At 35.3% G+C, this 72,089-nt stretch overlaps 3 protein-coding genes and 2 long non-coding RNA genes across 6 annotated transcripts; all 5 read right to left on the bottom strand.

Moving 5' to 3' along the window:
• Positions 1-26,042: 26,042 nt before the first annotated feature.
• LOC107939378 (uncharacterized) lies at positions 26,043-26,886 on the bottom strand. Its single transcript, XR_001695111.2, has 2 exons — positions 26,633-26,886; positions 26,043-26,332 (listed from the first exon to the last, which is right to left on the bottom strand). It is a non-coding gene; the product is annotated as an uncharacterized lncRNA (long non-coding RNA).
• A 12,145-nt stretch (positions 26,887-39,031) lies between these two features.
• On the bottom strand, positions 39,032-40,604 carry LOC107931184 (uncharacterized). The gene is made up of 2 exons (XR_001693166.2): positions 40,456-40,604; positions 39,032-40,155 (listed from the first exon to the last, which is right to left on the bottom strand). It is a non-coding gene; the product is annotated as an uncharacterized lncRNA (long non-coding RNA).
• Positions 40,605-42,987: 2,383 nt separating this feature from the next.
• LOC107939375 (cell number regulator 2) lies at positions 42,988-44,480 on the bottom strand. Of its 2 annotated transcripts, none has more exons than XM_016872705.2 (4): positions 43,887-44,480; positions 43,728-43,799; positions 43,358-43,570; positions 42,988-43,254 (listed from the first exon to the last, which is right to left on the bottom strand). In XM_016872705.2, the coding sequence occupies exons 1-4, from the start codon at positions 44,095-44,097 to the stop codon at positions 43,145-43,147; spliced, it is 606 nt and encodes a 201-aa protein (XP_016728194.1). In that variant the 5' UTR covers positions 44,098-44,480; the 3' UTR covers positions 42,988-43,144. The 2 variants fall into 2 exon arrangements, with proteins under 2 accessions (XP_016728194.1, XP_016728193.1); XM_016872704.2 differs by having other exon boundaries at positions 43,918-44,457.
• Positions 44,481-49,594: 5,114 nt separating this feature from the next.
• Positions 49,595-50,923, bottom strand: LOC107939376 (protein PLANT CADMIUM RESISTANCE 2). Its single transcript, XM_016872706.2, has 4 exons — positions 50,467-50,923; positions 50,297-50,368; positions 49,999-50,211; positions 49,595-49,898 (listed from the first exon to the last, which is right to left on the bottom strand). The coding sequence occupies exons 1-4, from the start codon at positions 50,651-50,653 to the stop codon at positions 49,813-49,815; spliced, it is 558 nt and encodes a 185-aa protein (XP_016728195.1). The 5' UTR covers positions 50,654-50,923; the 3' UTR covers positions 49,595-49,812.
• A 619-nt stretch (positions 50,924-51,542) lies between these two features.
• Positions 51,543-52,844, bottom strand: LOC107939372 (protein PLANT CADMIUM RESISTANCE 2). The gene is made up of 4 exons (XM_016872701.2): positions 52,475-52,844; positions 52,252-52,323; positions 51,953-52,165; positions 51,543-51,842 (listed from the first exon to the last, which is right to left on the bottom strand). The coding sequence occupies exons 1-4, from the start codon at positions 52,650-52,652 to the stop codon at positions 51,757-51,759; spliced, it is 549 nt and encodes a 182-aa protein (XP_016728190.1). The 5' UTR covers positions 52,653-52,844; the 3' UTR covers positions 51,543-51,756.
• Positions 52,845-72,089: the final 19,245 nt, after the last annotated feature.

Here is a 72,089-nt window from a genome sequence, read left to right as displayed (position 1 = left end):
TCTATAAATTATTTACATTAAGGGTGCGACTTTACCGAGTCGATTTTGGACAGCGGAAAAGGTAAGTGTGCGAACTTGAAATGCATGGCCCTAAGTGTGTGAGTTTAAAGTGCATGGCACTAAGTGTGCGCGGTTGATTATTGAGCACTATGTGTGCGAACCCAATATATATTTTCTATAAATTATTTACATTAAGGGTGCGACTTTACCGAGTCGATTTTGGACAGCAGAAAAGGTAAGTGTGCGAACTTGAAATGCATGGCACTAAGTGTGTGAGTTTAAAGTACATGGCACTAAGTGTGCGCGGTTGATTATTAAGCACTATGTGTGCGAACTCAATATATATTTTCTATAAATTATTTACATGAAGGGTGCGACTTTACCGAGTCAATTTTGGACAGCGGAAAAGGTAAGTACCTTGAGTTCATGGCTAATAGGCGCTATGTTTATATTTGGAGTTGAGCTTGGTAAGTTTTGAACCTATGTGACGATTATAGTTGAAGTCACGTACATAAGGTTCATTGTGGAATAGGTGAAAGTTCGTTTAATTGTATGATTATAACGAAAATAAAATGATGTATGAAAGGCCAATGTAGGACTTGGTATGAGATTGAACCATAGGGTTTAAGGAACTATGGTATAGTTTGGTATGGATGGAGTACTTAACCTCATTTCATTGTTTCCTGTTGTGATAATTTTATTAATGGATGGTTGTGGAATGCTTATGGCTTACTGAGTTATATACTCATTCGGTGTTTGCTTGTCACCTATTCTAGGTTTCTTGGACTCGTCTCTTTTTGCGTGATCGTGCCGTCGTCGAAGTCATCACACCGGCTAGCAACCTTTGGTATTTTCTTCTTAGTTGGTCTAAGAGAACATTTCGGCATGTATAGGCTAATATGTTTTGTTGAAATTTGGTATGTAAACTTTTAGCCATGCGAAAATGGCATAATGTTCGGTTGAATTTGGTTCTAATGTTGGGTCGTAAGTCTTGGTAATACGATTTTTATGCCATATGTCATGGTTGATTATTTTGGTGTTAAAATTCATGATATGGCAATAGTGTAGTAGGGGGATGTTTGAAAATGATTAGCCTTTGGCATGGCTAGTCATGATCATAATTTGTGATATGTATGACGAATCACTAGTTAGATCAAGGAGAAATCACGAAATGGGCATAGTCGCTTTCATAACAGATGCTGGCAGCAGCAGTGACGTGAGATTGAAAAATCACTAAAAATAGTAGGAGTGGGATTAATTGATGAATAAATTATGTATTCGAATCTCGATGAGTCTATTTTCATATAGAAGCAACGAAAAGATCATATGGACAGTATGTTAAGAGATATTCAGGTTCTCGTGAGACAGGGCCAGAACGGTTTCTGGATTACCTGTTCCGACTTTGGAAATTCATTATAAATTAACCAGAGACAATTAGGAGTCATACCATATATGGATAGATTCCTCTCTGAGTCTAGTTTCTATAGAAACAAACGGCATCAGTATTGAAGCTCTGTGTAGGGAGATATCCAGGTCGTAATGCGCAAAGGTCAGTGTAGTCGATCCCTGTAACATGGGAGACTTTGACTAATAAAATGTACTAATTGGCCCGACCAAAAATTCTAGAAAAAAATATGTAGATGGGCATATGAGTCTAGTTTCAGGGAAAAATCACGAAACTGATTTTCGAGTTGTGAAACTCAAGATATGATTTTTAAAGCGACTAGTACGCAGATTGGCAGTGTCTGAGAAATATTTTTATAAAGGGTTTAAAGTCTGCTAACACCTCGTGTTCGACTCCGGTGTCGGTCTCGGGTTCGGGGTGTTACAGACCATGTCTGGGACATGGCATTGGCATCGGTATGTGATCCTATGTAAGACCATGTCTGGGACATGGCATTGGCATTGATATGTGATCCCATGTAAGACCATGTCTGGGACATGACATTGGCATCGATATATGATCCCATGTAAGACCATATCTGGGATATGGCCTTGTCATCGTTATGTGATTTCGTGTAAGACTATGTCTGGAACATGGCATCGATATGAGACTTCGTGTAAGACCATAGTTGGACTATGGCATCAAGTAAACGACGTACTCAACTCGTAAGACGTTTTCTAATTTGAAAAATGTTGGTAAGTAAAATTGAAGCTAAATGTTGGAACTTAATTAGATATTAATATTGAGCTCGAGCAAGTAAATTCATTGTTTGAAATTATGGATGACAGAAAACATTTGTAAAATGAATAAGTGTCATAATTTTCTAGGAGTGAACTATCTTTACATTAATGATGAATGCTAAGTCATATGTGTGTATTTATGAGAGTCAAGTTAGAGGCATTACAACCTCACCACCTTACCAGTGTTGCTTTTATAACGAAGATTCACGAGAATTATGTTGAATAAGTTTGGAAAGGTGAAACCAAAGAGTATAGTGGTAGAATAATTAGTAATGCATACAGAGTTGAGAATAGAGTGGAAAATGAAAACAATTTTGGGAGAAATATCAGAATGTTTTAAGGATTATACAGATTATGCAATATCGCGGGTAAAGAATAATTTAGTCTCGATTAATCGACTCAATTAGGTATGGAGTATAAACTATATGTTTGCCAAAATCCCTCCTGAATTGATTTTCAGTAGTGAATAGAATAATACGGGGTTTACGATGACAAAATTAGTTAGAGAAATGATAATTGAGTTGTAAAGGTCTCTATATGTAATAGTTACGGTTGAATAGATTATGATGACCTCCTCTAGGTATTCTATATATTCCTTATTCTCAGAGATTTGCGTGTATTGTTCATTTTCTGATAAAGTTCTTATGTTGTGAGAATGTTAGCTAACTCCAATGTTAGTCGAAAGCACTATTAGCCTGGTTGGTTTATGATTAGTATTATTTTATCTCTCTTCAGGACTCTATCTTAGTGTGTTCAGAATAAAAGTTGACGGTGAAAACTTATGTGAGACTATTCTTCTGTATCTACTGGATGATGTTTTGTCCTATGTGCATATTTAGGAAGTGTATTATCCTTGCTATGATAGATTCCAGAGCTAGTAAGTATTGTTTTCTTCTAGTTTTCTCTGAGAAATTATGTAACGCCCAGATTTTTGGGCCTAAAAGTATTAGGCCTTGAGTCTGGGTTCGGGTAGAAGACAGCCCGAATAATTTTGATGTTTTTATTATTATTATTATTTAGCATGTTAGTTTAGTAAATAAATTACGAAAGGTTTATGGTGTGGGAAAAAGTCAGGGGCTCGGCCCATAGCTTTAGCAAAATTCTTAAATGTTGCCTCTTAAGGGAATCTGGGCAGTAGGCCTTATTAATAATTTGGCTGAGTTTTAGCACAAGTCGGCATCTGGTCCAGTGGCTAAAGACTCTAGGAGGGTGTGGGAGGTGTCTTGGTTCAAGGCACGATGTGCGCAAATCGGGTTTGGTTTTTTTAGGTTGCGGTTAGAGTAGGGGTTAAAATGAGTTGCGAGCATAATCCAACACAAGGGGTGCCTGTGGTGTAGTGGCAGTAGCGTGCTGGGCACACGGAGAGGGCGCAAGTTCAAATCCTTGCGTGGACGTATTTTATTTTTAAAGCGGGCCAGAACTGAAGTAGCTAAGAGTTATAAATTACTTGAGAGAGGATTATGTCATGAAAGGAACTTCGGTGCAGTGACAAGCAGCTTGTGGGTGGGTTTAGAAGGTCGCAAGTTCGAGATGTACAGCAGGAAAAATTTCCTTTTTTATTTCGCAAGTAACCGGAGCTTTAGCAGATAAGGTTTATAATTAATTGTGACCCTATATTAGTAAAGAAAAAAGAGTGGTGCAGTGGCCAGCAGCACGGGCGAAGGCGCAAGGACGGACGGAGGTTTGGTGTTGGCTGAATGTTCGACTCTTGAGGAGCAAGAGTTGGCCGGCCAAGGGTCTTTAGTATAGGCAAATTCGGCTAGGTCTATGTGCAATTTTTTTCCCTTGTCGAATATTATTTCCCTTCTCCCCTCTCTTTCATTCATCTTTTCTTTTTTCTTTTTCTCTCATAGTCAAACCTATACTCTTCCCTCTTTTGCTTCTTGCGTCAATTTCTTTTCTCCATTGATTCCTCAAGTGGCCGAATCTACCATCCCTTTCCTTCTCTTCTTCTCTTCATTTGTTTTCCTTACATCTAGGAGGTCGAATCTTGATATAACCGAACCCCTTTCCCTTTTTCTTTTAAAAGCCGAAACCTTCATACTTGTGGTGTAGGAAGCTGAATCTTTGGCTACTTGAACCTGTCTCTTCTGACTACGGTAGATCGGGATTAGTATCATAGATAAGAGCACTCTCTTGGGCAAAACAACGATTGGTAAGTATTCGAATCGCTTTCGTTAGTTACTCATGATTTAAGGAAAAAGTTGAAACCCCTTAAGGGTGGCTAACGTTGGGACTAAGGGCATTTTTACCTCTTTCTTTTGGTTTTGTATGCGCTAGCGTGAACAAGGGGGCGTACAGCGAAGGGCATGAAGGCTAACTCGGTTGGACATCTAGATCTAGTCCATATTTCGACAGAAAGGTAAGAACTTTAGGGTCTAAGGCAATGTTGGCCGAATATGGTAAGGGGACTAGTACGTAGTTGTTTTTGATATGTAGACTGACATTTAGTAACTGATATGTGGATCTCACCAGCATATCGTTACAAATCAGGTGTGTAAATGACACCCACTAGTAGACTAGACGGCAAAAGCCGAAACGCCAAAAAGTTGGCATTTCGAGAACTTGAGAGCGTGCGAACGCTCATGAGATTGTTTGCATTGATAATTTTGGTAAATTTAATGGCAAGATTGCAGAGTGCGCAATTTTGTGCACTTCGGTATATTTAGGCTTAATGGGCCGAAATTGGGTTAATGGGCCAAAGGGCTCAATTCAGTAAAATGCTCGGTAAGTGTTTCTGTTAATACGTTAATAACTGTAATGAGCATGAAACCCTAAAAAGACTGATAAAATATTTTGAAATACCTCTATAAGGTAGAATTACCGTAATACCCTTAAAAGGGGTAAGTTTACGATTATGCCCCTCGAGGGTAAATATCTGTTCTTACGCTATAATCTGACTGTCTTTCTAAAGCATGCCTTGTTAATTATATATTCTCTGCATACATGTCATACTGCATGGGGTTGGGTTTTGTTATGGAGGAAGAACTCGTTCTAGTGGCTGTGCCACATATTCTGATATAAGCAGCTTTGCTGCAGATTATATTTAGTGCCGCAATCGGTGTTAACACTGTAAGTGTAGGGATGGCGTGGGTGATTTATTCCCCACAAGAAGTGTAGGGATGGACGGAGGCAAGTGCAAGGTTGGATGGGGTTATCATGCATTAATCATATGACACTGTTTTGTTATGGGCCAACTGTATTGAAATGGGCCCAACTGTGTTAAAATGGGCAAGGCCCAATATATCTCAACTTGTAATAGGGCTACGGCCAAGATTGATACTGATATGGGATAGGCCCAGTATACCCTGATACTGTAAGGGGCCATGGCCCAGATTAATATTGATATGGGATAAGGCCCAGTTAACTTTGATTTCTGAATAGGGCTTAGGCCCAGTAAAGCTTGAACTGATTTGGGCTCTGGTTGGGGTACTTTACACACTGAGTTTTCCAAACTCTCCCCCCTTTTCCCATCTTTGCAAGTGAGCCTTAGATCGGTGGACTTGGAGCTGGAGGGATTCAGAGTGACCATGTGGACTGTTTAAAATAAGTGTTTATGCCTTCATTTTTATTCTAGATTATTTCCTTTATGTTTTCGGGTTTTAATTTGTAATAAGGCCGCTTTAATTATTTTTAATTATTTTTAGTATGTTTTGTTAGCTTAGATATGATATTGTTTTAACTGTTTGAAATTGAATAGCTCTAGGGTGCATTTTAAAAAGGTTACTTGATTTCAAAATATCGCGATAACAAAGTAAGGCTTCGGCAACGAAAATGTTTTCAAAATTAATAACCTTTTCAAATGGTTTTAAAAGAATTGGTTTTCCCTGAACAATCACTTAGTTAAAGTGTGGCAATGGTTGTGTGCATGTCTAGCATTGGATCCGTGGAGAGCTGGGCACTTAAGCAGTCTAATTGACTCACCTCATTTTTTCTGGCATCCTACCTAGTGCACAGCTCCTATTCACTTTAATATATAACGAAGATATTCTTTAAACACTAAGAAAGACTTTAGATAAAACATGACTTTTCTAGTAACACTTCAATGTGACACGCCGAATTCGGTCGTAACGTCTGGGCCGGGTTTGGGGTGTTACAAATTACCCAGGTCTTCATTATTATTTCCTTATGAGTTATACTCCCGGGCTTTTGGTATGATATTCTATCTGGATTTTCTGTAATTTTCATGAAAGGAATTGACATCGGCAAAAGTATTAATGATGAGAGCGCAAGCTCAAAATTGTACAGTGGATCTCTTTCCTCTGGTAAGTATGAGTAAAGTTGATAAGTGCAATTAGGATATTTATTTTCTCGAGCTAATATGTTGCAAGACCTTTGATTAACATGTTAAGAGAATTATAAACGAATGTATGTATTTAGGTTGTGGTAGCAATATGAAGAAAAGAGTGTTTTAACATGCTATTATTTGATAGTCGAAATCGACTTGGTTTTTTTTATTAGAGTGAACTGATTTGTTGAGATGTAATTTAAGTTATATGTATTTAAGCATATCCTCAGCTAAGAGAATAAATTATGTGCATTCACGAGTATGTAAACAGACAGTCTGAATGAAAACCTATATTCTAGGAAGTATGATATATAGATATACTTATTGGATTGCTCTAACCGAATGATGCTATTATGAGTTAAATTTGTTCTGATTTGAAAATTTATTGCATTTATGAAAGTTTGAATGGTTAGATTTGTGTTAGTCAAGTCCCAAACAGTTGAAGGTATTGTTAACCAAAGCTCTAGTTCTGAGTCCAGTATGAATTGAGAAAAGAATTCATGATTTTTTAGTGATGTACTATTGAACAGATTGGAATATGTTTTAATACAAGAATGTAAAGTAATAGTTTGTACTTTCAGACGGTTAATGTCACATTAAAAAGAACTGTTAGACTGGTGACTTAGAGACGGCCGCTATTATGTTTGTGTTGAGAATTGGATGACTTCGTGTGTTCGATGGGAAATGTCACGTGCTTCCTGGTCCAAAAAAGTTAGAGTATTAAATGTCCTAGAAAGACCTGAAATTTAAGACAGTGTCAATGGTTTGTGATAATGAAAGATTTCGAGTAAGTTATTGATTTAATCTCTAAGAAAGTAGTTATAGCTATAGATGCCTGGATGGAAAATCTTTGTTTATTTTTGTGAGTACTGGTTACTTGATTGACCTTATTTGATAATGGTCTAATTTTAGATATATTAAATACTAAAGCGAGGATTTCTTTGTGAAACTGAGAAGCTCGGAAATGTGATAGTGAATGGTAATCTAAATGAGTTCAGAGTGAGTTTAATTCTGATGTTGAATTTTGGATCGGAGAAGATTCCTATTATTATTGTCATTTCTAAATAAAATTTGCGTACTTACGAATCCAAAACTTATGCAGAAGTTTTTGTACGAGGCTTAGTAACAACACGTCTGTTCATCCAAGACTAATAAAATATGCAGTTATATAAGTAGATGTGCTAGTGATTGTGTATGTTACATGATATTTTAGAATCTATATTCAGATGATGATATGTTAACAGATAAAAGTTGAAAATCAAGTGTATTCAGGACTAATACAGTCAGTGATGATACGGGAGCGATATGAGATAAAGTTACCATAAATTTCGTATCGAGATTGCCATAATCTCCAAAAAGGAACTGTTATTTGGGTTGTGGTTGATTGTTTGGAAAAGAACCGTATGATCATTTCAATATGCACAGAGTTCTTAATTGACAGATCACTGAGTATATGTGTTCTAGAGAGAGTAATTCAAATTTTTGACGATAAAGAGATATACGAGGTTAAATCAATTTGTGATTCTGGGAAGTTAGTGGAAGTGTTTCTTGAGGTCTAAAAGCAGTTTCTTTTGGTAAGATTTTCGGGGACGAAAATCCCTAAAAGGGGAGAGTTGTAATAGCCCGATTTTGGGCCTAATCGGAACACTGGTTTCGAGACCACAAATCTGACGTAAGAAATTTTATTTTTATTATATTTTTATGGTCTACAATTTCACATAATGATTTCGTGAAAATCTCATTCGAAAATTTCGATGTTTGGGCACTCAATTTAGTCAAAAGGACTAAATTGTAAAAAGTGCAAAATTTGAGTTCTAGAAGTTGAGGTGTCAAATTACTATGAAATTTTAAATTGGAGGTCCTTAAATGGTAATTAGACCATTGGATAATTTTTTGTACAAAAATGGACATGAAATAGGTGAAATAGAATATTTTTAAGTTAGGGGTATTTTGGTCATTTAGTAATTAAATGACTTAATAAACAAAATAAAAACCCAAAAATTTCTCCATCTTTCTCCTTGGCCGAAATTTTCAAGAGGAAACCATGGCTAGGGTTTTTCAAGCTTTCAAGCTCGATTGTAAGTCCATTCTAGCGTTGTTTTAAATAATTTTTACGTTTTTGAAATCCTTGTAACGAGATCGACCTATTTCTACCATCTATTTGAGTTATGATTAAGGCCTAGAGTTTCACCCATGTTAGAAATTTGTGCATTTTGATGTTTAATGGTAGATTATGCATGTTTATGGTTGGAGAAATAACTTTTGCTAAGTGATTTTTAGTGAAAACGTCCAAAAGGACTAAATTGTAAAAGTTATAAAATATGTAGTACAAGTGTGTTTCAATGGAAATTGTGGGCTGCTATAGTTATGAAAATGATTCGGCTAGGCTTGTATGTTAAATAAATTGAATAAATTTCATTTTACGAGCCTAGGGGAAAAAGTGTAAATATGACAGTTTAAGGGCAAAAATGTAATTTTTTCATAGTATGATTTTTGGGTCACAATGAATAATGTGACTAATAAGTGGGCTAAATGTTATGTCATAGATCAAAGAAAACGAAATTCGGGCCTAGAAAAAGGGAAAACGAGTAATTGACGGTTAGGTCCCTCTTTGCCATTTTTGGTGTCGAGGTAAGTTCATGTGTAAATAATGCAATGATATATCATGTTTTAGTATTTTATTAATGTATGAGTCCCTATGTTTAATTGTTATGACGAGTGTACGAACGACGTTATAGTCTATTAGCATGACATTGTGAACGAGTTCGACGAATATGTGATATCGAGAAAATCCCGTTTGAACCTTAGGAATAGATTAGGATAAGAGTGACATGTTGTAACACCTCTTACCCGTGTCCGAGGTTGGGGCTAGATATGAGGCATTACTAGACTTAAACATACATAATCACATAAAATCAACCATAAAATTTTGTCCAAATCAAAAACATTCATACATATGTATAATGTCCCTTAAACGGGCTTACGAGGCCCTATACACGCATCAAAGATGATTCGGGACTAAACCGAAAACTTAAAAACTTCTGAGAAAACTTAGAAAATTTCATCATGAAACAGGGTCACACGTCCGTGCGGGTAGGCTGTATGGTCACACACGCCCATGTGGCTTGGGACACGCCCGTGTCCTTAGCCCGTGTAACTCTCTGTTTGTAACGTCATCACCAAATTAGGGGCACACGGCCAAAGCACACGCCCATGTCCCAAGGCCATGTCCCTCACACAGCCGAGACACACAACCGTGTCTCAGCCTGTGTGACCAATTCGAAGTTAAAGTACCAGATGCAGGGGACATAGGGTCGGACTACACGCCCATGGGGGTAGGTCATGTGTCACACACGGCTTAGACACACGCCCGTGTGCCTACCCGTGTGGACAAATACAAGGATATTTTCCAAGCCATTTGCCACGCATAGTTGTACACATACACTTATACATCTCTATAGCAATTAACATACTTAATTGAGCAATTATACATCTACAATCAAGGCTCAAGCATGGCATCCTCACAACAACACATGCATGCACATGACATTTCTCTTATTCGAGTCCAAACTTACCAAAACACATATAATATATATAATTGGTTTACCTCCAATTTATCCATTTATATCATGATTATCAAATTTCCAAAAAATCTAATTTAAATCTTCAAGCATTCATGCCTCATAACAAAACCCACGTCTTTAAAGCATTGGCACATACATGTATATAAAATTTGATTTACGACCATTTAAGCCATATAAGCAAATTTGCATGGCTATCCACAACATCAATCTATTAACTATTACAGGCCAATACATTTGGCTAACTTATAAAGACATATTCACAAAGTGACTTAGTCCCTATACATGCCATAAACTTGAGAGGGTTGCATCCGTTTTTACCCAACATGATAACTTGATAGTGTGATGACATCTCCGGCGATCTCCAACCCGAGCTACCAAAAACTAACCTATAAGATATGGGAACGGGAGGGGAGTAAGCTATAAAGCTTAGTAAGTTCATATGAAAATCATAAGAAATTTTATTAGTATGCTTTTACCAAATTCTTACAACATTCTTTCAAGGTATCACAATTATAATTGCATATTATTCAACTATTTGATCAAATTCCAATCAAGCTATCTACTCGAGTCATAGACACTAAATTATTTATATCTAGAGCTATGGAGATCCAATTTAAGATCCATTAATTTTTCCTAAAACTAGACTCACATATCTTTCTACCATAAAATTTTCAGAATTTTTCAATTAGTACAGTTTATTCTTCAAATTTACCCCTTTTTCGTTGTTCAACAGTTCTGACCCCTCCTTGCTAAAAATTAATTATCTTCTCATACGGGATTCGAATAATGTTATTATTTGTTTATTTTGAAATTAGACTCATTAAAGAATCTAATAATATAAATTATAAACCATAATTATTTTTGTACAATTTTCCCAAATCAGAACAGGGGATGCCGAAAACATTCTGACTCTGTCTCACGAAAATTCAAATATCTCATAATCTGATATTCTTTTTCTTATACCGTTTCTTCTATGTGAAAATAGGCTCAATAATATTTAATTACATGTTTTATTCAACCTCTAACTCAGTTTCTATTATTTTTGGTGCATTTTCAAAGTTGGATTGCTGCTATTGTTCAAAACTATTTTAGTATAAAATAATGATAACTAAGTCAATAACACTTTTACCAATTATTCCAACAATCATGGTATAAATATATATCTTACTCATTCGTATCCTTACCAATAATACATCATAAACCGAATTCACTTCACATGAGTTATATGTACATACCTGTACCACTCGTAATATGATCACATACCTTCTCATTTTGAACGTACCCGTTGGATCATTTAGAATACCAAGGGTTACTTGGAAATCTCATACATATAGTATAGTTTCGATGTCATATCCCCTATATGGTCTTACATGAAATATCATATCGACGCCATGTCCCTGACATGGTCTTATACGAAATCACATATCGAGGCCATATCCTGGATATAGTCTCATACGGAATCTTAATAACCTTATTGTTTTGACATTTGTACCCTATTCATCTCTAAGATTCATTCGGGATTTCTCATTCATCAGAACTTCGTCATAATCATCATTGATAAATTTCATGGAAACAAATGTACAATTCATGCAATATCAAAATATAAAATACATAACATAAGGTAGTATTATTTACACATGAACTTACATCAACACCAAGGTTATCAAAAAGGGACCTAACCATCGATTCCTCATTTTTCCCCCGTTCTAGGTCCAAACCTTAATTTCCTCGATCTATAATGTCACGTTAGTTTAATTATTAGTCATGTTATTCAATGTGGTCCAAATGTCATATTTTGGAAAAATTACATTTTTCCCCCTAAACTTTGTCATAATTACACTTTTTCCCCTAGGCTCGTAAAATGAAATGCACTCAATTTCTTTGTTACCCAAGCCTATTCGAACTATTTTCATAACTATAGGATCTCAAAATTTTCATTAAAACACACTCTTACTACATATTTTATAACTTTCTCAAAACGGTCCTTATGGACGTTTTCATCAAAAATTACTTAACAAAAGATGTTTATCTAACACCCAACATTCATTTTTTACCATTATACATCAAAACACATGCATTTCATTCATGGGTAAATTTTTAGACATGAGCCTTAGCTTAAAATAATGGTAGAAATAGGTAAATCAAGTTACAGGAACTTCAAAAATGTAAAGAACTTTGAAAACGGGGCTAGGGATCATTACTATTGAGCTTGGAAGTTTGAACAAAACCCTAGTCATGGCTTCCATGGGTTTTTCGGCTGGAGCAAGAAGATGGGGCCAATTTTGGCTATTTTGGGCTTTTAATTCATTTATTTACTAGATTACCTAAATGCCCCTAACTTAAAAATTGTTCATTTCACCTATCTCATGCCCATTTTGGTCCAACAAATGTCCAATGGTTCAATTACTATTTAAAGACCTCTAATCTAAATTCCATAGCAATTTGACACTTTTAACATCTAGAACTCACATTTTTCACTTTTTACGATTTAATCCTTCTGACCAAATTAAGTGCCTAAACGTCAAAATTTTTAAACGAAAATTTCATGAATTCATTCCATGAAATCATGGACCATAAAAGTACAATAAAAATAAATTTTCTTATATCAGATTTATGGTCCCGAAACCACTGTTCCGACTAGGCCCAAAAATCTGGATGTTACACATGTCACTAGGAACTATATGTGTTGAGCTCATGAGATTGTGATATATGTGTAATTATGTAATCCGGGTACTGGTCTCGTACGTCTACCAGTAGCTGGGTAGTCCGGCATGTGTTACGGATACTTGACAACTTGTAACAGCCCGGTTTAGACCCTATTTGGAACAGTAGTTTTGGAACCACAAATCTGAGTCAGAAAAATATTTTAATATTATTTTTGGTGTCTACAGCATGTTAATTTACATGTGTCAAATTTTCGTGATTTAATTTTATCGATTGAGTGTTCGATTTAATAAAAGGACTTAATCGCGTAAAATGTAAAAGTAACTTTCTATATTTTAAAGTGCTTATTTTCTTTGAGGAATTATTTATGGGGTCCTTATGTGGCAAATTGGCCATTAACTAATAGCATGGATGGTTTTGGGCTTGAAATATATGGTTTACTAATTAAATTTATAAGGTTAAAATGGTAATTAATATATTATAATGTAATAAAATAAAATAAAATACAAAATGGGCATGCATTCATCTTTTTCAAGGACAAATCTTCAAAGGAAAAAGAAAGAAAAGAATAAGTTAGGTTCGGCACTTTGAGGCTTTAAATTAGGTATGTTCTTTGCTTGGTTTTTGATAATTTTTACGTTTTTAAGATTGTTGCTTCGAGTATTAGCTAGCCCATGCTTGAATTTTTAAATTTGATGATGAATTTGAGATTTTCCATTGTTTAAAGCTTGACGATTTTTTTGTTTGATGATGAAAAATAAGTATCTGTTAATAGGTTTTCATGTTTAATTAAGTGATTTTTGGAAAAAAAATTTAATTGGGATTAAATTGTGAATTTTGTAAATTGAGGGGTCAAATGTGAAATAAATGAAAGAAATGGGCTTCTAGGGACCTTGGTGAAATTCAATCAAGCATGGGTGTGGTTAAATTTTGAATATTTTATGTTTTGTGAAATAGGGACTAAATTATGAAAAATGTGAAATGTCAGGGGAAAAAGTGTAATTAGCCCATTGATGTGTTTTTGGGTGAATTTTATTGAATATATGATTAAATAAGTCAAATTTATATTGAATTAGATCAAGAAAAGAGGAAATCGGATTTGGATCGGGGGAAATCTAAAGTTGTCGAATAGTCGTTCCGGTTCATTCATCTTCATCCGAGGTAAGTTTATAAGTAAATAAATGTCGTTAAATTCAAATGTTTATGTAATATATATGCTGAATTAAATTATTACCTATATATGTGTTGATGCCAAATTATTATAAGCATGAGAGAAATATAAACGAGATGGAATCGATTGATTTACAATGTTCGAAAGCCTCATACGAACCTTAGGAATAGTTAGGATACATATGTCATGACATAGGATTTGGATATGTGATTTCGTGTAAGACCACATCTGGGACGTTGGCATCGATTTGTGATTTACATATAAGACCATGTCTGGGACATTAGCATCGTATGGGACAGTGGCATCAATCTGTGATTACATGTAAGACCACGTCTAGGACGTTGGCATTGTACGAGCTTTTCGACTATCTGAGTATCCTTATTAATTTCGAATGGTTTAACGGGAAAAATTAAGTTAAGATCGAATATGAAATCGAGCTAAAAGATTCAGGTACGTGCTAAGTTATATGATTATGAAAATAAGGTAAATATATACTTGAGATGAATACATGAATCATGCATGATAAAATAGAGATTTATATATGCTTATGAGCATGATTGTATTCGGTTAAGTTTAGTATAATATGTTAATGTTTATGTGATGATTTATGAATTTGCAAGTATGATAAATGTATATGTGATTAAGGTTTGTTTGATTTGGCTTAGTTTAATTGAATTATGTATGTTATTGAAATGTTTTAATTGCTTATGACTTACTAAGCCATTCAAGCTTATTATGTGTGTGTTCGTTCATTTTTTTATAGATTTTGGAAGCTAGTTACGAGCTCGGGGAGCGTCAAGGAAATCCGTCACACTATCGATCACTATTTCGGTATTTTAAAAGCTTGAATTGTGAACCTATGGCATGTATAGGCTAGCATTTGTTTTATGAGCCATGCGAAAATGGCTTGTAATGAAGCTTATGTTTATGCATTTTCAGTTGTGATATAAGTTCATGGTAGGTATATATATGTTTTGGCATGAAGCAACCATTTATTGCTTATGTTTAGTTCTTTTGGAAAGCTTGATATATGTGGTTGATGCATGTGTTTGAGATATGGATTGTTATTGACCTATTATTGATATACATAATTCGAAACATGAATCAATTTGGAAATTATTTATAATGTAAATTATGTATTCGGTTATGTGATGAAATATAGGTGATGGTTGTAAGTTATTTATGATTCAGAATTGGTGTTTAAATCATGTCATTAAGTGTTTAATTATATGTTAATGTTGAATTTGTGGTATTGGACATGTGTGGACTAAGTTAGGCTATGAAAAATTTGATTAAGAAATATGGTTTTTGTGTTGGTTTGAAATGGCATGCTTGTATGGGTGATTTGGTTTTAAATTGATAAATAAGGTGTATTTGTATATTCGGCTAAGGCTTTGGACTCATAATGATAAGTATGTGATATGGTATATATCAAAAAAATATAAATATATTATTTATTGAATGATTTTCATGAATGATTGAATGTATATTCTATGGTTGTTTTGGTTTGATCATAAGAGAATCAGCTTGTGTACCGAATACTTGTTTATTGAATCAATTGTGCATTTGTTCTTTTGATAGTTATAGATCATGCGCATTTGATATACCTATGATGTGATTGTTTGAGGCTTGGCTACTTTGGTTCTGTTTGTGGTGGCAAGTATACTTATATATTAGGCATGATTTGATTTATTATTAATAATTCAGAGTTGGTTCAAATTGATATGGTTTTATGCGCATAACTTGTGATGAGAAAAGATGTATATATATATATTTTGGTTTTGTTATAATGCATGTTTATGTGAACTTATAAATATATCTAGTAAGCTGTGTGGATGTTTTAGCCTAGAATAATATGCATAATATGTGAATTGATTTAATTATGAAATAGGAGACATAACAACAGTATATTGAATCAGCACTTGTGTTTTAAAATAAAATTTAGAATTGGTCAATTGGTAACTATAATATGTTCGGCTTTTGGAATGTTATTAAGGTTACATATGCTTTTTTAGTTTTGAAATATGCGTATGTGCATAAGTTTTGAAATGGTATGTTTGACATTCAACAAATAAGATAGATATTTTTACACATGCTTTGTATATGTTATTTACTGATACATGTTTGATTATATATATAAATTTTTTTTAATGATAAGTTTTGTAATGAAAGTCTATTTGAGTTGTGTTTTGACCGGTAATGCCTCGTAACCCCATTCCGATGACGGATACGGATTAGGGTATTACACAGCTTGTGTGAGCAACACTGCATATGTACATCTTGACCGTCAGCTTGTGTGAGCAAGCCCGAGATTTGCTCAAGAGCGAGCATTTATATGATATGATATAAGAGGTAGCTTTAGCTACATATGTGGCACTTATGTGTAAAGACTTTTCGTGTATCCATTTAGTATTCCAAGTGTTCAACGGGTATGCCAAAGATGAGAAAGTAAGTGGTGATATTACGAGATGGTATAGGTATGTACGTAAAGATTTTAAGTATTGACTTCATGTTATTGTGAGTTATAGTCACTAGGAAAGTGACTTTGAGATAGCCCTATGATTATTGATTTATGGTCATGATGTATAAATGCATGGAAACACGGTTGATGACTATATGTTAGGCCTTAGAGGCCCAATTGATTAGTGAGATAGTTAATGTTGTTCATTTGAATTGTGAATTATCAGTTATGAGTGAAAGGAAATATTGTCCTAATTGCCTATTAAAACAGTTAAGAAAGTATGGAAAGAAAGAGTTCTTACAATTTGAAATATGTTGAGCTATATGCATGAAAACATGAATATAAATAAGTAACGTGTACTTTTACTAAGATGTTTAAAATGATTTGTTAATTATGAAACATGCCACAATGGAGAAATTATGGCTACTAAACTAAAAGTCGAGTAATGTTAAATTATTTTGATAAATGTGAATAGGTTATATTACAACCTTGAGATTTATAGCTATTTTTATATTAACTTGTGCTTTTATTGTCAAGCATAGTATATGACTAACATGAGTTGCTCATTATTTTCATATGGACTTACTAACCTATATAGCTTACCCCCCTTCCTTTCCCATGTCTTATAGGTTAATTTAGATAGCTCGGGTTGGAGACCGCCGGAGATGCCATCACACTATCAAGCTATCATTTGGGTATAAGTGAACACAAGTATTTTAAGTTTATGGCATGTATAGGGTCTTCGTCTTTTGATTAATGATGTCATTATTAATATGGCCAAGTGTGTTGACTTATAGTGATTTGGTGATTCATTTTGTATATGGCCATGAGATATGGTTCATATTGATTATTTGGTTGTAAACCTATTCATATATGCATGCATGTGCTAAGGTCATACATGATGTGGTTAAAATTGTTTGGCATGGATGAATTGTGGATGTGACTATGGATGTTTGATGATGGAATTGTGAGTGAGTGGCATGATAATAACTAAGACATGAGTATGTTAAATGGAAGTAAACTTCAAATCTTAGTGCATGCAAATTTATAAATTTGGCTTGACAAAGTATGAAGTTTTATGCATGTATTAGTAAAGATTGAATGATCATGAACATGTCTTGTTTGTGTATGCTTTAAGGGCTCAATTATGCCATGTTAAGTGCCCTTGAAGTCATGTATGTGTTTGTGCAAATAAGGGTGGCAATTGGCTTGGAAAATAGCCTTGTATTTGTCTACACGGGTAGACACACGAGCATCTGTCTAGGCCGTGTGTGACACACGGTCAGCCCCATGGGTGTGTGATCCGGCCATATCTCCCTTGCACCCTAACTAGGTAAAACAGAATGTCAAGTAGTAAACACACGGGCAGAGACACGACCGTGTGTCTCAGCTGTGTGAAGGACACGGCCTTAGCACACGGGCGAGTGACTTGATCGTGTGACCCTATTTCGATTGATGATGTCATAAATAGAGAGTTACACGGGCTGAGGACATGGGCGTGTCCCAAGCCACACGGGCGTGTGTGACCACACGGCTTACTCACACGGCTGTGTAACCCTCCAAAACAAGAAAATTTTCTAAGTGTTGTATAAGTTCTGAAAGTTCTCGGTTTAGTCCCGAGCCACCCTCAATGTATGTTTTGGGACTCGTGGGCCCATATAAGGGATGATATGCATGTGAAATGAAAATTTTTAAAGTTGGACAGAAATTCATGTCTCAGTTTTGTATGATTATGTGTGAGTTTGTGTCTGGTAACGCCTCGTACCCTGTTCTGATGTTGAATACGGGTAAGAGGTGTTACATCAATTGTCTAATTGAATATAGAATCACACAATTATTCACCCTTCACCATGGACATTATCAATTATTTTCTGACTATGATCAAAATCATGTCCATCATGTAAATGGGCCAAATAGCATTCATATTGCTATTTCATACTCACGAGGTTTTTAATTCATGGCTTCCAAAGTAAATTTCAAAATTTACTACATCTCAAAACTTTATAGAATCATGAGTTTATAGACCATATCTAAGCCATATAAAAACCATGTGCACCATCACAAAATATTCATAGTATGATCTCGATGTCAAATATATGATTATCTTGTTATATATATTCACTAGAAGATTTTATATCAGAATAGTGGTCTTATTATACAAGCCAATATTTTTCACTATTCTACATTGATTAGAAAAATTAACCATGCATATACATATGACTTATTTTATTTCTAGTCAAAACCACTTCTAATCCAAATTTTATAACATAAAAAAATATGCAATCATATAATAAACCCATTTAGCTTAAGGTTATTTAACAAAAACAACAATCAAAATTATTGATATTATATAATCATCTACAAAGTTTCAGTTTTAGCAATGAAAATAATGTCCCATCAATATCATCCAAATGCTAGTTACTAATATCATGAGTTAAATAAACAAATAAATTCATATCTCCAATTAAATATATATATCATGAAAAAGAAAGAATTATTTTGTACTAAAAGTTTCACTCACAAATTTGAATGGAATAGATGAAATTTCAATTCTTCAAACTTATTTTCTATTTATATAGCATTAATAGGTACCTAAGTGACTCTTTAAAAAAACATCACTTTTCAAGTTGCACTTTTCAGTTTCAAGAAACTATTTCAATCCAACATTTCAAAAGTATTTGTTGGACCTAGTGGAGTAACTTTTCGATTTGGGAAGGCCCACCTAAATGGTCATAATGCTTCTATTAGATGGAAGCATGTTCAACTAAAATTTGAACAATGTCATCACCCTTCAAAATGAAAGTAACTTTTCAATCAATTAATAGACCACTTCCCAAACGTGCATTTTCATTTCATCTTCTTTCTTTCTTTCTTGCATTATATACAATATATATTATATAATTTTATACCAATCAGAATCACGCATCTCAAAAAGTTATGCATACAATGTAATGTAATTCAATAAACACATAATAATTAAAATATAAATCATGCAATAAGAGAAACAATAAATTTAACATACCTTTTCTTGTAATAAAGATTCCTTTTAAATCAAAATTTGACAAGATCTCTGGCCTTGATGCAACCACATTTGTCGATATCCGTTCTCATGGTACCATGCTTGTAATGGCATGAGAATGTGCAGTGAACATAAAAATCATCTTTAATTTCTCATAAATTGAGAAAATAGAGCTTTAAATTTTTGGTGCGTGGGGAGAAAAAATAAACTTATGAGAAATTAACAAAGGCTTCATGGCGTGTATCAATGTCGCTTTCTTTAAGGTTCTATTTGCTCTCACCTATTGATCATCTATAAACATGTTATCGTTTATAGTAAAATATTACACAAAATATATATATATTAAATTAGTGGTATCTACAAGTGAACATGTCAAATAGAAATATAGTTTTGTATTACAACAGAACATTGGTAAGTATTCCAATGATTGCATCCAAGAGCTGCAAATTGGAGAAATTAAATATTAAACTAATTACAGAAAATAACTACTAATCTAATCAAGTCACGAATTAGTAGTGTTAATCCAAATAAAAATATTTTGATTAAACTAATTAAATTAACTAACCTAAACTAACCTAATGGATTTTCCTATTCCTAGTGTTAATAATGTGAGCCTCTAGCCTATGGTCGATTAAATACCTAATTAACAAACATAATATTAACTAATTTCAGAATTTAGGTTCTAGTATGAATTAGTTATTAATTAACTAGTATTACCTCTTGGATCTACTAATTAATTAATCGGTGGATACTCGCTTATCTCTTAACCTTACTTTCTCCACCAGGATAACTACGATTTACTCAGTTTGACTTATCACCCGATCTCGTCTCCCCTATGATTACTTATTAAGGTTTTCAAGCCTAACAATTTAAGAATGCATAAGTTATACTGACAAATCCTATTATGATCCCTTATTCTTTTTTGTTAATTAATTGACTTGATTAATTAATTAGTTCAATAAATGAATCATGCAAGATACGAAATAAACACAAAAAATTATTCTAATATTCATACGATGGCTAATTGATCAAGTTAACAAAGTATAAATAAAAGAATACCGAAAGAGATAGGAGAATGCTCATAAATATTATTGAAGCTTGATGCCAGAACAACAGCCGCTCCCTATTGTCTTCACATCAGAATAGAAAAGTTCTGACTAAAACATAAAAGAAAATAAAACTAAAAAAAAAAGCAGTGTTTGATGAATAGGTTGATTGATCAATTCCTGTATTTGTATACAGAAGCCTCTTCTTTATAGGTTAAAAGATGTGCACTTTATGTCCGATATGCCCCTCGATACTTTGGGTGTAAGTAAGAAATAAAATCTTTGAGAATCTGCCAAAATATGGTTGTCGACATCATCCTTGCTTGTAGCCCACATTCAAGCTTTATGGCTCAACACAAGTTGATGTGGCTTAACACAAGGCTGTTGTGGCTCAACACAATGCTGCGTGTTTCAACATAGACATTGCATGTCGCGCCACGTAAGGCATTTTGTGTCTCTGGACGTTTTTCTCATGCTTTCATAGCTCGAGAAGCTTGTGCATCACTCACCCCAAGTTTCTATGTCAATTGGGCCTAAAATTAAACCTCCTACACGCTTGAATACCCAAATTAAACCTACCTAAGATCCGTGTCAACCTAACAGGTCATCAACACTCAAAAATGGGTTAAAAACACTTATTTTTATTAACTTTTAATCATAACTACTAAATACTGAAAATATAATAATTAATTATAAAAAACCTAGAAAACAAACTCGTTAAATGCGAAAATGACCTAAAATAACTACTACAAGTGACGTCAAGTAATTTATATTATGATGTGTAAAAGAGTTACTAGCAAATGAACCTCGATGATACAATGAAGTTTAATGATTGTCTATGTTTTGCATTGACGGAAACAATCCACTGAACATTGAGCGGAGCATAGCAAGGATATCAATTTCTATAAAAAAAATTGCAGCAATTTTTTATATAACAATTTAGAAATATAAAAAATAGTGGGATATCAGAAAGAATTTTTTTTCTATATTTTTGGGTTTATTCTACAAATGAAATTCCTCTCCTATTTATAAGAGATCTCATGTCTCTTCATAGGGACATAACTACCCAAATGTATAGTCATATCTTTAGCCATAAACATAATTATTTCAATAGGTATCTACTTGAATAATTATGCCCCTTTGTTATTAATTAAGTGGTATAATTTTTGTCACACTTTTGGTGATAAGAGACATAATTGGTCACTATGAATAGTGACAACTTTACTTAATAATCAAGTGACAATATTTTCTGAGTCACTTTTATTTTTTTATTTGTAATTATTGAAATACTATATATATTTTGAAAATGTTATTCTCAAATAAAATCATGATATAAACGGAATTCCGCTGATATGAGCTCTAGGGAGACTGTGCCGTAGAGGGGATCTAGCTTCAATGTAAAATTTCATGGCTTCTGTGTTGGATTAAATCCAATCTTACGAGTAGATTCGTTGTGTGATTTTGATACATCAAAACGAATTGTATAGATTTGGTATTATGGAGAGTATTAATTGGAACTGGATTAAGTCGTCTTCTACAAATTATATGCATAGTTAATTCACATGAATGCTATTTTTTTTTTTTTTGTTTTCCTGATTGATGTTTTGAAGACAGGTGCAACACAAGGCAGATACGAGGCAACAGAGAGGAGCAAAAGGAGGAATGGCAGGCGGAGCCGGCAGTAGTAGTAGACGGGGAAATGGCAGGAAACAAAAGATTTCATCTGGCCACGATGTTTCTTCCAATGATTGCCGCATTTCCGGTTCATGATAAAAACTAGTTTCACTAATTGATGAATGTATTTTCATATTGGCTAAAAAACCAGTACTGGCTGAGATTCTCTTCTTTTTGACCACCACGGGGAGTGCCGAAGCTACAACATCATCACCACTGCAACGGAAGCCGAAACTAGAGAAGAAGATTAGTTTCGTACGAGATCAGCGTGATGAAACCGTGGCACCATTTGAGTGTAACTTTGTTTTCATGGTTTATCATTCTAGCTGTGTGGTGAACCATGTCAATGCATGTTCATTTTAAAGCTTTGTTATACTCGTTTTTATTTTACCTTGTTAAAATACTTTATATTTGCTAATCAATAGACAATCAAATATCGGTCTTTACTTCGTATTGATCTCTAATGGCATGATCTTGGTACATCCTTTTAATACAATCCAAAACCAAATATTAAATTAAAAAAGAATCTTTGCAGTGCTGGAAAAAAGATAAATTCTCATAAAAAAAATATTTGTTTGAAGATTATGTCTGAAACTTTGTTGTGGTGAGTGTGAAGTGGGTCCAAATTTCATGTGGGTTTAGAGTCAAATGCGATTATATGCCGCCCACCTTCCCTTCCTTAATCATTTTCTTACGCCCTTTATATCAATCTCTTTCACCAAGCTTCCAGGTTCCTCTCGGTCTCTCTGAATTTCTACTACATCGGTCAACAGAATCAGTTTCTCTTCTCCCAATGGTGCCGCCACCTCACCAGCAAACGAATTTGCATTGTTGTAAGTCTGACCATACTCACTTGCCATCTCAGAGGAAAAAAATTGTTTTGGTTAATTATATAGAGGTATCTATTTTTAGTCAAAAAAAGGAAAAGGAAATGTCACTTGGTTAATGTTACGTTAATATATTAATGATTTTATAATAGTAATTATTAATTTAAATAATTATTTTAATTAAAATAATTAAATTAAAATAATTAAAATAGAACAACTTTTAAGTTAAGAGTGACCATGGGTGTAATTTACTCTTATAATAATAATAATAATAATAATAATAATAAAGAGACCCGAGTAGAAGTGTTAGTCGGGCCGAGCCTATGTATGATATTAGTACACTTTATATTTATCTAAACTCGATCTAGCCCAAAATATGAGATGATTTTACTCAAGTTTGTCCATATTTATAAATTATTAACTCAAAACTTGTTTTAGGCCTACCAATACTATTAATTTTTTTTAAAAATATATTATTTTAATTTAATATTTAATATTTTAGATGAGTTTTTTTTATTAAAAAATTAAATTTAGATAGTTTAATTTATATTTTTTTATCTTCAAAAACATATATATAATTTTAAGTAGTATTTGAAAAGCCACCTAGTAATTGGATTTAAGTGTAATTGCTTGTAATTACACAAGGTTGTCATGTTTGGGTATCCATTGTAATTGTTGAGTCTCACCAAATTGAGTATAATTGGAGTACCCAATTACACTTTCCTATCATTAGGGGAGGGTGTGAATTAGAGTAATTATGTAAGTAATTACACCAAATCTAATTTTAAAAGATTATTTTATATAAGATATAAAAATTATATTACAAGCATGAATACATATGAGTGTTTGGTATTGGTGGTTATGGCAAAAAAATTTATTATATTATAAATCCTAAAAAAACTATTATAAAAATAATTTATGTATTTTATAAAGTTATAGCAAAAATATATTATTTAAATCCTAATAAATTTCTAAAGTTATGGCCAAAAAGTTTATTATAAAAAATAACTTATATGTTAAAAATTTGTTATAATATATTTATTAATTTATAAACAATTACAGTCAATAACTATGGATATAGCTTATATACATACCCATGTTATATATTATAAAAATAATATACTTATTCACAAAAAAGATCATAGTTTTTTTTGGTAAAAAGACCTCTCTAGCCTCTCTCAATTTCGATATTGAGCAAATTTTTCCCTCTCAAAAAAATTAGAGCAATTTTATCTCTCTCGATTTTGAAAGTGAGCAATTAAAGACAATTAATCATGATATTAACGTCTTTCGTCAATTGTGCATAATTTTGATTGGTATAATAACAAATTTAGCCTAAACATTTACAAATTTAAAAAAATATATATTGCATGCTAAATTTATTAAATCATGACCAAATTGATACAATGTGTAAATTATGAGATCTAAATTCGTTATTATACAAAATAAATATATGTACAATTGAATAGAAACATTAATGCCATAATCAATTGTCCTTAGTTTCTAACTTTCGAAATTGGCAAGGATTAAATTGCTCTAATTTTTTTGAGAGGATTGGTTTGCTCAATTTCAAAATTAAGAGGGACTAGAGAGGCCTTGTTACCCAAATTTTTTTATCATAACTTATTTATAAAAAAATAAATTTATAAAGTTATGGTAAAAAATTATATTATTTATAAGAAGTGTTATGAAAGGTTTGGACAATTTATAAAATCTTTTTTATAAAGGTTTTTTAATAAAAAAATCTCGACTTGCCATCAACACCATAGACAGCTCGCGAACTCTTTAATTTGAGACATTCAAAGCTTCAAAATGTAGTTGAGAAGACATTTGTTGTTCTAAAAAATATATTTTCCATATTAACAACATCTCCATAATATAACATAAAAAAATAAGGTTGGGTCATACCCAGGAGTGAAGCTCAAAATTTTTTTAGGCAAGGGATCGACACTGGATTATAAAATTTTTAAAAGATCAAAATGTAATTTTATCATGTGCTAACTTATAATTCCATTGTTTGAAGGAACTAAATAGATTTTTCTTCATATTTAGGGGGGGCAAAATGCAATTTTACCATAGATTACTTTGTAACTTTATTAATTCTAAAGGGACTGAGCTAAAAAAAATACTTTTAGTGCATGTCGGTCCCCAAGCTTTACCTCTAATCGTACTAGCATGTTGCATATTTTATAACTTTAACCATACGTGCAATTAAGATTATCTATACTTTGAAAAGTATATGGAAGAAGAATTAATGATATATATTCAAATTCAAATGATGATGAATTCGGTCAAAGACTAACAAATGATGATAAGGACAGTATGTTAAATATTAAAGTGAGAATAACCCAACAAATATGCATTAGAGCAATTAGATAAAATTGAATATGATATTTATTTTTCTTAGATTTTTATTAGTAATTGTATTATCAACTACTTTTTTAGATTAGCATAATACATATGATAATTTAATTTTAACTTTTGTTACTTGATTAGAAATTATTTTTATCATACTAATAATTTTTATAGTAATCAATATTTTTTTTAAATTATAAATTATGTAATTGTATAATTACAATGTGTACTACCAAACATGATATAGAGAATTACGATATAATTACACTCTTTCAACCTGACACGTCTAGGAAATTACAATTCTTTGTAATTACAATATAAGTTAATTACTATCATAGTAATCACATTTTAATTCAATTACTTTGTGTTGTCCAAATATACCCTTAATGTTTACATAGTATTATATTATTATATTATTATATATTGGCTTAAGAAAGTAAAAAGCCATCAAACTTTTTCAAAAAAAACAATTAAGTCTCTGTTTTTTTTTTTGCACTCATTTGGGTACTTAAACTTTTAAAATGCATAAAAAATTCCCTCAAACCTTTTCGAAGAAAACAATTAAGTCCCTACTTTTTTTTGCACTCAATTGGGTATTTGAACTTTCAAAATGCATCAAAAAGACCCTCAAACTTTAAAAAAAAAGCAATTAAGCTCCTGCTTAGAAAAAAAATTATAAAAAATTAGAATCAATAAAAGCTATAAATATTATTAAATTTTAATAAAAATTCATTAAAAATTAGAAAAATATAAAAATCGTAAAAAAATATAAAAAATTATAAAATTTTATAAAAATCGTAAAAAACTATAAAATATATAAAAGTATTAAATGTTGGTCCCAATTCATTCCTGGTCCAGACATTTAGAATCCAAAATATAAAAACAAACCCATTAACCACTTAAACCAAACTCTAGGCCCAGTACATAAATAACCCAACACCCAAATCAGTTGACCCAGGTACCAGCAAACCCCAAACAACAGCAGTCCTCGCGCCGCACGCCTCTCACCAGCGTCCCACTCCGCCACGCCTCTCGATTCCGAGATTTTCGCAGCTATACCTACAACAAGAAAAGACACAACAATAGAATATTTTCATTGTATCTCTAAGCTATAAAAGGCCATTGTAAACAATGAAAAAAGGGGGAAAAAAGAGTTTTTTACGTGGGAATCAAGAGAAATACAGAGAAATATACTAGATTTCTGAGTAAACTTTTAATACCATCCAATAGATTCAAAGGTGATTATAGTTTCTTTTCAAGGTTTTTAGCCCTTTGTTGTGCATCTACATTTTTTTCCCTTTCTTTTTCTTTCTTTTGAAAATAAACAAACAAAGTTTTAAAAGAGAAATGAGGGCTTACCTAGTTTTGATCCGTGAACCAACGGTGGGGTGGAGGTGCGTGGCACCGATGATCCTCCATGGTGGCACAAACTAGGTTGAATTCCTAGCAAAAATGGAGAGGGAGCAGGGAAGAAGAAGCATTCTGCTTCTTTTTGTTTGAAAAACAATAGAAATAAAAAATAAAATGGGTCCTTAAAAAATGGCAGAACCATTCAATAGTTTTTAAAGTGGTAGGGCCCACGTGTTTTGCCCTTAAAGGGTCAATTTGTGCATCAGGTCCCCGTACATTTTCTTGTTGCCCAAATCTGCTTCACTTTTGTTTTTGAATTTCACTCAGCAATTTTGTGCAGCTTTTAATTTGGTCCATATTAAATGCTAGGTTTAGGAATTCAGGTAAATTACATTTTTAAACCCCCTTGTTCCACGCACGCTTCAATGAGGTCCTCCTTTCCCCTTTTATTTGTGTTTTACCCCCGAACTTCCGTTTTGATTCCAATTAAGCCCTATTTTGTTTATTTTAAACACTTTTATCACAAAATTAAATTTTTTGGGTACTATTATTATTAATCTATTATTGCTATTTTATTTATTTTTTTAGTTATTTTCCTGTTATTTACTGTATTATTTTTTTTCTTCCACTATTATTTATTATACTTATTATATCATTTTCGTTATTTTTATCTATTTCCATTTAATTTAATCAATTGGAGTTATGTTTCACATTATTATATTATTTATTTATTTATATATTTGTTATATGCTTCGTATATATATATTTTTAAAGTAAAACTAATTATTTTATGTATAAATGGTTAAAACTAATTATTTTATGTATAAATGGTCATTATATGTATTACATTATTTGTTGTATTATTTTTTTGCTAATAATCATTTTTTTATTTCTTTTTATATATATTTTATAATAATTTTAAATATAGTTTATTATACTTATTATATTTTATTTATTTTTTCCTACCGTTTTTACTACTATTTTACTATTATTATTTATAATTTTTATATGTATATATTTTTTGCTAAAGTTTTTTAATTTTTAATAAACCTACTATATTATTTTATTATTTCTATATACCATAGTTTTTTTTATCGATTTTTTATACTAAATTATTATTATTATTTTTTTCTTTTTTTCGCTTTCTTTGTTTGTTTTGAATATCAGAATATCCCTTTATCGGTTCACTCTCAAAATTTTTCAAGACATAGGCAATGTTTGGTATTTAAAGAATTCAAGGGATCGTGCCCTAACGTACTGGGTTTCGCTTTCTTTGTCTGCTTTGAATATTCGAATACCCTCTTAAAGCTAAAAATGCACGTTTCAAAGGCAAAATCACATTTGATGGTCAAAAATATTGTGTCCTAACGTACTGGATGTAATGTTTTACCTCAAGGTGAGATGGTCTTTGATACACATTTGACTTATCTAAATGTTTTAAAAGCCAATAAAAGGAGGATCGCGTTTTGAATTCTGTCCAAATCTTTATTTTTCGGCATTAAGACACTAAATAATCAATCAAGTACCAATTTTGGGCGTGTCAAGGGTGCCAATCCTTCCTCGTACGTAACTGACTCCCGAACCGGTATTCTATTTTCGCAGACCAAAATCGTCGTTTTAAAAAAATTTATTTATTAAAAATAACAGTGTTTTGAGGTGATCCAACCACACCCCATTAAAAACGATTGGTGGCGACTCCCAACTTTTCGTTTTCAAAAGTCGATTTCCCGTTTTCAAAAAAATGGTTTCAACAGCTTGGCGACTCCGCTGGGAACCAATAAGAAAGTCGAGCTGTAAATTGATTATTTTCTGTCTTCTTGTCAAAATTTAGAAATTCAGTTTTTCTAAAAATACATGATCCTCGCTTTGCATTTTCGGTGTCCTTGTTGAGTTTGTTTTTTTTCGTTGAATTTCTTTATATACGCTCGCATCATATCGCATGACCGTTGTGGTCACACCTTTTAAGTGGGAGTGAGAAACTATGCTTTTGTGAGGTTTTCACCACCGCATGGGCTAGGGGATCGCTTCCGAAATACATCCGTACTTATGTCTTCGAGAGGTTTTCACCTCCGCACGGGCATAAGGAAATGTATTCCCCTGAACCGAACTTGATCCATATGAACCTATAATGGGAGAGGGTCGAAGAATCTGCTGGTTCAGGTACCTTTACTCTAGAACTAAACCACATATAATGAGCTGTAGGAAGCCGCCTTAAGTAGAATTACACCTAGCCTTAGTGGTTGCCCGAATAGGCGTTTGATAATTTCTTGATTGCTTTGATTTCTATTCTTATGCATGATTCTGACTTGTGTTTTTCCTTATTTCTTTAATAGTGATTGCATAACATTTTCATCATAAAAGGAGGTGTCGGTATACGGTTCGGTTACTAATAGAAAGTTTTGCCATGAATAACGAATTCCTTGGAAAAGTGAAAGACAATGCGTTTGTCCAAAGATGGTCGGAGAATGCACAGTTAGAGAAAGGTGACAGTTTGACAAAGGAGTACACGTCGGAGTTATGGGACTTTACCCATATTAGTGTGGTTCAGAATGATCTTCAGGAGTTGAAAGAATTATGGAGTTACTAGAATGAGGAGATGAAGCAGCTACTCTACTGTAATTATGGTGATATTCCTTATCTCCTCGATGTTAAGGTAGATAGGTATTTGTTCCGCGCCATGGCTCAATTTTGGAATTCCGCCTACAGTTGTTTTACTTTCGGAAAGGTGGATTTAGCACCTACTGTCGAGGAATATACAGCCTTGCTTCGTTGTCTGAGGTTTCAAGTTGATAAGATTTATCCTAGAGCTGTCAATACCCCAACCTTTGTAAAGAGGTTGATTAACATCACTGGGATGAGTGAGCAATGGGTTACAGGTCGAATCCAGCAGAAAGGCAATAGAAAGTGCATCCTTTGGGAAAATTTGAGAGATCTGATCCTGGCACACCCTGATATGAAGAAAAGAGTTGATGTCTTCGCCTTGAGCGTCTACTGTTTGGTTATTTTCCCTAAAGCTTTAAGGCATGTAGATGAAGCAGTCGCTGATCTATTTGACCGATTTGGTAAAGGAGCCACTCATGTTCCTGCAATCTTGGCTGAGACTTTTAGATCTTTGAGTGCATGTCGGAGGGCAGGTGAAGGCAGATTTATTGTGTGTGCACAACTCTTGTTAGCATGGTTTCATAGCCACTTTTGGAGGGTAGAAAAGGCCTCTTACCGACCTTTTCTTGGAGATTACTCACCTTTGAAAGAGATAGTGACCATATCGAGAAGAGATGACATAACAGAGGAAAAATAGATGGCGATATTTCAAAATCTCCAAGAGGAGGATATCGAATGGAAAGCCCCTTGGATGGTTTCCGATGAGATTCTCTACCGATGTGGGAGTTATGATTGGGTCCCTTTGTTGGGGATTTGAGGTGCCGTTGGATACGCCCCTCTACTTGTATTGAGACAATATAGATCGAGACAATTTATACCGATAACGCGTGGGCTAACTCAGAGTGGGTTCTCGTATAGGGAGAAAGACTCTAAGAAAAAGAGCCCCGAGATTTATAATGCCTGGAATCAAACTTGCCGGATAAAGAGAGTTGCTGTGAATCCAATGGTAACTCCTGAATATAACGAATGGTGGAGTAGAAGGGTTAACGATAATATCCTGAGACCGAATTTAGAAGAAGCTCGACCGATAGAGGAATATCTGCGAGTGGTTCCCTCTGAATTGGAAATCATAAAGCAAGACTTCGAAAAGAAAACCTCAGAGTTAGAAAGGAAAATAGAGCAGTTGGAGGAGGAAAAAGTATACTTAAAGTTGGATGTTGATGTTCAAAAATCCGAGGCTGAGAATTTGAGAAAGAGAAAGAGAGAAGTTGAGGAGGACCTAGACAGTCTGAAGACTGATTACAAGCAGTTGCATAAGTCAATGAGAAATGCTGGTTTGGGTAAAACGTCTGAACAGCGGAGGCAGGAAATCCAAGAGGAAAAGGCTAGGGCTGATTGGTGGGAAAGAAAGTTCCACGATGCTCAGGCTCGAGAAGTCACTTGTAAAAAGAGTTTGGATGATAGCCAGAATGAAAAACAGGTGTTAAGAGCTCAGGTGGAGGAGTTAGAAACGGCACTACAGCAACATCGGTGTCGTAACTCAGTAATTGAATTAAGAGCTAGTCTAAGCAAGATCGAGAATTTGAAGGGGAAAGTAGAAGAACTTGAAACACACTTCAGAACTGTGAGAATCAAATTGAATTATTGGAAACAAATAATGAGCAACTAGGGGAGCAACTTCACCGATCTCAGGATCAGGTCCGAGATAGGGATTACTTAATGGGTGAAGCTATAGCTCAGATACGAGAGGTGGCTAATCACTTACAGACTTTGGCGGTCCAAGCAGATGTGCTAGGAGTTAAATATAAGTTAGAATCAGATCGGGGGCGAGAGTTAGCCTACCTTCTTAGGAAAGTAAAAGCTTTGGGTGTTAGGGCAAGACCGTATATGTAATTCATTTTATGTAAAAGATTTTGTTTTTCAGTGAAGTTTTCTAAATGAAATTGAATTCGAATCGACGTCTCCTTTTTGCATTTATGTCATGCATTTGCATTACATTGCATCGCATAACATCATATAAGCAAAAGAACCTTATTAATTAGTGGCCATTTATCTAGTTACCCTGGAACACCGGTACTACACACGAAGGAAGACAAAGGATATGATCAGAGGTTTGAGCAAATGCAAAAGGAGATGCAAGAGCAACTGCAAGCTTAGATGCAAGAGCAGCTGGCTAAGATCCAGCAGGAAATGAGAGACCAAATGCTGGCGTCCCAGAAAAACATGCTAGAATCACAAAATAGCATGATAAGCCAACTGACACAACTGTTTAAAGGAGGGTCTGACAAAGGAAAAGGCCCTATGGTTGACACGAGAAATGACAATGAGGATTCCGCTTGTCCTACAAGTTTTGCGCCAGCAAACATGCAAACACAACCACCAAGGATGTCTGTTAATGTCCAACCTCTTTATCAAACTGGTACCTCGGCACCAGTAAACTTCCCAGTGGGATCGAGCACCAACCCTAAGGATAATCTAGCAAACCCCCAGGTCCCTGACTTCGACGACGCAGCAGAGGTGGAAAAAAAAACAGAACTGCCCAAACAAATGGAGAACCAATAAAAATGGTTGGTGGAGAAGTTCAAGGCGTTGGAAAGTGTTGATAATTACTACGGAATGGATGCCAGAGAGTTGAGTCTAGTCCCAGATTTGGTATTACCTCCCAAGTTCAAAATACCAGAATTTGAAAGATACAACGGAACTAGTTGCCTGAGGCTCACATCACGATGTTTTGTCGGAGAATGACGGGTCATGTCAATAATGATCAGTTGTTGATTCACTGTTTTCAGGACAGTTTGGCTGGGGCTACGGCCAAATGGTACAATCAGTTGAGTCGTACCCAAGTTAAGTCATAAAAGGACCTAGCTCAGGCCTTCATGAAGCAGTACGGCCATATAACAGATATAGCATCGGACCGGATCACACTCCAGAATATGGAGAATAAGCCAAACGAAAGCTTCCGGTAGTATGCTCAGAGATGGAGAGAGGTCGCTACACAGGTCCAACCACCGTTGCTAGAAAAGGAAACAACCATGCTCTTCATCAATACATTGAAGGCGCCTTTCATTACTCATATGTTAGGTAACGCAACCAAGAGCTTTGCAGACATAGTAATGTCTGGCGAAATGATAAAAAATGCCATAAGATCAGGTAAGATAGAAGTCGGGGAGAACACGAGAAGGTCAGCCCCGAAGAAAAGAGAGAATGAAGTAGGTAATGTGAGCTCAGGCTACGCAAAACCGGCCACTGTTAATCAGTCAAGGGCGATAGTCACAGGCTAGCAGGCCTCACCAAGGCGGGAGCCTAACATGAGACAGAATACAGAGAAGTTTCAATTTACTCCCATACTAGTGACATATAGGGAGTTGTACAAAAGTCTGTTTGATGCACATGTAGTGGCTCCTTTCCACTTAGAGCCGTTGCAGCCCCCATACCCTAAGTGGCATGATGCAAATGCTCAGTGCGAATACCACGCAGGGATTACGTGGCACTCGATAGAAAACTGTACCTCATTCAAAAGGTGCGTGAAAGGCTTATCAAAGCAGGTGTTCTAAAATTTGATGATACACCTGGTACAGGAAATCCGTTGCCCAGTCATACTGATAAAGGGGTAAACGCGATAATTGAGAATGTGGGGAGAAAAGTCAAGCTGAATATCGCAGAGGTGAGAACCCCATTGAAGCTAGTTTGGAATGAAATACAGAAGAGAGGTTTAGTCCCGCAAGGGTTGGGAGATAAAATCCAAGATACACGAAACTACTGTGAGTTCCATCATGAGAAAGATTACGAGATCCAGAATTGTATAGAGTTCAGAGCCCTAGTACAGGATCTAATGGATAATAAGGAATTGGAGTTTTTTAAGTCTGTCGAAGAGGGGGATGTATGCTCGCTAGGAGGAGATTCGAGTGAAGAAGGCGGCAGAGCCAGCCGTCTAGTGATAATTATTTCGAAGCCTAGAGTTAGTGAAGTAAAAGCAAGAATTACACCAAGAGTTATAATCCAGAAGCCAACAGCTTTCCCTTATAAAGATAGCCATAGGGTGCCATGAAATTATAACTGTAGTATAGCAGTTTCAAAGAAGGAGGGTTCGATTAACACGCCAAACATAGAAGCTGAACCAGCAAAAGGGAAACTCGTCATGTTTAGGCAAGAAGCAGAGAGATCAGAACCACTAGTTAATGAGCCAGTAATGGAAAAGGAAGCCAAGGAGTTCTTGAAGTTCCTAAAACACAGCGAGTATAATATTGTGGAACAACTACACCAACAACCGGATCACATATCGGTATTGGCTCTACTGTTAAATTCGGAGGTCCACCGCAACGCATTGATGAAAGTGTTGAACGAAACCTATGTTGCGGATGACATTTCAGTTAACAAATTGGATCGTCTCGTCAGCAACATAAACGCTGACAATTTCATCTCCTTCAGCGATGATGAGATACCACCAAGGGGTAGGGGGTCTATTAAGGCTCTACATGTCACTACACGTTGCAAGGGGTATACGCTACCCGGAGTACTAGTTGATAATGGGTCCGCATTGAACGTGTTTCCGTGGGCTACATTAAACCGTTTACCTATAGACAGTTCCATATGAAGACGTGTCAGAACATAGTAAGAGCATTTGATGGCACCGAAAGGAAAGTAATAGGAAGGATAGAAGTACCTCTGCAGATTGGCCCAAACACGTACGAGGTAGATTTCCTCGTGATGGATATTAAGCCTTCCTATAACTATCTATTAGGAAGACCTTGGATTCATTCAGCTGGGGCAGTGCCATCCTCGCTGCACCAGAAGCTAAAGATGGTTACTGAGGGTCAGCTAATAACAATAAATGCGGAGGAGGACATTATTGCGTCAGTTACCAGTGATACACCCTACATAGAGAATGACAACGAAGCAGTTGAATGTTCATTTCGATCATTAGAGTTTGTAAATGCAACGTTTATAGCTGAAGGAAACAGGATTCTAATACCTAAGATATCAAGGGCTACGAAAATGAGCCTGCAGTTGACAGTTGGGAAAGGCGCGTTACCTGGCAGAGGACTCGGAAAGCACCTTCGTGGAAAAGTTAGAGTGCCAGTCTTGGTTGGCAAGTGGGATCACTTCGGTTTGGGATTCAGGCCAGATGCAAGCCAAGTGAAGAAGGAGTTTGAAAGGAAACAAGAACAGCAGAGAGCGAGATTGAGAGGGACAGAAGTCAGGTGGGAACCGATGAACTTCCTCCACATTTCTCAAACATTTGTATCTGGAGGGTTTATTCATTTCATACAGCATAAGGTGAAAGAAGGAATAACTGAAGATGCTAGGGGAATTTGGAGCATCAATGCCATATTTGAAGAGGAAGCAATGGAAAGAAATTTATCAGGTATTTGCCCGTATGAGCTTGGGAGTGTTTTGAATAACTGGACTGTAGAAGAAATTCCTATAATCTTTAGAGATAACACAGAGTAATATTCAAAACTCACTTGTTGTCTTCTAGCCTAGGGACAATAAGAATCTTTTGTGAAATAGGCTCATGTTTAAACATTATTATTTTCAATAAAAATGCATTTTCATATATCGGTTCGAGCAATTATTCTTTTTTCCTTTTCATTTCATACATAATTATACCATACAGAGGAATTATTCATTTCATTTTCTTTTGGTATTCTCTTATACTCATAATAGGCCCCCGGATGTCAACGTCATGAGTAATGCTGATACGAGCCCGGAATCTCCTTTTGAGCAAGACATGCCCTTTGAGGGATTTCAAGATTTTGAAGAGGAAGAAGATCGTGGTTTATCTCTCGATTTGTTAAGGATGGTAGAACGAGAAGATGAACAGATCCTGCCACACAAAGAGACTACTGAGATTGTGGCCCTGGAAGAGGGGAAGGAAGTTAAAATTGGCACTTGCGTTAACGAGAAAACAAGACAGAACCTCATTGAGCTGTTGCAAGAATTCAAAGACGTCTTTGCATGGTCATACCAGGATATGCCTGGTTTAAGTACCGATATCGCAGTGCACCGTGTCCCTACAAAAAAGGAGTACAAGCCAGTTCAGCAGAAGCTCTGAAGGATGTGACCTGATGTAGCAATGAAAATAAAGGAAGAAGTCAAGAAAAAGTTTAATGCCGGATTCCTACAGGCGGTCAATTATTCAGAATGGGTGGCCAACGTCGTCCCTGTCCCTAAGAAAGATGGGAAAATACGGATGTGTGTAGATTACAGAGATTTAAACAAGGCCAACCCAAAGGATAACTTCCCATTGCCTCACATTGACACTCTAGTGGATAATACGGCAGGTTATTCACTGTTCTCCTTCATGGATGGGTTCTCCGGGTACAATCAGATCAAGATGCATCTTGAGGACATGGAAAAAACCACATTCATAACCTTATGGGGAACGTTTTGCTACAAGGTGATGCCCTTCGGGCTGAAAAATGCAGGAGCCACATACCAAAGACCCATGGTAACCTTATTCCATAACATGATGCATAAGGAAATTGAGGTCTACGTTGACGACATGATTGCAAAATCCCGAACTAAAGAGGAGCATGTGCGAGTGTTGAGGAAATTGTTCCTGAGGTTGAGGAAATTCCAATTAAAGCTTAATCCGTCAAAATGCACCTTCGGAGCTAGGTCTGGAAAGTTACTCGGCTTCGTAGTCAGTGAGAAGGGAATAGAAGTCGACCCTGATAAAGTCAAGGCTATACAGGAGCTGCCTCCGCCACGAACTCAGAAAGAAGTCTGAGGTTTTCTAGGGAGACTAAACTACATCGCACGGTTTATTTCGCAACTGACAAAGAAGTGTGACCCCATATTCCGTCTTCTTAAAAAGCACAATTCTGGGGTATGGGATGATGAATGCCAAAAAACCTTTGAAAAGGTTAAACAATATTTGTCTAGTCCCCCAGTGCTAACACCACCAAGCCCTGGTAGACCATTGATACTATACTTAACAGTATTTGATAATTCGATGGGGTGTGTGCTCGGCCAACACGATGAGACTGGGAGAAAAGAAAGAGCGATATATTACCTCAGTAAAAAATTTACTGAGTGTGAAATGAGGTATCCGCCAATTGAGAAGCTATGTTGTACTTTGGTTTGGACAACACGAAGGTTGAGGCAATACATGTTGTACCATACAACTTGGCTAATCTCAAAGCTAGACCCTCTCAAATACATGATGGAGTCAACCGCTTTAAATGGAAGGATGGCCAGGTGGCAGATTCTGCTCTCCGAATTTGACATAGTCTATGTAAACCAAAAAGCTGTGAAGGGGAGTGCAATAGCAGATTTCCTAGCCAGTAGAGCTTTGGAGGATTATGAACCTTTGAATTTCAATTTCCCCAATGAAGATCTAATGTATGTAGCAATCGCTGAAGGGGACATGCCTGAAAATCATTCTTGGAAATTAAATTTTGACGGAGCATCAAATGCCGTTGGAAATGGAGTTGGGGCAGTACTAATATCCCCAAATGGAGATCATTATCCGTTCACTTGCAAGCTGGATTTTGACTGCACAAATAACATGGCAGAATACAAGGCATGTATCATGGGAATTCGGGCAGCTATAGACCGCGAAATCAAAGTATTAGAAGTGTACGGAGACTCCGCATTGGTAATTTATCAGCTTAAAGGCGAGTGGGAAACGACAGATTCCAAATTGATCAGTTACCGAAAGTTAATCCTGGAGTTAATTGAAAAGTTTGATGATATTACCGTTCATTACCCCCCGCGAGACGAGAATCAAATGGCTGACGCCTTGGCTACACTAGCTTCCATGGTCAAAGTAAATGAATAGGAGGATATAAAGCCAATTCAGATGAGTATTTGTGAGGCCCCAGCTCATTGCTGTAATGTTGATGAAGAGGAAGGGAGAGATGATCATCCTTGGTATCATGATATCTTACAATATGTGAAGAGCCGTGCGTACCCAAATAAAGCAACCGAAAATGATAAAAGAATATTAAGGAGGTTAGCCAGTGACTATGTCCTAGACGGTGAGGTCCTATATAAGAAGAGAAAGGATCAGGTGTTGTTAAGATGTGTTGACGCTGTTGAGGCAAAGAAAATTCTAGAGGAAGTCCATGATGGTGTCTGTTGGACACATGCCAATGGTTTCACAATGGCTCGACAAATCATGAGATTCGGATATTACTGGTCTACAATGGAAGGAGATTGCATCAATTACGCTAAGAAATGCCATAAGTGTCAAATTTATGGAGACAAGATCCATGTGCCTCCTTCACCCCTCCATGTTATGACTTCCCCATGGCCATTCTCAATGTGGGGCATGGACGTCATTGGGCCAATTTCGCCAAAGGCTTCCAACGGACATCGATTTATTTTTGTGGTCATTGATTACTTTACCAAATGGGTAGAGGCTGCTTCGTACGCCAATGTCACAAAGTCGGCGGTCAGCAAGTTCTTGAAGAAGGAAATCATATGTCGTTATGGTATGCCAGAAAGAATCGTATCCGACAACGCGTTGAATTTGAACAACAGCGCAATAGCAGAAGTCTACAGTTGGTTCAACATTAAACATCACAACTCATCACCATACCGCCCGAAAATGAATGGGGCGGTTGAGGCAGCTAATAAGAATATCAAGAAGATTGTGGGGAAGATGGCGGAGACTTACAAAGATTGGAATGAAAAGCTCCCATTTGCCCTTTATGCTTATCGGACATCTGTCAGAACTTCTACCGGGGCAACACCTTTCTTATTGGTTTATGGGATGGAGGCAGTTTTACCTATTGAGGTCGAAATCCCTTCTCTCCGAGTTTATCAGAGTTGAAGTTAGACGAAGCAGAATGGATCCAATCTCGTTACGATCAACTATATTTGATTGAAGAGAATAGGCTAAAGGCTATTCGTCATGGCCAAATGTACCAAAGGAGAATGATGCGAGCCTACAACAAAAAAGTTCGCCCTAGGGTGTTCCATGAGGGAGACTTAGTGTTGAAAAATATTCTCCCTATGCAAAAAGATTTCAGGGGGAAATGGATGCCAAATTGGGAAGGACCCTATGTGGTAAAAAAAACTTTTCTTTGGAGGGGCATTGATACTAGCAGAGATGGATGGCAAGAGCTTGCCTAACCCGATAAATTCAGATTCTGTCAAAAGATATTTTGCTTGAAGCACTCAAGGTGAAAACCCATAAGGGCGCCAAAAAAAAAAGGAGAGGCCAAGGTGAAAACCCGTAAAAGGGCGCCTTGAGACCAAAGGGGTTTTGAGTTGAAAACCCGCAAAGGGCAATTCAAATTTCGATCCAAATTAGGGCGAGCGGAAGTCTCACTACACTTGAATCGACAAAGAGGGGATAAGCTACATCTTGGGGCATCAACAAAATGCTATAGATCCTCTGAGCGCATGCCAAGTTTAAAAAGGTCCTCGAGGAGTTCGTACAGAGAAGCTCAAACTGCAAAATCTGGGGGACCTATTCTGTTCCTTTTCATCTGTTTTTGTATCTCAAACAATGATTGCTTTCTTTGTTGATACATCTTTCGCAAATTCTGACTCGAATAAATTTCAGTTCTACCTATTATTATAATCTTTTTTGAGTATTTTTATTGAAATAATGATTAATGAACTAATAATGCTCTCAAAAGAAGGTTTTGCATATTACTCTGAAAGGTTTCTAAACAATACGAGAACCTGAAACAGGACAGTTATTTAGAACTCACTGAGTGTAAAAGGGCTAGAAACGTATGAGAAATAAAGGATTAACCGCATCTTCAAGTCCTCTTCTACCGAGCTGAACAAGAAGGCATATGTTAGGGATGTTACCTTAGTAAACAACGAGCGATGACAACCCAAAAATTAAAAATGGATCATTCTCATGACATTTTGCATTTTGTACATTTAACATCCATAATACATGTAGTTAGGAGCATTTGATTCATATTAATCATGGCATCCTAATCATCTAGTATAAGCATATCACTCTTCAAAGATAGATTCCCCAGTGGATAATGTAGCAGGATTACAGATATCATCAGCCTTATCTTTACTGAGCAGGAGTGGAGCAGGCTAAAAACCAGATCTTATCTTCACTGAGTAGGAGTGAAGCAGATCGAATTTTGATGAATCTTATCTCCACGTACCGGCGATGGAGCAGATTCCAATAATCAGCCTTATCTTCACTGAGCAGGAGTGGAGCAGGCTAAACATACCAAATCTTATCTTCACTGAGCAGGAGTGAAGCAGGTCAAATTTTGGCAAGTCTTATCTCCATGTATCGGCAATGGAGCAGATTTCAGCCACCAGCCTTATCTTAACTGAGCAGGAGTGGAGCAGGCTAAACATACCAGATCTTATCTTCACTGAGCAGGAGTGAAGCAAATCAAATTTTGGCAAGTCTTATCTCCATGTATCGACAATGGAGCAGATTTTAGCCACCAGCCTTATCTTCACTGAGCAGGAGTGAAGCAGGCTAAACATACAAATCTTATCTTCGCTGATTAGGAGTAGAGCAGATCAAATTACAGCAGACCACATCTCCGTAAAATAGCAACAGAGCATTCTAAAGTAATAAGGTGCGGGGGGTTGCGGCAAAGAAGTCAGGACTCAGTCGGCCACAGGCAAAATTGGTCCCTTATAGTCTTTGCTCTATTCTTGTTACACAATAATGAGCAAAGAGGGGCAGCTATTGGTCCCTTATAGTCTTTGCTCTATTCTTGTTACACAATAATGAGCAAAGAGGGGCAGCTATTGGTCCCAATTCATTCCTGGTCCAAACCCAAATATTTAGAATCCAAAATATAAAAACCAACCCATTAACCACTTAAACCAAACTCTAGGCCCAGTACATAAATAACCCAACACCCAAATCAGTTGACCCAGGTACCAGCAAACCCCAAACAACAGCAGTCCTCGCGCCACACGCCTCTCACCAGCGTCCCACTCCGCCACGCCTCTCAATTCCGAGATTTTCGCAGCTATACCTACAACAAGAAAAGACACAACAATAGAATATTTTCATTGTATCTCTAAGCTATAAAAGGCCATTGTAAACAATGAAAAAAGGGGGAAAAAAAGAGTTTTTTACGTGGGAATCAAGAGAAATACAGAAAAACATACTAGATTTCTAAGTAAACTTTTAATACCATCCAATAGATTCAAAGGTGATTATAGTTTCTTTTCAAGGTTTTTAGCCCTTTGTTGTGCATCTACATTTTTTCCCTTTCTTTTTCTTTCTTTTGAAAATAAACAAACAAAGTTTTAAAAGAGAAATGAGGGCTTACCTGGTTTTGATCCGTGAACCAGCGGTGGGGTGGAGGTGCGTGGCACCGATGATCCTCCATGGTGGCACAAACTAGGTTGAATTCCTAGCAAAAATGGAGAGGGAGCAAGGAAGAAGAAGCATTCTGCTTCTTTTTGTTTGAAAAACAATAGAAATAAAAAATAAAATGGGTCCTTAAAAAATGGCAGAACCATTCAATAGTTTTTAAAGTGGTGGGGCCCACGTGTTTTGCCCTTAAAGGGTCAATTTGTGCATCAGGTTCCCGTACATTTTCTTGTTGCCCAAATCTGCTTCACTTTTGTTTTTGAATTTCACCCAGAAATTTTGTGCAGCTTTTAATTTGGTCCATATTAAATGCTAGGTTTAGGAATTCGGGTAAATTACATTTTTAAACCCCTTTGTTCCACGCACGCTTCAATTAGGTCCTCCTTTCCCCTTTTATTTGTGTTTTACCCCCGAACTTCCGTTTTGATTCCAATTAAGCCCTATTTTGTTTATTTTAAACACTTTTATCACAAAATTAAATTTTTTGGGTACTATTATTATTAATCTATTATTTCTATTTTATTTATTTATTTTTTTAGTTATTTTCCTGTTATTTACTGTATTATTTTTTTTTGCTTCCACTATTATTTATTATACTTATTATATCATTTTCGTTATTTTTATCTATTTCCATTTAATTTAATCAATTGGAGTTATGTTTCACATTATTATATTATTTATTTATTTATATATTTGTTATATGCTTCGTATATATATATTTTTAAAGTAAAACTAATTATTTTATGTATAAATGGTCATTATATGTATTACATTATTTGTTGTATTATTTTTTTGCTAATAATCATTTTTTTATTTCTTTTTATATATATATTTTATAATAATTTTAAATATAATTTATTATACTTATTATATTTTATTTATTATATTTTATTTATTTTTTCCTACCGTTTATTACTACTATTTTACTATTATTATTTATAATTTTTATATGTATATATTTTTTGCTAAAGTTTTTTAATTTTTAATAAACCTACTATATTATTTTATTATTTTTATATACCATAGTTTTTTTTATCGATTTTTTTTATACTAAATTATTATTATTTATTTATTTTTTTCTTTTTTCGCTTTCTTTGTTTGCTTTGAATATCAAAATATCCCTTTATCGGTTCACTCTCAAAATTTTTCAAGACATAGGCAATGTTTGGTATTTAAAGAATTCAAGAGATCGTGCCCTAACGTACTGGGTTTCGCTTTCTTTGTCTGCTTTGAATATTCGAATACCCTCTTAAAGCTAAAAACGCACGTTTCAAAGGCAAAATCACATTTGAGGGTCAAAAATATTGTGTCCTAACGTACTGGATGTAATGTTTTACCTCAAGGTGAGATGGTCTTTGATACACACTTGACTTATCTAAATGTTTTAAAAGCCAATAAAAGGAGGATCGCGTTTTGAATTCTGTCCAAATCTTTATTTTTCGGCATTAAGACACTAAATAATCAATCAAGTACCAATTTTGGGCGTGTCGAGGATGCCAATCCTTCCTCGTACGTAACTGACTCCCGAACCGGTTTTCTATTTTCGCAGACCAAAATCGTCGTTTTAAAAACATTTATTTATTTATTAAAAATGACCGTGTTTTGAGGTGATCCAACCACACCCCATTAAAAACGATTGGTGGCGACTCCCAACTTTTCGTTTTCAAAAGTCGATTTCCCATTTTTCAAAAAATGGTTTCGACATTAAAAAATTTATAAATTTTTATAAAGTCATAAGAAAATTATACAAAATGTAAAGAAATATAAATTTCGTAAAAAAAATTATAAAAATTATCGTACCAAAAGAAGCATTTTATAATTTTCTATAACTTTTATTGATTTTTATTTTTTTATCATTTTTCACCACATATCGCTCTGTGTTACGGCACGTGATGACTTTAATTGAAAAAAAAAACTAGGGGTCGTTAATTTTTTATGATTTTTATAAAATTTTATATTTTTTATTAAAATTTAATAATTTTTCTAAAATTTATTATTTATAAATTTTTTCTAATTTTTAATAAGAGCAGGGGCTTAATTGCTTTTTTGAAAATTTTTGAGGGTATTTTTGATACATTTTGAAAGTTCAAGTACCCAGTTAAGTGAAAAAAAACATGGGCTTAATTGCTTTTTTTTTTAAAGAAGTTTGAGAATATTTTTGATACATTTTGAACTTAAATTTCTTTTTAAATTTGAGGACTTTTTACCCTCTTAAACCTTATATATTTAATTTTATAAGACGGAAACTACATAATATGCAAATATATCTATATATATATTATAAAAATATAAAACCGACCAAACTGAGATGAAGGCTTGAATGTCAAAGACTAGATCTTGCCCGGCCTAGTTTTTTGTCCAAACTAATTTTAAGAGCAATGTCTTATATTTGAAATAGAGAATCGGACTTAAACAAATCTATGCGAAGGCCGGGAAAAACAGAAAAGGAGAAAGGAATAGGAATAGGAATAATAGTAGAGAGGCCAAATTCAACACAACCTTGTATTAATTAATTAATATAAATTTTCTTTATACATACTCTGATTTATGCAACACAACATTGAAAGAGCAGTGACTATATAAATCCAAGATAGATATGACAAGTAACACTTATTTATGGCGGGCACTTAGATAATTTATTACTGCTACTTTAACCAAGGAGATATTCCATTTCTGTCTCTGTCTGTCTTCTTCATCGGCTCATGCCCTCTTCCACCACTGGTGGGAATCCGCTTTTCCATATTTCCATGCCATCCTACATCCTTACACAATCAGTTATTATGAACATTGAAATGAATCCAATAATTAACTCAGCAATTGAAAATAAATCTACGCATGAGTGATATTGAAAGAATTACCTATGGATAAGTCGTAGCCACGGGTTTTAAGCTCGCGATACTCTTGGCACAAGGCGCAGTACTCGCAGCAGCAATGGACGAGGCAATCCCCGCAGGGGTGTTTCTTCAGCATGTACTGTTGCCTCATTTTGGATCGGTAAAAACAGGAGTAGCAACATGCACAGCCTGTCACACATGCTATGAGCGTGTAAAGTGCTCCATTCACTCCACATGCTGTTCAAATTAGGAAAACAAAAATATAATCTTCTTCAGAAATCAGAATAGATAGTTGCATGTGTTGTTTTAAATAATTCACATGTCAATATCACATAATGGAATCTATGCTCTAGTGAGTCTAGCTGTGTGTTTGTGTGTGTTTGTTTCAACTTACAGGATGATTCTTTATCTACTATCTCGGCAATCTGGCCAAAAGTTACGCAAGGGCACCAACATGTGATGCAACCTGTTAGTTAAGAGGAGCAAAACAATAAACAGCTGAGTTTAAAAAACCAGTTCTTCAGCTGCAGCGCGTACATACAAACGCACCCACCATTTTGGTAGGAAAAATGAGTTGACATTACAGTTTCTCCAATCAGAGAAGCAGTCGCAGAGCCCTGAAGACCAAGGGACTCGAGTTTTAGTCTGAAGACGGGCATTGGTCTCACAACTCTCGGTGGAGTATTGGTTTGAGGAGCTAAGTGGAATACCAGTTGTGGCTGCTTCTTGGCGCTGCTTCGGTGGTGACCCTGAAAACTTTTCATACCCACTTGGGTTAAGGGACGCCATGGCTAAAACCTCTGTAGTCTGTACTAGAGCAATGAGATATTTAATTGATGCAAAAACAGGGAAACTAAAAGAAAACTTGTTGGAAATTAAGAAAGTTGAGCAGTACTTTGGGGGAATTTGATTGAACATATAATGAGAGAAGAATGGTGAGGTGATAATAGAAATGATGAGCTGAGACAAGTCAACAAGGCATGAAAGTGGAACAAGTCAAGTCTAGGCGCTTGCTAATCACGACCTAGACGCTGCGAGGGGGAAGCTACAGAAACCGTGTGAACGTATGCACGTGGCAGTTTGTGATTTGCTACTTGACTTCGACTTATGTAAGGTGTTTATTGCTTGAAAAGGGGAGTTGAATCCCACCCATTGGTAGAAAGGTATTGGCCTATACCCGTAGAAATTATTTACTCTTTCTCTTCTCAATTGTACCAAAAAGAGAAAAGGAAATTAATACAGTATTAGACTGTTTAATACATCACAGCAAATCATTGTATTGAGAAACCAAAGGGATTTCTCTTTCTTTTCTTTTTTTTTTCCATATTAAATTTTAAATTTTGATTCCTCAACTTAAATAACATTAATGTATGATGATGTAATATTTTAAGATTATGCCTTGTCATCATTTAAAAATTAAAAAAATTAAATTTAAAAAATTAAATAAAAATATACGGTCAACATTCTCTATAACAACTCTATTTATTCGTCAAAATTTTGTCTGTTATAGAGAAGCGGTCATTAACAACATGTTATTATAAAGAGATAACTGTTGTAAACCTACAATAGAATTCATATAGTGAATTTCTATAAATAGATAAAGCAAGAATTATGTTAAAAAAAAAAGGCAATGTGAAATTAAAAGATGTCTAGTAGATACACACATTATTGTTTTTATACATATTTTATTTTATATTCTTTCACATGATTAATTATGTAATTCATAATCCTAACAAATTCAATTAATTATCAAATTAAGTTAGTTATTTTATTATGAGTTAAAATTCAAGTAATCAATTTATAAGTTTATGAAGTTTCAATTCATAGTAGAATATTTAATTAGAAAACTTAATAGTTTATTGAATTAATATATTTAGTTCCACTAATTGAAGATTATTTTCATCTAATAAAATATGATTAATATATGAAATTTAAACATTTCATTGAAATAAAACTTTAATTAAGATAATTGCAATTATGCCTCACATTTTTTATAACTTTTCTTCTCCCAGTTAAACTTTGTTTTTTAGTTTTCTACTTAAACTCTTATTAGTGTAGGTTTAATATTAGTTTTGCATTTAAACTCTGATTAGTGTAGGTTATTTTAATATTATTTGACCTACAAATTTAGCCTATAAATAGTCCATGTTTTCCACCCTAGAAAGATAACCCATTACACATTTACGTATTAGTTTTTACAAGCTTTCAGAGAATTTTGTTTTTACATTTTGATGATTCTTATTTTGAGTTTCGGGGTTTAGTTTTATCTCCATCTTTTGTGCTCTTCGTTTTTTTTTCCGTTTTAGTAATATATCTGCTCTTGGTTTTTTTATCCACTTCTGAAGGTTTTTTCTACGTAAAATATTTATGTTTGATCTTTTCAATTTCTTTGTTATTTTACTTATCTATTGCTTAAACCAGTTTTATCCCAACAAACTGGTATCAAAGCTAGCTTGATTTTTGCAATCAACCCATTCAAAGATGGCAACAACAAAGTTTGATATTGATAAGTTTGATGGCATTACAAATTTTAATCTGTAGCAAGTTCAGATGACGAAAATTCTAATTCAAAGCAATCTTGAGAAGGTCCTTACAGAAAATAAGCCTACAAACATGGATAAATCAGAATGGGATAGGTTAGATAAAAAAGCTCTATCTATGATTCAATTATGTCTAACAAATAATATGCTACAGGAGGTTTTAATAGAGAAAACAACATTCACATTATGTAAAAGGTTAGAAACCCTCTATGTGACCAAGTCTCTGACAAATCGATTGGCATTGAAACAACATGTATACACGTTCTGCATAGATGCAAGTGAGCACCTTAGAGGCCATATCAGCCAATTTATTACTCTTTTAAATGATTTAAAAAAAATGTTGAGGTTCAGATTGACGATGAAGATAAGGCTATGTTATTATTATGCTTTTTACCTTTTTCATACAACTCTTTCAAGGATACCCTAATTTATGGTAGAGATAATCTTTCATTCGAGGATGTGGAGGGTCATCTTTTGAGTAAAGACAAACTTGACAATGAGTTTGGTTCGGATAGCAAGTCAGATAGGCAAGCCTCGATTTTAGTAGCATCAAGGAAGCGAGACAAGAGATGTCGCTATTGTAAGAAGTTAGGTCACATCAAGGCAGATTGTTACAAACTGGGAAATAAAAGGGCTGCTAAGAGCAACGAGGAGGATTTAGTTGGTGCAAATTTGGCCAATAACAAGGGTGATGATTTCTTGTTGGTGTCAACAAATGAAAGCTCTGAGCTTACGCTTGAGTGGATTATGGATTCAGGGTATTCTTTCCACATGTGTCCCAACAGTGACTGGTTCTCCACATATAATTTAGTTGAGGGTGGAGTTGTGCGCATGGGGAATGGCTCATACAGTAAAGTAACCGATGTTGGTACTATTCAGATTAAGATGCACGACGGGGCAATTAGGATACTATCAAATGTCAGGCATGTGCCTGACTTAAAGAAAAATCTCATCTCCTTAGGAATTTTAAACTCGAAGGGTCGTATAATTAACATTGAGTCAAGTGGCATTAAGGTATCCCGTGGGGCTTTTGATGAAAGGTAAAAAAGTTGACAATCCTTATGTTTTGGAAGGATCAACGTTGACCCATGAAACAAGACATCCTTTGTCTATTAAGAAGTCAAAGTCGACTCGTTTAAAGTGGAGACAACTTGATCATAGGAGGGAAAAATGTATGACTATTTCATATAAGAGAAATTCTCTTTTGGATACAGGTTTTGAAAATATAAGGCATTGTATTTTTGGAAATCAGACCTGAATCAGTTTTGATTTGGCAGTGCACAAGTTGAAGACTAGAAGACTTCTAGCTTCTAAGCACAGCTTCGACTATGTTAATATCCTGCATAGTTCGAGGCAAGTCCGTGGTGGGCTTTGGCAAAGAAGATGTTGTGGAAATACGAGTCAAGGTAAAGATTTGTGGAGTTATTCCTTGCATTTTTTGGCTTTTCTTTTCCCAGTTAAACTCTCTTTTTTTAATTTCCCACTTAAACTCTGATTAGTGTAGGTTATTTTAATATTATTTAACTTGCGAATTTAGCCTATAAATAAGTAATTTTTTCCACCCTAGAAAGATAACTCATTACAGATTTATGTATTAGCTTTTACAAGTTTTTAGAAAATTTTGTGTTTACATTTTGAGGGTTCTTATTTCAGGTTTCGGGGTTTAGTTTTATCTCCATGTTTTGTACTATTCATTTTTTTCGTGTTAGTGAAATTATCTTTACCCGTGATTTTTTATCCTCTTCGAAGGGGGTTTTTCACGTAAAATATTTGTATTCGATCTTTTCAATTTCTTCGTTATTTTACTTGTTCATTGCATAAATCAGGTTTATCCCCAACATTATAATTAATAGGCTTGTTTATATGAAATAACTCTAATTTTACTAAAATTTTTAACATGTTATAAAGAACTAATTTAATAAAAAAATATATTTCATAACTATGGTTATTGTTGTTAGAAGTCAAAAATTGTTATAGAAAGTTAAAATAAAACATAAAAAAATCGGCTCTACTAGAAATTTGATTGTTATAGTAACATGTTGTTATAACAAGTGGTTGTCATATAAAAGACTAATTGTATTAAAAATTATAAAGAAAATTTTTAATAAATTATAGATGATTATACAACACAACATTTGGATATCTCGTCATTGTATTTTAATGAAATCTAAATTCAATAATTAAATTAGAAAAAAACTACTAAATTTTAATATTAATGTAAAAATATTCAAGAACCAAAAGGAAAAAAATTACCAAATTCAGTTACCATGTATTGCTTTATCTCTAAACTAAGAGATTTCCTTTTATCATGAAGATAATAAAAAAGAAATAGATAGTACCTTCCATTAAGGAAAGATAAATAGTGTTTAAACTCAAGTAAATCCAAAACACGAGTTACTTTTTATTTGTAATATTAATTATGCTTAAAATGTTTTTTTTAAAAAGAAAAAACCATTTAAAATATATGATTATTACTCTAAAAGAATATTTTTACCCATTTTTAATAAGTGTTGCTCTATATCATTAATAATTAAATTAATAATTTTTTTATTTTGATCATTTAATTTAAAAAATTATTATTTAGTCACTAATATTTTTTCTGTCACTTGACTTTTAAGTGTCATTTTTTTAGTTGGTTTAGTTGTTTTTATACTTTTTTTTATCAATTTGATCCTACTTATATATAAAATGATAACAAATTGAAATTCTTTTTAAAAATTTGAAAAAAATTTAAAATTAAATAAAAGTAGATAAAATTTTCAAAAATGGATAAAGTGAGAGTAAATGAGGAAAATTAATTTTAAACACTCCAATATTCTCTTTGTATCATTTGTATAGAAATATCCAATACCCATTCTTTAAAAAAAATAGAAAAAAAATATTAAGCAAAATTATTGGTTCTTTGTTTTTTACTCCTTTATTTCTTGACATAACTTTTTCATTATAAGAAAAAAAGAAGACTATAATTTGCTTTTACTATTTGGATTTGAAAAAATAATTTAAATAAGTTGAATTTTTTATTTGAGTTTGAAAAATAAAATTTTGTGGTATATTTTTTTCTTTGCTAAAAATGGCATAAGAGTCGATTTCATAAGCCTCTATAATATCAATTATGGATGTTCTTCAATGTCATGGAATTTAACTTGAAGATATTACTAATTTGGTTTCGAAAAACACTAAAAATGCATATAATGATTTAACTTGTTTTTTTTTTGGTTCTATTCTATTTTTATTTGTTATTGAATTTTACTAGATGATAATTTTCTTTATTTCTCATACCTATTAGTTTTTCAACAACAACATAAGATTTTAATTTTCTAGAATTTTTATATAGAAATTTCTATTTTTTAAATAAACTTATTTTTTTTATAATTTTTATATAAAATCAAGGTGAAATTGACAAAAAATATAAAATTTGAAGACTAAAATTGTTATTATACTAACTGAAAAAAATGTCACTTAAGAGTCGGATGAAAAAAAAACAATTTCAAAAATATTAATAATTAAATTGTAAATTATTTAATTAAATGATAAAAAAATTGCTCATATGATATGATAAAATTTAGAGTATCTTTCATACTATTGTAAGGTTTTTTAGAGTCTTGGTATAAATATTTATTTGATCAATATTTGTTAAAATCATCTTCCATTCAACTTGATTTAAGATAATGCGGGAGTGTCTGGGTAAAGAAGAAGAAATATAGTTACCAAAAGCTAGAGATTTATATTGTGGAAACCTAAGACAAAATAAACATTTTATAATAACCAGTAAATTGCAAAATATTGATCGCCATCAAACTCAACAGTTATTATTGTTTTAAAAAAGGGCAGAGGTGAAATTACACTTGGTTTTTTCTTTTTGGTCCAAATCCTTTTGTCTCAACTCAACAATCAACATGCACGTAGATATGGCCATTTAGAAAAGAGAATCATCGTTGTTTATCGTTTCATCCCATCTTCCACCACCGGAGGCATTGACATTTGCATAGCACGATTTCGCATATTCTCCATGTTCGCATGCCATCCTGTATAAAATCAGGTAATGAAGAGAGAAATGTAGATATATAAAATGATAATATTTAATGGAGTGAAAAGAAGGCTTAAAAATGTAAATTAATAACGTACCAATGTACATATCGAAGCCACGGCTTTTGAGCTCGCGGTATTCTTGACACAAGGCGCAGACCTCGCAGCAAAGATGAAGGCACCAATCTGGGTACGGTGTCTCTGCCAACATGTATTGATTCCTCATTCTTGAGCGATAGAAGCATGAGTACATACAAGCTAGCCCCGACATCCAAAATATTATTGAGTACAGAACTCCACTTGCTAGGCATGCTGCAACTCACGCATTCAAATAACTAACTAAAACACCAAGCCAATTAACTTTAAACCAAAAAGAAGAAAAAAAGAAGAAGCTTACAGACTGATCCATTATCGACAATCTCAGCAATCTGTCCGAAGGTGATGCAAGGACAAAAACATGTGATGATACCTAAAAAAAACATTTCAATATGATAACAAATTCCCATTTTCGGGTTCCAAAAAAATTTAAAAAAATAATAGAAGGAAAAGGAAAAAGGAAAAGCTTACAGTTTGGAATATCGTAGCAGCAATCACAGAGTCCTGTAGACCACAGGACTTTCCCAGCAGGGTGCATGTAATAGTTTTGATTACGCATTTGCTGGTTTGGGTCAGCAACAGGAGCGAAAGGTGGTGGAGCCGGTTGCCCATACTGATAAGGTGCTGGTGGCCATTGTGGATGTTCTGTTGGGAACATGGCGATGGTGGGTGGGTGTTCTATTAAAGAGTTACCCTATTAATTCAATACAGAAAAAGAAGACGAATGGATGGATGTTGAAAGGCTTTTGAAATCTATTGGGGGGGGGGGGGAAAGAAACCTATTCAACGAGAACAGATTTCCTCTGCTCCCCTTTGGTGTCCGTCTTTCTGATTCTTCTTTCTTCTTTTTTTACCGACAGATTTCGTTTCCTCTTTTTTTTGGGGCTCCAATTCTAAATATTATTTCGACACGTGTTCAAAGTTATTTGTTGTTTATAAACACTTCATTTATTTATTTATTTATTTTAACATATATGATAAAAAACAACCATTGAATGGACACCAAAAGAGGCACGAAATGAGGAAGAGAAATGGGTTTATACTGAAACTTTGCAAGACAAGTCTGCTGAATGTCTTTAATTAATCTACACCCATTTCTAACCAAATATGCCAAACCTTTTTCTATGTAATTTGCAGGTAAATCACCAAACGTTTTACCACCTTGAGATATTCTAAAATCACCTGTTTTGTTTACCAAACCATGACAACCTAATTACAACCAAATTAAATGGTTTCTTTTTGCTTAATATTAATATATATTTAATTAATGAAGGAAATAATAAAATATTTACAGCTAGATTTTTTAAATTTCTTTTTCTTTCAATTCCCAATACTTTTTTTTTATTTAGATTAAATATAAATTAATTCCCCTTTATCTATTTTATCAAATTTATTGTACCAAGGGACTATCCCAGCAGGCTGTATGTAATTTTGAGTAGGTTTTATTTGAGGTAATGGCAAACCAGTTGCCCAAAGTAATGAAATGCTTATATATAGATATTTTAATTTCAAAAAAAAAAACATGTGATATTTCATCGCAGCTAATGTAATATATCAAATGTACAAGACTTTAATATATAATGACGACACTCAACCACACTCACATCAAATGAAAGACTTAATCGAAAACCGTCCTAAATATAGGTGCGAATATCTTTTTCATGCCACTTCTCCATCATTGGAGCCACAGTGGCATCACATGAATAATAACAACAATAATAAAATAAATATCATAGAGAACCATCCAAAATATAGATGAAATTATCTTTTCATGTCACTTTCCATCACCGGAGCCGATGGCATTTGGAGGCCTTGATTTTGCTGCCTCGCCATATTTCCATGCCATCCTACATATTTCAAACCAAAAGACAAATAAGACCATATGGAAATGCATGGAATTAAGTGAAAATTTAAAATAAAGTATTTCTTTTCTTCAAAATAAAAATAAAAATAGTACCAAGGGACATGTCGAAGCCACGGTTTTTGAGCTCGCGATATTCTTGACACAAGGCGCAGGCCTCGCAGCAAAAATGAAGGCAGCAATCGTTGCAAGGCCTATCTTCCAACATGTATTCACTCCTCATCCTGGAACGATAGAAGCAGGAGTATATGCAAGGACACCCCGTCAATATTCCAATTAATGCGTACAGTGCTCCACTTACTCCGCATGCTGCACCATTTTTTACATATTAACCCACCGCCCTTTCTTCCTTATAACTTGCATCTTATTCAATCCAAAAAAAAAAAAAAACTTACAGGTTGATCCATGGTCGACGATTTCAGCAATTTGTCCAAAAGTGATGCAAGGACACCAACATGTGAGGCAACCTGTAAAAATTCAATTAAATAAAGTAAGTACAAAAAAAAGAAAAAAAGAAAACAATGATGAGAGTAACTTAAAATCTCAAAAAGAAAGACTATTTTGGGTTTAGACAGGAACAAAAAAGGATGAGAGGTTTAATAGAAAGGAAAAGCTTACAGCTAGGAAGATCAGAGCAGCAATCGCAGAGTCCGGTGGACCAAGGGACGTTCCTAGGCGGTTGCGTGTAATTTTGCTGAGGATATTGAGGGTTAATGGGAACACCAGTTACTGGAGCTTCTTGCACAAAGTGATGAGGATTTGCGGAGGTTGATTGGTTCGTGGGGTTTTTGGTCATGACTGCAGATGTTGTGTTCTTCAGACTTAACTTCCTGAAGGAAAAATAAAGTTGAAGGCTTCCAGGGAAAACAAAGATGACAGGTTTATGTTTATATATGGAAAGTTGAAACAAGAAGAAATAACACAAACAACACGCTTTCACCACATAAATCGGCCTCAAATAAATCTAGGAATTGTCAGAATATCGTTTGGCGCGTTGAGACAGTCAACAATGGGCCTGTTTTAAATGTAGTTCTTAATTTCACCAAAAAACAAATGTATTTCTTAAGCTACAAACAATGCATGAGAAAAAATAAAAACCAATTACCATCGTATCATAAATGCACACAACCTGACCTTTCTACCAAATTTCGTAGGAATGAAAGGAAGCTGACGTCAGCAAGACCATGTCAAATAAAGCGACTGCTACAATAAGCCGCCACCGATGAAACCCAACAACAGAGCTAATTGCATTTGTTGAGATACCAGCAGATGGCAGATCAATCTCATTTCTTCACATTATACTGAAGTACACATCAACTGACATTGTAACAGAAGCTTTAACTCCTAACAGTCTATAACAATTTTAACCACTAGTCTGCTGCAACACTTATTTCTTTACAGCATTTGATCTTCCTTAGTTTTAAAACATGAAAGCCATGAATTGAGAGATGAGGAACAATGGATAAGGATAAAGATTTTAGATTCAGTTGGTTTGTGAATATACATACATTCAATTAAAATTTATAAATATTTAATATATATTTATATAAATTTTAAATACTTTATTAAAATAATAATAATAATCATAATTAAAATTAAATTTTAATTTTTTATTTCACTTAAAAGTAAAATTAATTTTACTCAAATTTAAGATAATAGGCTGAACTATTTAATAAAGAAGGTGTGGTTGTTTCGTTCTATTACTAAAGCAAGCGATTAGCAGTTAGCTTTCTCTTTTGCTAAGTCTATCAGGGATTTCAAGCCTTTATCTCTACGATCAACATTAAATTTCCAATCCACCTAATGCAAAATCTTAGGAATAAAAACAAATTTAAATTTGCACTATAAAAAGTAAGATCGAATTAATAAAAACTGATCTATTCAAATCTCTATTTCATTTTAACCAGGACAGGTTACAGATAGTTTTCATGCTCATAAATTGTGCCAACCTATACAAAATAGAAATTATTATATCTGGATATAAATAAATACTCGAAATTTTATTATACAAGGGGATTATATCTCGATATAAATAAACAGCCAAAATTAAATAAAACTAAAAATGTAATTGAAATAAACAAACCAAAATTAAATATGAATAAATGAATAAATGAATGAAATGAAAACTCTAGCCTCATACACGATTTTGACTTTGGCTTCAAATTTATCCAGGATAATGAATTTTCTCTTTCAACCGACAAGCCGACAATAACGACCGAGGAACAACCTCAAATCTCCTAATTCTTCTGTTGTTAAATTAATGGTGGGAACAACCCGACAACTAACCCTTACCAAATGAATATGACCTTGAAAGCAACTTCCATGATTTAATTTCTCGACAGCCTTGTGAACTAGAAGAACTCAACCCAAATCAATGACCTCAACTGTGTAGGTCGTTTAAACTTGATCGTTAATTCTTGTAAAACCCTAAACCCAGCCTAAGAGTTTAGACCGAATCCCGAATGTCACATTAATCACTGAAGTAATCGTAGGTAAATTTCTACAAAACAACTAATATGTCAAATCGTGATATTTAATCGTTTAAAAACCAGTCGGTAAAGTTACCGTTAAGGTCGTATATATATAAGCAGAATTAAACTTAAAATAAAACGAATAAAACTTAAATCGGAATTTGTACCACAGTTTTATAATACTTTACATTTTGAAACTGAATGAAAAATAGATACTGAAAATATAACTTATACTGAATTTTCAGCAAAACTGTCCAAGACCTCCGCACACCGAGTCCAGCGTAAAAATTCTGAGAAAATACCTGCAAGGGAAACACTAAAAGGGGGTGAGCTACTCGAGCTCAATGTGAGTTCGAAACAAAACAAGAGACAGAAGAAAAATGAAACTCCAATCAGTAGTGCAACTGATCCTCAAATACTCACCAAGTTAGAAAGCATACTTGGGACTAACATCCCAACCTAACACAACAATCAGAGTACACCAAGTACACACCGAAACTCAACACAAGTGCTGTGCAGACAAATAGAATACAAACAACCAATCTTATAGTCAGAACTCATAGACAGATGCGGATGAAATGCAGTCAAGTGACAAAGCCCACCCATCCAGCCAACACACCTCTCCGTCCTCATTCACACCCCATAAGAGTTGTTTAAGCTCACCCAACCAAAACACACCACTTAGGATCTTGAAAGGCCCATCCAACCCTACACACCAAATATGTGGACTAGGCCACTCAGATATCAATACGCAGCAGAGCTGGCGTATGTGTTATACAGTGCAATGTGGTAATCCGTTATACAGACACGTTGTAGTTTAAACTGCCAGATTAGATAATAGTGCGCAGCCAAGCTGACGCACATGCGGTATAGTGCTATAAATCATTGTACGAATAAATTGCAGTAGAACTGCCAGATCAGATCAGAATCAGACTCCCTTCACTTCGTAATCCCACCCAAAATACTTTATGCAAGTGTATGTGTATACATAAACTCATAGAACAATGACACTTTAACAGAGAATCAGACAGAATAGTTACACAACCACACACCACAGTTCAGATTCAGAATCAGACATCTCATACAATCGTCACAGGTATTGAAACTTAAACACCCTCACTAAAGCTTAGCTAAGGGTCGAGGTACAGAGATACATTTCAGAACAGCACATACAAACTAAAATTTGGTGTTTTAGGACCACACGCCCGCGAGCTTTAGCTGTGTGGGAATGCCTAGGCCGTGTGAGAGATCAAATGCTCGTGTAAGAAGGGGCACACGACAGTGTGACTGTAACACCCCAAATTTCTGTAATTTCGGCTTTTGTGGTTGTTGAGCATGGAAATATCGAAACTTTTGTTTTGATTCTTTTGGGTATATATATGTGGTTTAAGAGGTTATGTACTTTGGGGTGTGTTTGGGAGGTCCCAAGTTCGAGCTTTAACTTGGGCTAAAATTTTGGTTTTTATAAGAATTAAGCCTGGGTTTTGGTTAACAGGTTTATAAGGAATTGATGGTAAAAACCTAATAGAATGGGCCTGCTGGTCTAGTGGTTAAGATGTGTGTTGGTGTGTTTGAGGTCTGGAGTTCAATTCCCTGCGGTAGCGATGGGATTATTTTTGCTGCAAGTTTCAGTAAAGTGTTGGGTTTTATTAAAATTCTAAGTTGAGGGTTTTAGGAAAAACTAGGGGTTTTCTTATTTCCTTCTTTTTGGCAAAATATTTTCTCTGCCGTTCTTCCTCTTCCAAACCCTAGTTGCCAAACTTTTCTTCTTCTTTTTCCCTTCTTCACTGTTTTCTTTTCTTTCATTTTTTCTTTTTCGATTAGTTGTGGCGTGTTGCTAGTGATCTCGTCAGTTCGGTAAGTTTGGTTTTTAATGAAAGTTAAGGGATTTCCTTGGAGATTGTTTAAGAAGGATTTTGGTTGCTGTTTAGGGAATATTTTAGGGTTTGTGGATCATTAATCGAGCTCTTAACAGTAAGGAATCACCTTTATTCGTTGAAGGTAAGTAGATCTCTCGTTTTGGGATTTTCTTATTCTTAATAATTTGACTTAAGAGACTGATTTTAGGCTCGGTATTGTCGATTTTAAGCTTTGGAGTGCTCATGGTTGGATTAGCAGCTAAAACGAACCAGGTGTGTACTCTGATTACGCAGAAAATGAGTTTCAGTGAAAGTCGAAAAGTGACCTGTCGATGCCATACGGACATATGGTCTGCTCGTGTGGTAGCCTACGTCGAGAGACACGAGCGTGCCACTGACGAGCCAGGTTGTGCACGCGCCACACGGGTGTGACAGACATGGGCGTGTGATGATTTGTAGGTCGTGTGCGAGGTACAGGCTTAGGCAAATGGGCCGTGTGGGCCACACGGGCGTGTGGGACCATAAGGGTAAACCACATGAGCATGTGAGAATCTGGGTTAGGCCGTGTGATCCACACGGGTAAGGCCAATTTGGGCCGTGTGACCCACACGGGCGTGTGGGCCTACACGGGCAAGGCACACGGGCGTGTAAGCCCCTTTAATCTGAAATGTTCTATAAGGTTGCACGGGTCGCCCAAGTCGACTGTGACCTGTAGTAGGGTCGATAAGCATTATCTAGACTCTTAATTCTGTGATGTATAGCTATGTATGATATAATTAGCATGATTATCTCATCTGCTCTGTTCTGTAAATAAATGTATGATCTGTTTGTCTATATTATAGCATGTCATGCTTGTATGATGCATTGCATCAGGGTGGGTTTGATGAAGTGAAGGGAGTACCTTAAGGGCTTCATAAGCCCGTTATCTGGTAGCTGAGCTGCATACTTATGATATGTGCTGCGATGCGGTACTTTATGGTATGTAGGGTTGGATGGGTCGATTATATCCCCATATACGGTGTGCAGGGATGAGTGAGTCAATTTTATCCCCATATAGTGTGTTGGGTTGGACGGAGATGGTGTGCAGTGTTGGTGGGCATGATATTTCTGATATCTGATCTATTATGCATGCGATATCTGTATAGTTGAGGCCGAATAACTGTATTCTGTTATCTGTTTGTATGTATGTTGTTTGTGGGGATGTACACATTGAGTTGCGAAAAGTCACCCCTTTATTTATTTATCTGTTCAGGTAATCCCCAGCAGTAGATGGATCGGTATGACGGAGGGCTCGATGGTGACCACTGGTAGACATTTGCAAATTTTTTTGTGTAACACTTTATCTTGTTTGCTTTATTTAAATATTTATTTTGGGTTTATTTTGGGGATTTCAATTTGTTAAATTATTGATTTATGAATTAATGATGTTTTAGCTTCCGCGTTAATGAAATATTTTCACTTAATATTTGGAATACGACTTAAGTAAAGATAACAAATTTGAAGACTTTTAACTTGCTAAGGTTTTTCTAAAAAGCACTCACATGTGACACCGCCAGATTCGGCCATAGCATCTAGGCCGGGTCTAGGGGTATTACATTTAGTGGTATTAGAGCCAAGTTCAAAACTCGACTATGAATTTTGGGTTCCAAAATTGGTTTTAGAGAAACACTTTCGAATGTTTTCAAATACTCTGATTAAGTATATAGTTCACCGAGTCTTCGACACCGATCCTGTAAGTTTCTGAAACTTTGTATGAAATTGTTTGAAAGTATGCTTAGAATATACTGAATTCCTGATTGAAAATACTAATTTTTCCTGTAAAACTACTGCAGGTAGTATGCTTATTGAAACACTCTAGGTAGTGTAAATTGAAAACCGTAGTAAACTACGATTTGCGATAACAGACTCTGAGTACTCTGATAACTCTTCTACATAAAATACTCGATAACAACTATTGAAACTGTAAATTGACTTGTATAAAATTTTTAATATAGATTAATTCGAAATTACAATTAGCACACGTGGTACTCGTGGACGAGGTACTAAAGGTCGAGGTAGAGGCCTTAGAAGGATTCGAGCTGAGTCTTTTGCATCTAATACGATCCCTAATCTGGACACTAGCCAGACGCTGGTGTCACCTGTTACTGAGACTGGTGCCGAGTTTTAGGACCGTGCAATTGGGGACGGGGCATTGTCCCAGGCCATACTGCGAATCCTAGAGAGGGTCGCTGGGGCTAATGTTGGATCTGGAGGCCGTGGGTCGGTTACGGAACGGCTTCAATCCAATGGGGTTGAGGTATTTAGGGGCATCGCTGGAGTTGTTCCTAATGTGGCTGAGTACTGGATGGAAGCCACGGAGCATACTATGGATGATCTGGATTTACTATCGAGCAGAAGCTCAATGTGGATATTTCGTTGCTTCGCGATGAAGCATATCAGTGGTGGCTGACGGTTAGGGATGACACTCAGCTTGACAGTCTGATATGGGATTTGTTTTCCAGAGCAAGTATGTAGGGACCAGTTACATCGACGCTAAGAGGCGTGAGTTCCTGAATCTTTCTCAGGGAGATCGTTCAGTGGCCGAGTATGAAGCCGACTTTCTGAGGCTGAGCCTTTATGTACGAGGCATGGTAGCGACTGAGTATGAGCACTGTGTTCATTTTGAGGACGGCCTTAGGGATAACTTGAGGGTTCTAATAGCTCCACAGAGGGAGCGTGAGTTTTCCGTGTTGGTTGAGAAGGCCAAGATTGCGGAGGAGGTTAAGAGCGCTGAACGCCAGAACCGTGATAGAGGGAAGGCTAAGAGGGATCTAGAGTCTTTGAATGCTGGGGTGAGGCCTAGAAAAAAGGCCAGATCTAATGGGCCCCTAAGAGTTGGGCCTACTGTTGCACCTACTGGGGTGGTGATTTGTCAGCTTTGTAATAGATGCCATTCGGGCGAGTGTTGGAGGTCTACTGGAGCTTGTCTTAGATGTGGATCATCTGAACATCGTGTTAAGGACTGTCCATTGAGGACTAATCAGATACAAGCTCCGGCTACAGAGACTGCACAGTTGCCGGGGGGAGTTCAGCAGCCACTTAGGGGTCGAGGTTAGGTTAGGGGTGGTAACGGGATGGGCCGATGACAGAGAGCATCGGGAAGAGGTACTGGGTCGACTGAGGCGAGACAGCCTGTACTTGTTTATCCTGTATGTCATCGTGAGGATGGAGATGCTCCAGATGTCATTACAGGTACGTTCTTAATCCTTAACATATCTTATGTTGCACTGATAAACATGGGCTCTACACATTCTTACGTTGCATATTCTGTGTCTGAGACTTTGGGAATACCGTATGAGAGCGCTTCTAGTGAGATTTCAATAGTGAGTCTATTGGAGCAGTCTATTAGGGTTAGTAAACTGTTCAGAGACGTTCTGTTGGAAGTCCAAGGGACGATATTTCTGGCTGATCTGATGGAACTTCTGTTTGGGGAGTTCTACTTAATTCTGGGTATGGATTGGTTGGTGAAGCATCGTGTAAGTTTGGATTGTGCTGGAAAAAGGGTTGTTCTGAGGACCGATGAGGATAATGAGATAGTCGTGATTGGAGCATGATGGAATTATCTGAGTAATGTGATATCTGCATTAGTAGCAGAGAAGCTGGTGACAAAAGGATATGAGGTGTTTTTGGCCTACATCAGTGCCTCTGATTCTATGGACTTATCGGTTAAGGACATCCGTGCTGTGAGGGACTTTTCAGATGTCTTTCTAGAGAAACTACCAGGATTACCTCCGAATCGTGAGGTAGAATTTGGGATTGAGTTGATTCCTGGTACAGCTCCGGCGTCTATTGCCCTTTACCGAATGGCACCGAAAGAGCTGACAGAACTTAAGGCTCAGATTCAGGAGCTGTTGGATCATGGGTTTATTCGTCCTAGTGTGTCTCCGTGGGGAGCACCTGTTCTGTTTGTAAAGAAGAATGACAGTATAATAAGGATGTGTATCGACTACTGTCAATTAAACAAGTTGACAGTTAAGAATAAGTACCCACTTAAGAGGATAGACGACTTATTCAATCAGTTCAGAGGGGCTTCAGTGTTTTCTAAAATCGATCTGCGGTCAGGTTATCATTAGCTAAGGGTAAAAGAGGCCGATGTGCATAAGACGACATTTAGGACTCGTTATGGGCATTACGAGTTTCTAGTCATGTCTTTTGGGTTTACTAATGCACTAGTGACATTCATGGACTTGATGAACCGTGTGTTTCAGCCCTATTTGGATCGATTTGTGGTGGTGTTCATCGACGACATTTTGGTGTATTCTAAGTTTGAGGACGAGCACAATTAGCATTTAAGAGTGGTTCTGCAGATCCTGCGTGGGAAACAGTTGTATGTGAAGTTTAGCAAGTGTGAGTTCTGGCTTTGAGAAGTGATATTTCTGGGTCATGTAGTTTCTGTGGAGGGGACTCGAGTGGATCTTCGTAAGATTGAGACGGTGTTGGATTGGAAACAATCAAAGAGTGTGTCGAAAATCTACAGTTTTCTGGGATTGGCACGGTATTACCGACGTTTTGTAGAGGGGGTCTCGTTGATCGCAACGCCGTTGACTAAGTTGTTGCGTAAAGGAGTTCCTTTCGTTTGAACTGACGCGCAGCAGGAGAGCTTCGTGAAGCTCAAGATAGTGTTGACTCAGGCTCCAATTCTAGTACAGCCTGAGCTTCGTGGTTTACAGTGATGCGTCACATGTGGGTTTGGGTTGCGTCTTGATGCAAGATGGTAAGGTAGTTGCCTATGTGTCACGACAGCTTAAGACTCGAGAGGTTAATTATCCGACGCATGATTTGGAGTTGGCTGTAGTGGTCTTCGTATTGAAGATTTGGAGGCATTATCTGTATGGGGAGAAGTGTACCATCTACACTGATCACAAGAGTCTTAAGTATCTCCTTACTCAGAAGGAGTTAAATCTTAGGCAGCATCGATGGGTTAAGCTGCTCAAGGACTACGATTGCAGTATTGAGTATCACCCTAGAAAGGCTAATATGGTGGCTGATGCACTAAGCTGTAGGGCTGTGATAGATCTGAGAGCAATGTTCACTCGATTGAGTCTTTATGACGACGGAAGTCTTCTAGCAGAGCTACAAGTAAAGCCGACATGGATTGAACAACTTAGTGCTAAGTAGTTAGAGGATAAGAATCTTGAGATGCAATTTAGTTAGGTTGAGACTGGGACTACTACAGATTTTAGGCGAAATAATAATGGGGTATTGTGCTTTCGATGTAGGATCTGTATACCTAATAATGAGGATTTGAGGCTATCGATTTTGAGGGAAGCGCATAGTGGTCCTTACGCTATACATCCTAGTGAAAACAAGATGCATAAAGATCTTCGAGTCAGGGTTGAAACGTGAGGTTACCAACTTTGTTGCTCGTTGTTTGGTGGGTCAGCAGGTTAAGGCTGAGCATCAGTTACCGTCGGGTTTGCTGTAGCCAGTTAAAAATCGATGTGGAAATAGGAGCAAGTAACAATGGACTTCGTCAGTGGGTTACCCCTAACACCCACTAAGAAGGATTCTGTTTGGGTTATTGTGGATCGATTAACCAAGACCGCACATTTCATTCCTGTTAGGACAGACTTCTCTCTATAGAGGTTGGCCAAGCTGTACATTTCTGAGATAGTGAGGCTGCATGGGGTACCTGTCTCGATTATTTCTGATAGGGATCCTCATTTTACATCTCGATTCTGGGGAAAGCTTCATGAGGCTTTGGGTTCGATGCTAGACTTTAGTACTGCTTTCCATCCTCAGACAGATGGTCAGTTAGAAAGAGTGATCCAGATACTAGAGGACATGTTAAGGGGCTGCATTATCGATTTTTGAGGTAGTTGCAGGGAGTACTTGCCTCTAGCAGAGTTCGCTTACAACATCAGTTATCAGTCTAGTATACCGAAGGCACCGTATGAGGCACTTTATGGTTGTAAGTGTCGCATACCTTTGTGCTGGACTGAGTTGGGTGAGCGACGTGTTCTTGGTCTGGAATTGGTATCAGAAATTGAGGATAAAGTCTGTTTGATTCGAGAACGTCTGAAAGCGACTTTTGATAGACAGAAGTCCTATGTTGATCTAAAGAGGAATGACATCGAATATTCTGTGGGGGACATTGTTTTCCTTAGGGTTTCGCCATAGAAAAAGGTTCTGAGGTTCGGTCGTAAGGGTAAGCTGAGAACTCGGTTTATTGGGCCGTACTGAATTCTGAAGCCAGCAGGGCCAGTAGCATATCAATTAGAGCTACCTCCAAAGTTAGACCGCATACATGATGTGTTCCATGTCTCGATGTTGAGACGATACTGCTCTGATCCTACACACGTTGTGCCCGCGGAGGAGATTGAGATTAGCTTAGATCTAACGTTCGAGGAGGAGCCTGTTCAGATTTTAGATTGTGACGTTAAGGTCTTATGTAGGAAGTCTATTCCCTTGGTGAAGGTGCTGTGGCGGAATCATAGCACTGAGGAGGCTACTTGGGAGCCAAAAGATTTGATGCCACAACAGTATCCTCACTTTTGATCAGGTAAAATTCGAGGACGAATTTTCTTTTAGGAGGTAGAGTTGTAACGCCCTAAATTTCTGTAATTTTAGCTTTTATGGTTGTTGAGCATGGAAATATCAAAACTTTTGTTTTGATTCTTTTTGGTATATATATGTGGTTTAAGAGGTTATGTACCTTGGGGTGTGTTTGGGAGGTCCTAAGTTCGAGCCTTAACTTAAGCTAAAATTTTGGTTTTTATAAGAATTAAGCCTGTGTTTTGGTTAACGGGTTTATAAGGAATTGATGGTAAAAACCTAACAGAATGGGCCTACTGGTCTAGTGGTTAAGATGTGTGTTGGTGTGTTGGAGGTCTAGAGTTCGATTCCTTGCGATAGCGATGGGATTATTTTTGCTGCAAGTTTCAGTAAAGTGTTGGGTTTTATTAAAATTCTGAGTTGAGGGTTTTAGGAAAAAATAGAAGTTTTCTTATTTCTTTCTTTTTGGAAAAATATTTTCTCTGCCGTTCTTCCTCTTCCAAACCCTAGCTGCCGAACTTCTCTTCTTCTTTTTCCCTTCTTCTCTATTTTTTTCTCCTTCGTTTTTTCTTTTTTGATTAGTTGTTGCATGTTGCTAGTGATTTTGTCGGTTCGGTAAGTTTGGTTTTTAATAAAAGTTAAGGGATTCCCTTGGAGATTATTTAAGAGAGATTGTGGTTGTTGTTTAGGGAATATTTTAGGGTCTGTGGATCATTAATCGAGCTCTTAACAGCGAGGAATCACCGTTATTCGTTGAAGGTAAGTAGATCTCTCGTTTTGGGATTTGCCTATTCTTAATAATCTGACTTAAGAGACTAATTTTGGGCTCGGTATTGTCGATTTTAGGCTTTGAAGTGCTCGTGGTTGGATTAGCAGCAAAAACGAACCAGGTGTGTGCTTCGATTACGCAGAAAATGAGTTTTGACGAAAGCCAAAAAGTGGCCTGTCGACGCCACACGGGCATGTGGTCTGCCCTTGTGGTAGCCTACGTCGTGAGACACTGGCGTGTCACTGACGAACCAGGCCATGCGCGCGCCACACGGGCTCGACAGACACAGGCGTGTGATGGCTTGTAGGCCGTGTGTGAGGTACGGGCTCAGGCAAATGGGCCGTGTGGGCCCACACGGGTGAACCACATGGACGCGTGGGAATCTGGGCCAGGCCGTGTGATCCATACGGGCAAGGCCAATTTGGGCCATGTGACCCATACAGGCATGTGGGCCTACATAGGCAAGGCACACTGGCGTGTAAGTCCATTTAATCTGAAATGTTCTGTAAGGTTGCACGGGTCGCCCAAGTCAACTGTGACCTGTAGTAGGGTCGGTAAGCATTATCTAGACTCTTAATTCTGTGATGTATGGGTATGCATGATATAATTAGCATGATTATCTAATCTGTTCTATTCTGTAAATAAAGGTATGATCTGTTTGTCTGTATTATAGCATGCCATGCTTATATGATGCATTACATCGGGGTGGGTTTGACGAAGTGAAGGGAGTACCTGAAGGGCTTCATAAGCCTATTATCTGGCAGCTAAGCTATATACTTATGATATGTGCTGCGATGCGGTACTTTATGGTGTGTAGGGTTGGATGGGTCTATTATATCCCCATGTACGGTGTGTAGGGATGGATGGGTCGATTTTATTCCCAGATGGTGTGTTGGGTTGGACGGAGATGGTGTGCAGGGTTGGTGGGCATGATATTTTTAATATCTGATCTGTTATGCATGCGATATCTGTATGGCTGAGGCTGAATAACTGTATTCTGTTATCTGTTTGTATGCATTTTTTTGTGGGGATGTACACACTGAGTTGCGAAAACTTGCCCCTTTATTTATTTATCTGTTCAGGTAATCCCCAGCAGTAGATGGATCGTTGTGACGGAAGGCTCGATGGTGACCACTGGTAGACATTTACGGATTTTTTTGAGTAACACTTTGTCTTGTTTGCTTTATTTAAATATTTATTTTGGGTTTATTTTGGGGATTTTAATTTGTTAAATTATTGATTTATGAATTAATGATGTTTTAGCTTCCGCATTAATGAAATGTTTTCACTTAATATTTGGAATAGAGATTTCACGACTTATGTAAAGAGAACAAATTGAACGACTTTTAATTTGCTAAGGTTTTTCTAAAAAGCACTCACATGTGACGCCGCCAGATTAGGCCATAGCGTCTAGGCTAGGTTTGGGGGTATTACAGTGACTGAGGCACACGCCTGTGTTAAAAGAGGCATACGACCGTGTGTCCGAGGCACACGCCTGTGTGTACTAGGGACATGGCCATGGGGACAGGCCGTGTAACTCTCTGTCCATTTGCACTAAATTTGAGTCTAGGGCTGACACGGCTGTGTGAGGATCTCACACGCCCGTGTGCCTACCAGACACAGTCGTGTGTCCATAACACATGCCCTTATGGGATCCCTAAATCCTTAAATCAGCCACACGACCATGTGGCCAACCGTGTGGCACCAAATAACTCAAACCCTGATTCTTAAACTCACACGCCTGTGTACTTAGGGGACACAGTTGTGTGAAAATCGAAAAAATCCTCAAATCAGCCACGGCCATGTAGCCAGGCTATGTGGCACCAAAGCTTGCCCGAAAACCCTAATTCCTAATTCCCCAAAGTTGTATGAACTGAAACATGCTCGTGTGATCAGGAAAACACCCACAAACAGCTAGAAAATCAAGCTTTTTTGGTCACTGAATCGACCCTCAATCGATGAGACTCAGAAGTATGCCAACTAAAGTGAATTTCCATGTCATTTAATAGTACTATTGAACTTAACAATCAATCTCTGAAAGACACCAAGATTTGTCATATTCCATAAAAAACAAATTTAGAATTCATAATTAAAATAGAAAGTTTCAAAACGCACACCTATTCACAATCGAAAATGGCCAAATACAGACTTGACGAGACTGAAACGAAGCTCTTCAAAACCACTACATCACCACTTTTCAAATAGAAAGAAAGAAGCAAAACAAAGAAACCCCAAAAAGAAAAACAAGAAGTATATGTCCAAAAAAGAAAAAGAAAATTAAAATTAAAAGTAAAAGTAAATCAAATTAAATATACAAATAAAATATTTAGAAAATAATAACTAAAAATAAAAACATATTAGTTAAAAACGCACATCCAGAGACTTGAACCCAGAACCTAAAGGTTCACTAGCACTCTCTCAACCATCAGACCAGCAGGCCCATTCTGACACTTAAACACGCAACTAAACACATTAGCACGCCCTTCTCCAAGACCCTTACGACAAAACCTTAAAACTTCTAACCCTAAAATTGATGTCGAAAGAAGAATGAGCACCCAGTGGAGGAACATACTAGGGAGAAGGAACATCTTTGAAAGCACCTTCGACATTGTCATCTTCATGTACAGTCGATAGTCCACTCTTTATCCATTCGCCAGAGTTACCATCAAAATGGTAACCAAAATGATAAAGGCCCCATAAATAATAGGTTGATTCTAGGTGATGAGGCTATCTCCATAGGTATTAATCTCTAATTTCCTAAAAAAGTATGACAAATAAAGGCCATGGGTAAGGGTAATGTTTGTAGACATTGGCTTCTTGATACCTTTAGTTTTGTCATTGAACATTATAAGAGCAAGGTCGAGAGATCTATCAAATTGAACGGAATCGATCCACTAAAAATTGATGAAGCGAAGCATGATACGTAATGATGAGATGGAGAGTACGATCATGGAGATGGAGTTCAGATGCGTGTTCAGACTCAATATAGAGAGTGGGGTTTAGGCTCTTTTTTCATTGGAGGTACCTTTGGAAGGCAAATGAAGAAAATTTCTGAAATCATCTAAAGTCAAATTGGGTTGTTCATTAAAAAAGATGTGATAGTAATGATAGTACCATCGAACTCATCATGTTCGAGTTTGGCGCTTAAGTAAAATTAATGTAAGTCGACGAGGAAAATTTTAAAAAATCAAAACAAACCAAACTTTTAAAAATCGCCAAGATAAGAAAATTTGATACCTTTTAACATAACAAAATCTATCTTCCTAGACTCCCAAACTCATTTGGACATAAAATTCCTATTGAATTGTTCTCGTTTTGATTTGGAATGAAAACACTCATTAAATGATGATCTAAACCCACTAGAAGGATTTGAAGAGGAGGTACTAGTTCTAAGGCACTTATTAGGGGCCATGGCAAAGAACTAAACACTAAAATCACACTTAGACTATCAAAAATTTTGTTGAGGAATTTTTTCGAACACTTGGTGGGCAAAGGGTTTGAAACAAAATTTTGAGAAAATGTTTAGTAATAGGTTACCCTCTACAATAAAAACAAAGTGTATAGAGTTCTAATCAACCCAAAAATTCATCAAAAATAAACATTTTAACTTACATTTCATAAAATCAAAAGATAGGAAAAGTTTAGGTTTTACCTAAAAAATGTTGAAATGTTGAAAAACTTGAAACAATGTTGAAGAAATCTTGATGAAATGGTGTTAGAAAGTATTTTAGTGTCAATATTTCATAAAAAAAATTAAAGGTTTTGAAGAGATTTGAAGGTTGAAAGAGAGAGTTTTCAGGAAGAAGGGGAAGGGAAATTTGGGTTTTTAGAAATTGATTTGAAACCCTCGGTGTAGGTACTCTTAAAACCTGACAGGTATCGATATGTATCGGTATTTTTAAAAGGGTATTGATAATTTTATAAAATTATTGATAATTTTAAAATGGTATCAATACCAACTCAAAAATCTATTTTCCAAGTGCAAAAATTGTTTAAGGACTCAATTTTTGAAGTTCAAAAGTGTTCTAAAGGTCCTAAAATGACTTTTAGATAAATTCTAATGATTTCATAAGCATGACAATGCAAAAAGTAAGCATGATGCATATTATTTATAAAGCACAATAGGTTCATTCAAAAACTTGACTTAGTTAACTAAAAAAAACTTATTTTAACAAGTTTAAAAGCAAAAAAAAAAATGCTAGACAAATAATGTGAAAGTCAATTAATCAAGTACATTAAACTTCCCTTATCTTTTTGGATATAAGAGCCATAGAAATCATACAAGCATGCCTTTTCAATACATGTAAAAAATATACAATTTTAAGAATCATTTGAAATACATAAAAAAGATTTAACATAAAGTCAAAAGTAAGGTGGTCAAACCTAGTTCTCTCTTAAGTGTCCAAAATTTTTCATTGTCTAAAGGTTTTGTAAAAATATTAGCTAATTGATGCAAAGTGTCTACATGCTCCAGAACTACATACTCAGTTTTACTTATCTTCCAGCCTTGTCTACCTTATGATAACTTATTAGGGTTATCAAGCCTAATAGTTTAAGCATACATTATTTATACAAACTAATCCATCTCGAGAAATCCCAAGATCCTCTGTTAATCACATCTCCATTCGCTTGTTAATCTCTCTTAAGGGGTTTAGCCATTCATTCTATTCATAATCTAAACTTCTATTGAATAAATCACGTGAGAAACATGATTGATTTGGAAAAGAAAAGAGATTTTAATAATCGTGGATTGTATATCGAATAGGAAGCGGAGTAGCAAATCTCTTGATTGGAATAATGAAATAAAACAAATGTAAAGGAAAATATAAACTGAACACTTTAAGTAAATATGCAAATCCTTGAATCAAAACTAATTCAAGAAGAAAAACAATAAAGTATTTAAGTGCGGAATTGACCCAAATTGACAACAATATTTGACGACAGGTCAAATACCCCCACACTTAAGTCTTTACTTGTCTTCAAGAAAACTACACAAAAGCAAAATAAAAACCAAGAATAAACTAAACAAAAAACAAAAAAACAAACACGCAAATAAAATAAAGTGTACTTGACTTGTTTGATAAGCGAGATTGGATTGGAACAACAACACTAGGAAAATTTGCCTAAGTATATAATTCTAGCTAGAAATTTAAATAATTCAAGGTTATTTACGCCTAAACAGATTAGTTCAATAAATTACAAAGTATGCAAGTCAAAAGAAAATTAAATATAAAACTCCAAAATGTATATATGAAAATAGTACTCATTTTTACAAAATATAAATAGTTTGAATATTTCACTCCTACTTGGTTTATTTTCATCCATGTTTTCAACTCTAATGCAGTAATATTTACTTGATAACCCTTATGATTTTAATGTAACAACCTGTTTTTGGAAAAAATTCGAAATAGTGGTTTCGAGATCACAAATCTGATTCTGGAAGGGAAATTTATTTTAATATTATTTTATGTTCTATAGTATGATGGAAATGTCATATGAAAATTTCGAAATAAAATTTTACCGGTTACATGTCTAATTTGATAAAGGACTAAATTGCACAAAGTGCAATATTGAGTTCTAATAGCTAAAGAATTAAATAGCTATAGAACTTTAAAGTGGAGGTTCTTATATGGAAAATCTACTATTTAAAAATGCTTAGTGGCTAAGGATGATGATTCATTCATGGAAAATAAAATAAAAAAAGGATGAAATTGGAAAGTGAATAAATAAAAATGATAAATGATAAAAAATGAAAATATCATCAATTTATCATCATTTTTCCCAAATAAAACATGGAAACCCTAGCTAAGAGAAAGTGACCTCAAGCAAGCTATTTTGGCTTAATTGGGTAAGTAATCTTGTCCCATTTTTAGTAATTTTTATATTTCCGAGATCGTAATAGCTTAATTTAGCTATATCGGAGACTAATTTGTAAAGTTATCAAAGTACTAGAGTTTTGCCATGGATGAGTATGCTGAAATTTTGAAATTTATGGTAGAAAATGAAAGGTTGTTGATAGATAAACAACTTTTGTAAAGTAAATTTTGATGAAACTATGATTTTATGACTAAATTGTAAAGTTGTAAAATTCATGAAAAATTCTGAATTTTTATGAAATACATGGGCTATAAATGTTACATGTAAAATTTGGCTAGGCTTGGAATAAGAATTAAATTGCATAAATTTCATTTTCCTAGCCTAAGGATGAAATTATCATTAATTAAAAGTTTAGGGGCAAAATGGTAATTTTTCCTAAGATGTTAATTAGACTGAATTGAATATGAATTATATTAAATTGATGTTAAATTTACTTGTATAGATTTGTATAGATCAAATTCGGAGTTAGAGCGAGAAAAAGAGAAAGTGTCAAATTAGTAGATTTTACATACACGAACATTTATTGAGGTAAGTTCGTGTAACTAAATTGTTTATATTTATATGCTTGAATTGGATGTTTTGTATATGAATTGTATAATTGCCATATACATGAAATCGATTACATATCTGACAAAGCTCGATAAATATTAAATCTCGTTTAAATAATGAAATGCGATGGATACAGTATTTTTCCACATCGATTATAGTCCTGCATATGTTGCGGGCATTATAGCTCGGATGAGCATCCTGTTAAAAGCCTTCTTGAGCATTTCTGTTACATGGTTCTTGCGAGCATCCTTATCGGTAGTGGTCCTACATGTGTTGCTCACTACTGCAGCTCTTTATGAGTGTCCTATTACATGATTCGATCGATTATGATCCAGCATTTATTGTGGACACAAACGCAGCTCTTTGTGAGTGTCCTGATATACGCTCTTATGAGCTTCCTGACATGGCGCGCTTGAACTCCCTGTTATGCTATCCGGAGCTCCTTGATAATAACTCTTCGGAGTTACCTGTTAAGCTCAATGAGCTTCCTGTTATAGACTCTTATGAGTTTCCTATTATATAGCCCTGAAAAGCTTCCTAATAGGCTCTTTGTGAGCTTCCCTATTAATGGCTCTTTGTGAGCTTCTTGTTACATGGCTCGAGAGAGTGCTTCCTGATTTTGTGCCCTAGTGGGTACCCCTGAATATGAGTTGACGGATTTCTGATTTGTACACTTATAGTGTACTACCTGTGTATCCAATGATGTTTTCAATGATTTAATGGGCAAAATCCTGACATGAGAAAATATGAACATGAAATGAATTAATACATGTATCTGCTTCAAATACATGAAATTGATGTTACAAGACATGTTGAAATACAAGAGGATATATATGAACATGAAATTTGTTTGATGAATATGTTCATTCATGATTATAGATTTGTACACCTTGAGTGTATTATCCGAGTGACACTGACATTTCAAATGATTTAATGGGCAAAGTTCTGACATGAAATAATCTAAACTCGAGATGAATTATTATGAAAATGTACTTGAAATACAAGGATATGATTTGTATATATTATATGAATACATGATATGTAAAGTACATGCACGTGGAAATTTAATTATTGTTGAGCCCATACATATTTCTTGATATTTATATGAAATATATGACTAATAAGGGTGATGAGGATATGTGTTAGGGCTTATGACCAAATTGGTTGATTGTGTTTTTCATGTTTATCTTGAACATGAATGAATGGTAAGTTAATTACCATGTTATATGAACTTACTAAGCATTTCATGCTTACTCTGTTTTATTTTCCCTTGTTCTATAGCAGTTCGGAAGCTTGTTGGATTGGAAGCTTGGAAAAGATTACTCACACTATCCATCGGCCCATTTTGGTATATATGGTAAATCAATTATGGTTATAATGGCATGTATAGGTTAATTAACCAAAATTGGCATGTAAATGTGTTGGTTATAACTAGCCATTAGAATGGCTTGTGATGAACATGTTTTGATATGTATAAATGAGGCTATGACATGTTTGGTGTGTGCTTAAATGGTTGATTGATAGAAATCCTGTTGGCATATTGATGATTAATTTTAGCATATTCGGTAAAATATGTGATAAACCATAATTTATACATATTTTTATCCCATGCTTAAGCCTATTTATGAATGGTTTCTCCTTAGATTTGGTGAATTCGATGCTCCTAATCCTTTAATTTCATGTTTTATACTTAGGAGAGCATAGAAGAGTAAAAAGAGCAAGAAATGGGCCGAAAACGAAGAAAATGGACCCATGTGGGAAATCAAAACGGCCTAGACTTCCTTACACGAGCGTGTCACACGTCCGTGTCCATTTGGAAGGATTGAAGCACAACATACACGGGTAGACTACACGCCCGTGCCTATTCAACAGCCTTGACCACAGGCTGGAGTAATCACACACGGGCGTGTCCCTACCGAGCGCAAGTATAGTCCTATTCAGAAAAGGCCAATTTTTAAGGCTCTTAGGCATCCAAAAGCCTATAAAAACATCTGAGGAGGTACTTAAGAGGGGGACGGAGAGTAGGAAGCAAGAAATTACTCAAGGAAAGCCAATTGACCCATCTCAGAAGCCGGATTCATCATCAAGACTGAAGATCTCCCTTCAAGTTCCTTCAGGAGTTTTGGGTTTTCTTATGTTTTGTTATCTTTATTCTTTTGAGATGTTTTCTTCCA

This window comes from Gossypium hirsutum, chromosome A01 (genome assembly GCF_007990345.1).
Source record: "Gossypium hirsutum isolate 1008001.06 chromosome A01, Gossypium_hirsutum_v2.1, whole genome shotgun sequence".
NCBI classification, from domain to species: Eukaryota; Viridiplantae; Streptophyta; class Magnoliopsida; order Malvales; family Malvaceae; genus Gossypium; species Gossypium hirsutum.
The sequence above is the reverse complement of the archived record's forward strand: the minus strand, read 5'-3'. Positions and strand labels throughout refer to the sequence as shown.

Excerpts from the sequence above, each read along its gene's own strand:
- LOC107939375 (XM_016872704.2), bottom strand. The coding sequence starts at position 44,251 with ATGTTCAATCAAATTCCCCCAAAGTACTGCTCAACTTTCTTAATTTCC. Across the intron at positions 43,800-43,917 it reads CTTCTCTGATTGGAGAAACT|GTTGCATCACATGTTGGTGC; the intron begins GTAATGTCAACT and ends CTTAACTAACAG. Across the intron at positions 43,571-43,727 it reads AGTAGATAAAGAATCATCCT|CATGTGGAGTGAATGGAGCA; the intron begins GTAAGTTGAAAC and ends TAATTTGAACAG.
- LOC107939376 (XM_016872706.2), bottom strand. The coding sequence starts at position 50,653 with ATGTTCCCAACAGAACATCCACAATGGCCACCAGCACCTTATCAGTAT. Across the intron at positions 50,369-50,466 it reads CTGCTACGATATTCCAAACT|GTATCATCACATGTTTTTGT; the intron begins GTAAGCTTTTCC and ends TGTTTTTTTTAG. Across the intron at positions 49,899-49,998 it reads TGGCTTCGATATGTACATTG|GATGGCATGCGAACATGGAG; the intron begins GTACGTTATTAA and ends GATTTTATACAG.
- LOC107939372 (XM_016872701.2), bottom strand. The coding sequence starts at position 52,652 with ATGACCAAAAACCCCACGAACCAATCAACCTCCGCAAATCCTCATCAC. Across the intron at positions 52,324-52,474 it reads CTGCTCTGATCTTCCTAGCT|GTTGCCTCACATGTTGGTGT; the intron begins GTAAGCTTTTCC and ends GAATTTTTACAG. Across the intron at positions 51,843-51,952 it reads TGGCTTCGACATGTCCCTTG|GATGGCATGGAAATATGGCG; the intron begins GTACTATTTTTA and ends TGAAATATGTAG.